This window comes from Cynocephalus volans, chromosome 18, assembly GCF_027409185.1.
Source record: "Cynocephalus volans isolate mCynVol1 chromosome 18, mCynVol1.pri, whole genome shotgun sequence".
Lineage (NCBI taxonomy): Eukaryota > Metazoa > Chordata > Mammalia > Dermoptera > Cynocephalidae > Cynocephalus > Cynocephalus volans.
In genome coordinates this window covers 9,304,251-9,375,871 of record NC_084477.1, presented here as the reverse complement: position 1 = coordinate 9,375,871, position 71,621 = coordinate 9,304,251, and the positions used below count along the sequence as shown (strand labels likewise).

Here is a 71,621-nt window from a genome sequence, read left to right as displayed (position 1 = left end):
AGAAGGATTATCAAGAGAAGGAGAAAAAGGCCCTGAAAGCATCGCAGGCATGACTAAATTGGTGAGGCTGGACCTGCAGCTTTGGAGGATACAAGCCGGAAGTCTTGGCAATGTCCACGTGGTGTTAGGTGTGCAGGCTCACAGAATGCCAGAGCTGGGAAGGCTTGGGAGCCTCCACCATGATTTTAAAAGATGTGTGGAAAAGTCTGGGGGCCCAGGAAGAGATCTGTCGCAGGGATGGAGTCACCACAGACAACTGTTGCTAGAGCAATGCCGAGAAGAAACGTGGGGTCAGAGTTGTAGCAGAGAAAACCCAACAGTGCCATGTCTAGTGGAGCCGTGGGATCAGGACTGCCATGGACACCTCAGATTTGTGGAGCTACTAGAGTGGAATACCAACCTGAGAGAGCTGAAGCATGGCCCGAGAGCAGGAAAGCCATAGGAGCAGAGCTACCTGAGGACTTGGGGACCCAACCCCTGCACCAGTGTGCAGAAGACATCGAACATAGAGTCAAGGTACATGATTCGCCAGCTTTGAGATTTAATACCTGCCCTGCTGGGTTTGGAACTTGTTTGGGATCTTTTACCCTTTCTTTTGGCCTATTTCTCCCTTTTGGAACGAGAATATGTACCCTATGTTTGTCCCACGATTGTATCTTGGAAGTTGATAACTTGTTTTGAATTTCACAGATGGGACTTTGAACTTTGGACTTTTAAATTGAAACAAGTTAAGACTTTTGGAGTGGAATAAATGTATTTGTATGTGAAAAGGACATGAGTTTTGGGGGACCAGGGGCAGAATGTAGTGGATTGAATTATGTCCCCCCAAAACTCACTGAGGCTTGAATTGTGTCCCCCAAGTTTTATGTATTAGAAACTTAGCCCCCACTGTGACTGTTAAGAGGGTGGAAAACCCTATTTTGGTAATTGAAAGGTGGTACCTTAAAGAGGTGATTGGATTGTAGGACCATGTTGTAGAGAATGGATTAAAAATGGTGGTCAGGGGTGCGGTTCTAAGGGCTTTAAAAGAAGAGGAGAGTCTGTCTTTCTCTCTCTCTGTTCTTCCACCATCTTGCAATGTGATACCCCCGAGTCACTGTCACCACCACCAAATGGATTTTGGACTTCCCAGCCTCAGAAACTATAAGCAATAAACGTCATTTTTCTTTATAAATCACCTGGTTTCAGGTATCCTGTTATAACAACACAAAACGGACTAATACAGCCACTATATAGTGGTTTTTCCTGTTCTAGAACTTTAAATAAAAAGATCCTACTACATATATATGCTTTTTTGTGTCCTCATTCTTTAGCTTGGCAATGCTGTTTTGAGATTCATCAATGTTGCTGTGTGTATCAACAGTTTGCTCCTTTTTATTGCTTAGTATTATTCCATTGTATGGACATACCACAGTTTGCTTATCTATTTGCCTATAGATGAGCACTTAGATTTTTTCCAGTTGGGGGCTATTATTAATAAAGTTGCCATGAATATTTGAATTCGAATATTGTATTCAACTATATGTTGGTGGTGGTGGTGGGAACTGGGGGACCCTACAACTGCCAGATAGTTTTCCAAAGTGATTGTGCCACTTGACATTCCTACCAGCAATATAGAGAGTTCCAGCTGCTCTGTATTCTCGTTAGCACTTGGTATTGTCAGTTTTTTGGCTTTTTTGTGTGTGTACAATTCTGATAGGTATGTAGTAATATTGATTTCTAGATTCTTTTATGGTCAAAGAAAATACTGTGTTGCTATAGCCCTTCTATTTATTTTATTTTTTATTTTTTTAGCAGGTGGCCAATAAATGGATCCAACCCTTGACCTTGGTGTTATCAATGCTGTGTTTGTCCTTTTAAACGTGAGATATGTTTTATGCTCAGGACACGAACTATCTTGGTATATGTTATACTTGCACTTGAAAAGAATGTGCTTTCTGCTATTGTTAAGTGGAGTGTTCTATAAGTATCAGTTAGGTCAAGTTGATTGATAATGTTAAAATCTTCTCTATCTACTGATTTTTCTCTCTAATTGTTCTATCAATTATTAAGAGAGGACTGTTGAAATTTGCAAATGTAATTGTGGATTTGTCTGTTTCTCCTTTCAGTTCCATTTTTTGCTTCCTGCATTTTGAACCTCTGTTTTTCGGTACATATACACTTAGGTTGGTGGCTGGCTGGTACAGGGATTGAACCCAGGACCTTGGTGTTATTAGCACTACTCTAACCAACTGAGCTAACCAGCCAGCCCACATTTAAGATTCTTTTCTTCCTGATGAATTGCCCCTTCTGTCATAACAAGATATCTTTTATCCCCGGTAGTATTCCTTATTCTGAAGTTTACCTTGTATTATGTTAATATAAACTGCTTATGATTACTGTTTGCATGGAATATTTTTCATCCATTTATTCTTTACCTGTGTTTTTATTTTAGAATACATTTCGTTAGACATTATATAGTTTGGTCTTACTCTCTTTTTTTTTAAAGATAATTTATTATACATGTATGTGGGCTACAAAGTTGACTTTCTATAGTTGTGTACAATGTGTGATGGTCAGATCAGGATAGTTATTGGTCTTACTCTTAATGTCTGACAATTTCTGCCTTTAATTCAAGAGTTTAGATCATTTATATTTAACATAATTATAAGTATGATTGAATTTTAGTCTGTCATCTTGCTAGTTGTTTTCTGTTTTTCCTTCTTTTGACTGAGTACTTTTTAGCATTCCATTTTTTTCCCTTCTCTATTGCCTTATTATCTATACCTCTTTGTTGTTTCTTTTTCTTTTCTTAAAATGATTTCTCTAGGATTTACAATATAAATTTTTAACTTATCCCATATCTCTAAATATTGTTACACTACTTCACAGGTAATATAAGAACCTTTTAATAGTATACTTCCATTTCCCCCTCACAACCTTTGTGCTATTGTTTCACTATGTTTTATTTCCATACATGTTATAAAGAACAAAATATATTTTTATTTTTGCTTTAAATGGTCGATAATCTTTTAGAGAAAAAAAAATTTTTTTTTCTTAAAAGATGACTGGTGAGGGGATCTTAACCCTTGACTTGGTGTTGTCAGCACCACACTCTCCCAACTGAGCGAACCGGCCACCCCTATATGGGATCCAAACCCATGGCCTTGGTGTTATCAGCATCACACTCTCCCAAGTGAGCCATAGGTTGGCCCCAGTAAAGAAAAATTTTTAAAAGTATTTCATATTTACCCATGAATTTACCATTTTGGGTACTGTATTTCTTTGCATAGCTGTCATTTTTCTATCTGGTCTCATTTTCCTTCAACCTGAGGAACTTTTGAAGAAAAAATTCTTATAATGCAGTCCTGTTGAAAATGAACTCTCAGCTTTTATATATATCTGAAATTGTCTTTATTTCTTTAGACTGGTGTTTAGTCAATTCAGGCTTCTATAACAGACTGGTTCTTAAACAACAGAAATTTATTTCTCACAGCTCTGGAGTCTGGGAAGTTCAAGATCATGGTACCCACAGATTCAGTGTCTATCAAGGGCCCTCTTTCTGGTTTGCAGATGGCTGTTTTCTTATTCTATCCTCACATGGTGGAAAGAGACAGAAAGGAAGCAAGATCTTTTCTTGTCTTTTCTAATAAGGGCACTAATCTCCTTCATGAGGATTCCGCCCTCGTGACCTATACCACCCAAAAGTTCCACCTCCTAATATCACCGTTTTCGGGGTTAGGATTTCAACATACGAATTTGGGGGGAACACATTCAGTCCATAACAACCGATAATTTTTTTTTTTTTACTACTGTAAAGTTGGTATTCCTTTTCCTTTTGGCTTGCATTGTTTCTCATGAAAACCCTGCAATTTTTTTTTATCCTTATTCCCATATATGTCATGTGTCTTTTTCTTATTGTCTGCTTTTAAGAATTTTCTCCTGCTAATGTTTCCACTACAGATGCAAGAAAAAAGTCCTCATACTTTCTGTCTGTCTCATTGTGGCCGTCAAGATTGAATAGAGGAATACAGGGGGGAAAGACGGAGAATTTTTGCAACTTCAGAAAACAGTAAAGAGCCTGTTTTACTCCAAAGAAGAGCCTAAAATTTGAGTTTACATAAGAAATGTTTGTGTTTGGAGGCTGGCTGGTTAGCTCAGCATGGTGTTGGTAACACCAATGTCAAGAATTTGCATCCCCATACTGGCCAGCTGACCAAAAAAAAAAAAAAAAGGAAAGTTGGGAAATATTCCCTATCACCTACCTGATTGATTATGCTTAAAGGTTAAACTAATTAAAAGCAAGCCAGTGATTTAAAAAAATTTTTTTTTCTTTTTATCACTAGTTTTCAGCAATTTGATTAATGTGCTTTGGGGCCGGCCTGTGGCTCACTCGGGAGAGTGTGGTGCTGATAACACCAAGGCCGCAGGTTCGGATCCCATATAGGGATGGCCGGTTGGCTCACTGGGTGAGCGTGGTGCTGACAACACCAAGCCAAGGGTTAAGATCCCCTTACCGGTCATCTTTTAAAAAAAATAAAAATAAAAATAAATAATGTGCTTTGATGTGTTGTTATTTTTCCTGACTTGGGTTCATTGAAACTTTTAGATCTGTGTGTTTGTGGTTTATCAAATTTGGAAAGGTTTTGGCTGTTACTTTTTAAAATTTGTTGTTGCTGTTGTCATTGTTGTTGTTTTGGTGGCTGGCTGGTACAGGGATCCAAACACTTTAATCTTGGTGTTATAATGTAAAAATACTTATGCCTTGCCCCCTCCACCTTAGATTCCAATTATACATATGTTAGATTGTTTGCTATTGTGCTCCAGCCCACTAAGTTTCTGTTCATGTTTTCAGTCATTTCTCCCTCTCTGCTTTAATTTGGATAGGTTTTATTGCTGTGTCTTCAAGTTAACTGATCTTTTCTTCAGCAGATACTGTATTTTTCAACTCTGGAAATTCCATTTGTTTGTTTCTTAGATTTTCCATTTCCCTCTGCATTATGTCTATGTTTTCCTTTAAATCCTTGCACATATTTGTAATAGATTTTTAAATGGGCTTGTTTAATTCATTTTTGTCTTTGTCATTTCTGGATCTGTTTCTATTTTCCTCCTGGTTATGAGTCACATTTTTCTGATTCTCTGCATGTCTAGTAATTTTTAGTGGATGCTGGTCATTATAAGCATTACATTGTTGCATGTATGAATTTTTGTCTTTCTTCAAAGAGTGTTGAATTTCACTTGATAAGCAATTACATTACTTATAAGATAGTTTGATCTTTTCAAGTGTTTTTAAGCTTTGTTAAGGTGGGTTTAGAGAAACCTTTACTCTTAGGCAGAGTTTCTCTACCTCAGCCCTTTTAACGTTTGGATCGGAAAATCCTTGGTGCTTTTGACATTTCTTTGTTGTGGGGTGCTATCCTACATTATAGGATGTTTATCAGCATCCCTGTTGTTATGGTATGAATGTTTGTGTCCCCCCAAAATTTTCATGTTGAAACCTAATCACCAATGTGATGGTGATAGGAGGTGGAGCCTTTGGGATTAGTGCCCTTATAAAGAAGCCCCAGAGAGCTGCCTTGTCCCCTTCTACCAAGTGAGGAAGCAGCAAGAAGATGCCTTATGAGCCGGGAAGTAGACTCCAGTAGATTCAAACACTGATTCTACCAATACTTTGATCTTGGACGTCCCAGCCTCCAGAACTGTGAGAAGTAAATTTCTGTTGTTTATAAGCTACTCAGTTTATGGTATTTTGTTGTAGTAGCCCAAGTGGGCTAAGACCCCTGGCCTCGTAGTCTACCTTCTAGATGCTGGTAGCATCTTCCCAGTTATGACAATAAAAATTGTCTCCAGACATTGCAAGATAACCTCTGGAGAGTAAAATCACCCCTGGTTGAGAACCACTGTTCTAGGGCTCTTTTAGCTCTATGCCTAAGGTGTGACCCTTCTGAGATCTCTACTAAGTATCCTGAGTGTTTATTCAGGTCTCTTCACTTTGATTCGTTGGAACTCAGACATATCCCAGTATGGTGTGGGTTCTGGGAGTTGTCCAACTTACATTTCCACATGGTTATTTTTTGCCTGGTGTGAGTATACAGAAAAAGCACAAAGTGAGTGTTTTTCCTATACTCTTATTTAGCAATGAGCAACACAGAAGACTGACTTCTGTGTCCCAATGTGTGCTCTTCTCAGAATCCTTTGAAAGATCTCAGCCTCATTGATTGACATCTCTTCAGGGACTCTAAGGTTTTCTTTCTGTTCTTACAATCTTCATTCTTAAATAAGTAGCATAACTTGGTCATGCTATTTGTTTTTTGTGGGTTTTTTGGTCATATTATTTGTAGTAGTGAAAAATCCAGACACTAGCACAATGCCCAGCCATGAGGAGTGGTTAAGTAATTCAGAAGCAGCCACACCCAAGACAGATCACAGAGGCTCTGTGTAGAGCAGTGTCAGTCCTGATGGTCTTGGAGGACTGAATGTCCACTGGCATAACCATTTCTCCCAAGGGACCTTTTGTCCCTGGGCAAGTTGTTCCCTGGTATTTGTCCTGGTGGCCTCAAGTCCCTAAGGTGAGCCTGGAAGAAGGTCCTCACCTTGATCTCACCCTCCACCTGTGTGGTAACAGGTGACTATGTTTCTGAGTTGGGTCAGGCTTGGCAGAAATGTGCTAGGAGGCAATGAGCAGACTTTTCCATGGGGTTCACACCTAAGATGGTCAGCGATTGCAGATCTGACTCTCAGACTCATTGTTTCTGTCCCTTTGTTCAAAGTAGCAGTTCTGTGCCTTGCAGCAACATGTCACAGTGGTCTGCTGGCCACCATTGTTCCCTATGGCTCTGTGCTGGAGGCTGTTTCTCAGGGACTCCCTCTAGGTCCCCTGTGCTCTCTTGGCTCACAGTTACCCACTGTGCTCACCACAGAGTGGCTGTCAGCCCTTCTCCACACTCTCCTGGCTGCTCAGCATCCTGGCCCACTGCAGAGGCACACTGGCCAGAGTGGGTGGCACTTGAGTTTTATAATAGTAGATCCAGGTCCTACCACTGAGTCAAAAGCCAGAGACCCCACTGCTTTGGAGGCTTTCAGATTTGTCTACAGTCTAATGCCATGCAGATTGCTATATTGCATTGTAAGCAGGACCAAGATCAGGATCACTGTGATGACCCCAGGAGCAGATCACCAGCCATCCTTCTGTGCCTGACAACCTCATGTCAGCGAGGAAGCATGGTGTAATTATACTAAATCAAAACAGCAACAACAGACTTTGGGGTTGGATAGATTTGGGTTCTATTCTTTGCTCTGCCACTCACTAACCGTGTGACTATTTTAGGTATCCCTCCCTGCATGGTATCCCTCCATCCCACCACCCCAAAACTTAAATGATGGCTTAAAATAACCACCATTTGTTTGCGCCTGCTTCTGTGGTCTGGGCTGGCTCAGCTGGGCAGCTTGTCTGCTGTCTGCTGGTGGTCACTCTCATGGTCACTTTCAGCGGGCAGGTTGCTGGGGCTGATGTTCCCCCTCTCTCTCCATGCAGCTCAGGGACTCTCCTTCTCTAGTAGCTTCTCCACTCCAGCAGGAATAGCTGGATTCTTCCATGATGGTGCAGGGCTTCCAAGAGCCAAATATAGACCCCTAACCCTTCTACCAGTGAGAACACCATGAGAAGGTGCCATCCAGGAATCAGGAAATGGGCCCTCACCAGACATAGAATTTGCTGGTACCTTGATCTTGGACTTCCCAGCCCCAAGAACTGTGAGAAATAAATGTCTTGTTTATAAGCCACCCTGTCTATGGTATTCTGTTTATAGCAGCCTGAATGGACAAGATAGTTGTAGTAGTAGTTAACATTTACAGGTTACCCAGTACATACCAGTCACTAGCTAACACATTACTTGCATTTTATTTTTCTGTTAATCCTCACAACCTTTTGAGAGAGACACTGTTATTATCCCCTTTTATTGATGAACCAAGAGTTTAAGAAACTTTCCAGGGCCACAAGGCCACCAAGCAGCAGTCAGGTGGCTTACTCTCCTCACCATGGAGCGACTGTGACAGCTCCAACATCACTACAACATGGGCACCGAGCTTTGCAAAGGCTCTTTCAGTTAAACTTCTACACAATGCTCATTTATTAATTTAAAAATGTAAAAATTGCTAACATTAAAATGAGTGACCCAAGGATTATATTAATCACTCTCAAGCTTTCTCATATGTTTTTCTGTTTGAATGGAACACTTCGCATTTTTCGACATTAAAAACAATGAGTCACACATCAAGTTCCACTGCATCACTAATGTTCTTGTCTCTTCAGCATAATAATAGGAATTATCTAGACTTCCGCAACTGCCAGGGATCTACAACTGAGAATTTGCCCATCATGATGTCACTAAATCTCTCTGCATTTTCTATGCTCAAATAAATTCTTTGTTCCTGTTGATTCAACAAATATTTATTGGACGCATCTTATGTGCAGGACCAAGTGCTCACTAGTTGTTTATTTTTAAAATAAAGATGACCAGTAAGGGGATCTTAACCGTTGACTTGGTGTTGTCAGCACCACGCTCTCCCAAGTGAGCCACGGGCTGGCCTGCCAGTTGTTTTTTTGAAAGCAAATCTTGTACTTGGTTGCAAGTGTCCTTAGATTTAGTGTGTCACCTGCATGAGTGGATCCCAAGAAGGTATTTAATAACTGCATGTGCATTCACAGACTTCCACCCAGTTCTGGACCTTGTTCTGTCTCCTACTACCTCAGTTCTTTCATTCCGATCCTCTCCCCAGGGGCCTCTGTGTTGAGCAAACCATATTACATCTCCATTATTACATCTCCGCATTTTTAAGTCCTCAAGGTTACTTAGTACTCCCTCCTTTTTAAAGTCCCTTATGTATTGAGAATTGTTAACTATATCAGTTATACCTTTCTTCGCTGTAACAGAACGCCCTCACTCAAATGACTTTAAATAATAAAGACATGGTATTGTTTCAGATATTGAGAATTCTGGAGGAGGGCAGCTCCAGGTTGGTGGCTGTGCAGTTTGAGAAGGTTACCAGGGACCCGAGTCCCTTCTCTCTCCATGCCCTGCCTTCCCAGCACATCAGTTTGTCCTTGGAAGAGCTTCTCGTGGTGACTGATGGTTCCAGCACATCTAGGCATCCAGACATCAGAATGCCCTTAACTGCTTCTTATCAGTGAGGCCCTGTTTTCCAAAAGCCCTAGGCAGACTTCCCATCATGTGTCATTGGCCAGAACTGAGCCGTGTGCTCTTTCCTAACCAAGGCACTAATTAGCAAGAGGAATGGGACTGATTGACTAAGAGCAGTGGTGTCAAGTTATCAACCAGGTGCTAGGTGTACCTGGAATCACCTGGGGAACTTTAAAAATCATGGATGCCTGCGTGCCCACCTCCTCACCATCCACTTTAATTGGTCTGGGATGTGTCCTGGCATAGGGATTTTTTTAAATCTCCCCAAGTGATATTTTTTATCTTACTTTCTCACATTAATTTTTTTTCCTTTGGCAGCTGGCTGGTACAGGGATCAAACCCTTGACCTTGGTGTTGTCAGCCACGCTCTAACCAACCAACTGAGCTAACAGGGCAGCCCCTCCCCTAGGTCATTCTAATAGCAGCCAAGATTGAGGATCACTCACTTGCTCAGATTACTCAGGATTTACCCTGAGTCAAGAGGGGTGGGGGGTAAATGTCAGGGAAAAAATGGGGCCAGGTAGGAGGGTAATGATTGTTGGGCCGGCTGGCAAAAAGTAATGTCTGCCTCTCCCACTCACCTCCATGGAAAGTAAAGTATGCCCATTCATTTTTTCACTGATGCATTTCCTCTTCTGACAAACATTTTTTGGGTTCCCACAATGTTCTGGAGAAAATCAAAAGGCACTGTTAGAGAACAGGAAAAAGTTATAAGTCAGATAAAATAGAAAAACTATACCCTCTCTGGGCAGACAAAACCCCAGGCACAGGAGTTGACTAGGGAACAGCAGGCGGGACTTCTGCCCTCATTCTGCACCTTGGCTGGACATCCTTGTGCAGTGCACGAGCTCATTAACTGTACACGGAGGACGGAAGAATACAAGGATAAACGGGACGTGGTCCCTGCCTGTTAGGACCTCATAGTCTGAAAGAGAGAGACATGTAGGTAATACATACCAATTGCTTTTGATACTTTAAGATCCATCCTAGAGGTAGCCACAGATAGTAGAAGGCATCTGAAAGTTCTTGCATTAGATCACATTTTTATGGTTTTTCAGGAGACAAATGCTTTTCATTTTGTTAGTCTCTTTTCTCACTAGAAGATTGAAAATACATGTGTACCCTTATATAATGATATTCTGAATAGCACTAATTCATTATAACGTTATTTGTCTCTAGAAATGTTTTTCTTAAAAAAAAAAAAAAACAAAAAAAAACAAGATATATTTCTGTTCCCTGTTCTGAGAGTACTATTAGTGCAGGCATTTCCAAGCCAGTGAGAGCAGGCTGTGCTGTTGACCCTGAGCCAATGAGCACAAAAAAGTGTCTGCTGCCACGGGAGCTCTCAGGCAGCGAGCATCCTCTGCAATCTCCTGTTTGAGTGAGTGCTGTAAAGAGTCAGGTTCATACCTCTGTGGCCTCTCTTTTTGCATTTGCAGTAGTCCCCTTTATTCATGGGGGACTGAAACCACAGGTAGTACTTAATCATACACGTATATAATGTTTTTTCCTACACACACACACATCTATGCTAAAGTTTAATTTATACATTAGGCACAGTAAGAGATTAACAATAACTGATAATAAAATAAAAATAATAACAATATATGGTAATAAAAGTTATGTGAATGTGATCTCTCTGTCTCTCAAAATATCTTATTGCATGTGATATTTTTGGACCACAGTTGACTGCAGGTAACTGAAACCGTGGAAAACAGAACCACGGATAAGGGGGGACTACGGTATTTTGTTTCTGGCAAGTAGTTCTGACCCACAATGGCTGGCTTTAGAAGTAATAGGGCTGGATGTGTTTCAAAAAAGCAAAGGAGGGGCCGGCCCGTGGCTCACTCGGGAGAGTGCGGTGCTGAGAACACCAAGGCCCCGGGTTCGGATCCCATATAGGGATGGCCGGTTCACTCACTGGGTGAGCGTGGTGCTCACAACACCAAGTCAAGGGTTAAGATCCCCTTACCGGTCATCTTTTAAAAAAAAAAAAAAAAAAAAAAGCAAAGGAAAAATATCATGTTGGATTTTAACGGAGACTGAAGGGGCCTTCAAGGAAAGAGTCCAGGAAAAGAGGACCGACAGGCAAGGGAGGGCTGGCGGGAGTCCTCAGACTTGAAGGACACCATAAATATTACTGCAGCCCGAGGGAACAGAACTATAGCTTCAAGCATGACCAACCTCAGGGGATTTGGAGAGAAAGGATGAGCAATTGAGGAAGGAACCCACGTCAGCAGGGACCACTCACAGAACTGATCTGCCTAATGCTCCTGTTTCCAGAAGTGCTAAACAGAATATGCTCTACTTTTTGCTAGCTGATACTTTCAGAGTAGCGAGAATTAGTTCATTCAGTTAACAGTCTTAAAAAAAAAAAAAAAAAAAAAAAGGCAGGCAACAGAAAAGCTAAGTTTTGATAGAGATTGGGGAGCTGGGAATGAAACAGGAAAAAAAAAAAAAAAACCAAAAAACAGGTCACCTGCCACACAGATGGGTGCTCAGGTAACAGATTTTGGCTTGTGAGACAGGATTACTGGAAATATTCAAGCAGTGCTGGTTTTGTCCCTGTAGAGGATTTTTGCATTGGCTAGAAGGCTAGACTGGATCTGGGGTTCTTAACCCTTTTAGGGCCAGGTGCCCCTGAGAGCCTGAAGAAAGGCAGGACCGTTCTTCTGAAAAATTCAGACTCATTGAATTGGTAATTTATTTATTGCCACATAATAAATCACCCTAAGAACTTAGTGGCTTATCTCACAGTTTCTGGGGGTCAGGAATTTGGACAAAGCTTAGCTGGATGATTCTGTCTCATGAGGTTGATGTCGAGATGTGGACCAGGGCTGCAGACATCTAATGTGGTGGCTCTCAGCTGGGGATGATTTTGCCCCCCAGGGACATTTGGCAATGTCTGGAGACATTGATTGTCACTAAGGGGTTGGGGGGCTATGCTACTGACATCTAGTGGGTGGAGGCCAGGGATGCTGTTAAACCTCCTACAGTCCACAGGACAACCTCCCACAACAAAAAATTTTTCAGCCCCAAATTTTTCAACAGGGACACCCTGATCCAAAGGCTCAGCTGGGGCTGGAGGATCCCCTTCCAAGATGACTCACTCACATGGCTGGCAAGGGCTGCTGGCTTCTCCCACAGCAAGCTATCCAAGACAAGGGCGAGGAGAAAACTTTTTATGATGTGTTTGCAAGAAGCAAGTCACTGCGTGCAGCCTAAACTGAAAGGGAGAGGAAGCAGCTTCCACCCTTTGAGGAGACAATTATCAAAGAATTTGTGGACATATTTAGAAACCGCCAAACTCTACAGAACAAAACTTTACACATCAAAGTTGAGATGTCAGATTCCAGAGCCCATCCATGGAATCCCTAAATTAAATACTCCTAAGCTTTCTTCCAGCTCCAGCAGATATAATCAAGAAATCTTCAAGGACAGGTAAAAACTGGCAAAACAAAACAAAACAGCCAAAACCTCAGGATTCCATCCGCAGCCCCTGCTTTCACATTATTACCTTCCTTTCCTCCTTGTGGGTTTTCAATCCAAGGCGCTTGTGATTTACTGTCACTGTATCTCATTCTAAAGCAGAACTGAGGTGCTGAGCGACTGACATTTACACACTGGAGAGTTGTGTCCCCATTTCAGGAGAAAGATTGGCTGAGGTCCAAGACCCCCTCCACCTTCACCTTTAGACAAGACTGGTAACAATGTTGCAAATAAAGCTAGTTCTCATTGTGTGAAAAAATGAAAGTGCAAGCTGGGTTAAGGGATGTGCTCAGATTCGCATCTGTCACTGGTGGCTGCTTTCCTGACACCCTATTTTATTTCAGTCCATTCATTTATTTGCTTTCCATTAAACACGAGCAATTTCCCCCAAGATGGTGGTCCTAAGAGGGTTCTTTGGAAAAAGAAAAAAAATACATTTGATTTTTTTACTTATTTTGCAAGATTTCCTGCAAAATCATTTCTTGGTTATGACTGTCTGTTTCGAAGTGGAGAGAGAAGAGCTTATAGGCTTCTGGATAGAAAATGGTTTTCTCAGTCCAGTGCTTTGATGGATCAAAGTGTGGGTTACTTGCCCTTGGAATGCCCAGCAGTCTCAGCTGAGCACTTGGGGCAAAATACCAGCAAAGCAAAGGGTTTTTAAAAACAGCACCCAGGTGTTTTTCCTGGCCTGGAAATGCTGCCAGTTTTACTTCTTGCCATCCGTTTGATCCCCTTTGGAACGAGCAGGGGCTGTACAGAGAAGAGGCGGGCTCAGGCACTGTGTCCGTGTCTGAGTGTCCCTGGGAGGTGTTGGCAAACGGCATCTGTCAGGCGGCCTCCCTTCACAGGTCCTCTCAGATGGCAGAGGATGCGAATGGAGTATGTGACATGAAGTCACTGCGGGAAGTGAACCATAAGCTCACTCCTGGGGAAGCAGGTACTACCCAGGGAGCCTCCCACCCCACGGGAAATTAAACCTCTTTGTGTCCTCATGTCCGGGGTTCACCTGCCACTCCCCAACAGTGGCCACCATTCATCGGCCCAGGGGAGAGAAATGGATAGAGCGCAGAGAGGCCAGGCAGGTTAATTGGACACACAGCACCCAGAAGGGGTAGATCCTGGTTTTAAACTAGCATTCTCGGGGTTTACCTCGGACATGGGATTTGTAAATGAGGGGGGCTGTGTTCAGGCCCAGATCCCCTAGGTCAGGCCCACCCTGTCCCTTCTCTCCTCTGCAGGAGGCCTGGAGCCCAGCCTCCACTCACCCACGCTGCCCCTCGAGGGCTGGGGGGGGCCCAGACCCCCCCCCACTTCTCCTTTTCTTGCTGCTATTAAGAACAAATAAATAGACCCTTTTACAACTCAACAGTTTTCCTGCTAATCATTACGGGGAGCAGGCAGCTGTTAACAGAGCAAATGGGGGCAAGTTCTTAGGTTCCAGAACCTTACAAAGTTCTTACAGCTGGGACCCCTGATCCACAGTTCCTCTCCCTTATCTTTAAGCAGCTGGCAGGGCTCACCGATTCCCTCGAGTTCCACCTTGGCCAAGTGGGCCCTTTCCTCTATAAAACCCAACTTCCCACTCAGAAATGACAATCAGTCCCTCTGGAAGTGATTCAGGCAGAAAAATGAGTGTCCTTTGTCCCTCTCCAGCCGGTAATTATACCCCGCCTGGGGAGGAGGCCTGTGGGGCGGAAAGTTTCTTTAGAAACCAAGGCCAGCAGCAGTCTTTCAGGCGTGTCAGGAGTGGCAGCAAAGGCCAGGAGTTTCTTGGAGATGACCAGGACTGGCCCCAGGGCTTGGCAACCTTTGGCAAAAAAAGGAGCCTGAAGAGCCAGATGTCTGCCTTGGAGAGGAGGCAGACAGAAGGCCACCCACAGGTGCCCACTGCCAGTGCCTTCTGTCCTAGCTGCAGACACCCAGGGCTTAACAAGAAGAAACTAAGAAGAGACTTAAGGAACCCAAGACCAGCGTTTATTTGTAGTAAATAGCATGAATAAATGATTGTAAGAGGAAAATAGAGAGACTTCCCAATCATCTTAAAAATATTTATTGTTGGGCCGGCCCGTGGCTCACTCGGGAGAGTGCGGTGCTAATAACACCAAGGCCCCGGGTTCGGATCCCATATACGGATGGCCGGTTCGCTCACTGGGTGAGCGTGGTGCTGACCACACCAAGTCAAGGGTTAAGATCCCCTTACCGGTCATCTTTTTAAAAAAAAAAAAAAAAAAAAAAAATTTATTGTTTTTATAATCTGATTATACATGCTTATTATTGAAAAACGGAAAAAACCCAAAAGACAAAAATTACCCATAAGTGTACCACCTAGAGACTGCTACTTTTACATTTTGGGGTTTTCTTAATCCTTTTTTCTATGCAGGTATATTAAAAAATTTTTTTTCTCACATAATTGTATCATGCTGTATAATACAGCTTTTTAAAAAAAATGAATAAAACTTATCAAACAGATCTTAAATCTTCAATTTTAACCAAATTAAGTGTGATAAGCAAGTGCAGTAGCTGACAGGTTTAAAATATCCCGGGGTAGCTGAGAGGAGGGGCCGTGGGGCCTGGGCCGTGGGGCCTGGGCCGTGGCCAAGCTGAGCGTTTGGGGTGGGAGTGTGAAGGGGTCAGTGTTGACGGTCTCACGTTCCAAAGCCATGTGGCCCGCTGCTGTGGTCACACAAGTCAATAACTGTGTGCCAGGCACTGTTCTAAGTAGTTCACACATATTAACTCATGAAAACGAAAAAAGTTTAGAATTACCTGTAAGTCCTCCAAACAGCTCCATAGGTGGGTACTGTTGTCCTCACCATACAGATGAGGACTGCGAGGCACAGAGAGGTCCAGTAACCTGCAAGGTCTCGCAGCTGGTACAGCCAAGATTCAAGCCTAGGCAGTCTGCCTCAAGCCCGTGCTCTTGGCCCCTGGGCTATGGCTCCTTGGCTCGCCATGCCAGGCCCCCTGTGCGTTGAACCACGGGGAGTCAGAAGAGAGTCATGGTAACCTAAGTTTGGGCAAAGCCAGGGCTTGCTTCATTCAGAGGCATCAGCAGCTCTGTCTTAGTCTCAGATGCTCCCTTTAAGCTCAACTGTAGCCACTCTCTACTTCCTTTCTCCCAGCAGGCTAACTGTGTCTGGCCTCAGACAGCCATTGTAAGTTTCATGCCCATTACCTTTTCCCAGAGAGGCCCTGGTGTCAATTTGCAGGGATGTGGGGGTGACCTTGTCAGATAGCAAGGTTCCTGGATGTACATGCAGGCCCCACAAGGAGAGGGTCAGCTGCATGCCTGTCTTCCAACCCAGCAGAAAGGTGACAGGAACACAAGTAGGGAATTTGGGCCCAAGAGCCATCAGGGCTCTTGGATTAAGGGACAGACCCCCACTTGGACGACTCAAGTAAAGAGGGAGTTTTATGATATAGTTATGGAAACCTTGGGAATCCAAAGGAAGGAAACAGGGGCTCAGATCCTGTGGGAAACAGGAATAGGAAGCAGAAAGTCAGGAGCAAAGTCTTTGTTTTCTGTTGAAGGGGTTAGGAGTCGCTTCTCTGGAAATCTGCTGGTTCCTCTCTTCCTTTTGATGACTTCTGGTACTGCATTGTGCAGAGTCCAGCTTGGTCTACATAATGACATCTCAGCTCTAGTTTCAACCACTGAGAGCCAAGAGTTTTTGTTTTTGTTTTTGTTTTTAAAAGATGACCGGTAAGGGGATCCTAACCCTTGACTTGCTGTTGTCAGCACCACGCTCTCCCAAGTGAGCGAACCGGCCATATCTATACAGGGATCCGAACCCGTGGCCTTGGTGTTATCAGCACTGCACTCTCCCAAGTGAGCCACAGACCGGCCCTGAATTTTGTTTTTTGAATGGCATTTAAAATCAACTTTATTGAGGTATAATCTATCTACAATAAACTGCATCTATTTAAACTGTGACAGTCAATAATTTTGACATCACAATCAAGATACACAACATTTCCATCACCCCCAAAGAATTCCTTGTTGGTGCAATAATTCTTTCTTTGTACAAATTACATTGGTTATTGGTTGCTGGCCTTGGATTAGGCCAAGGGGGTTTTCGCTTGGTCCACTCAGCAGGACTTTTGTAGGGGTGAGGTGATAAAACGCATGTCTACAACAGTCATCTGTTACCTGTATGACCTTGGGCAAGTCATTTAGTCTCAGTGTGCCTCAGTTTTCCATATGTAGATGATGGATCTTAATATCTCTCATGGGGTTGGTGTGAGGGAAAAATTAAATAATGTGCAATAGGATGTTAAAATTGACGTTTTGATGGAGACTTCAAAATATAATAGATGTGACGATTCTGCAAGGAGTTCCGTGACACTTGGAACCTACAGCCAGGTTGGGGATGGAAAAAGGGGTCAAGCATGGAGAGGAAGGGAGTATTTCATAAGGAGCCTATCCTAGAAGAAAGCTATGCCCAGACCCCATCCCCCCCAACTAAGGGGAAGGGGGTGGCTTGATCCCTGGATAGCTGATCTGTAACCCCTCAGCTAAGGGTATGGTTTACCAGGGCCAACGCCTCCTCTGGGGAAGACACTGGATTAACTAACTGCTTTGTGGGGACGGGCCAGACAGCATCATGTCGGGATTGGCTGAGTTCCCAGAGATAGTCAGAGCAAGGGTGTGTGGGGGACCAGGGGGACAGCAGTGAGGGGTCCTCTTGGGTCCTGTCCAATGGGGCAACTACCACAACAGATATGGACCTGCCGGGTTGGAGGGGTCACCACCTGAGGGGCCCAGCAGGGGCCCCCTGAAAAGCCGATGAAAGTACCTTAAGAAAGTGCTGGTGTCATATGCCTGCTAGAGCCAGATTAGCTGGCTGCCAGTGCGGGGAAGTCCTTTCCTATCCCCTAGCGCTTGCCAGCCTTTTCACCTCCCTGAACCTGGCTAGAAAGTAGTACAGGATGAGAGGCTGAGAAACAGAGAGAGCAACTTCTACCCTTTCCCACCGCAGGCCTCCAGCCCAGGGAGGGAGGAATGTTAACGCTCAGTCAAGTTCAGAGATTTGACCCACCGTTACCTTGGACTGAACATTCCAATTACTGAGTTGAAACTGTGAGTCTGGCTTGTCACCACGGGGAACTGTCTTTTACAGAAGGGAAGAGTCACGGGGGTTGCAGAATTTTCTTCCAGTGGCCGGAGAAGGGTGTTCCCTGTCAACAATTTTAAAAGGCCAGTGGGAGAAAAATGTTTTCAATCACGAGTTGTGCTAGTTCAATGTAACACAGAGGAGACATGTTTTGCCAAGTGCCCATTGGTTTGTTAGAGGTGTTATATGGACAAGCATACGTCAAAAAGTTCATGGGAAGATTTGTATTATCTTTTAATTTGATTTTTCCATGAACTTTTTGAAGTACCCTCATATATCCTCAGTGCTGTCACAAGCCAGGGCCTGCCTGGAAATGGTCCCTGCATTGGGGATAATGTGGGAGTTACCCAAGGAGACCAGATTGTTATTCAACGTCAGGGCTCAGAGCTACAGTTCACCAGCTCTTGGCCTTAGGGAGTTGCTACCCCTGCCCCAGGAGATCTCCTCAGAGGTCATCACAACCAGTTGGAGCTGGTCCTGGGTACCACAATGGCTGCCCATCCTACGAAGGTACGGAATCACCATCAGTACAGCTGGAATCCAGTAATCTTTCAGGCAAAGGATTTTGATCCCAGACAAGCAGCGCAGGACCATCCTCTGGTCAAGGACACTGGAGTTCACAGCAAGAAGACGAGCCAAGGAGGAAAAGCAGAGTTTGGTTGTCCTAGGGATGTCTGACAATGACCTCTGCGGTGTCATAGAAGCCTGAGCCCATGAGATTAGCACCAAGTACCGCCATTTAAACTATTCCAGGCAACTGTTTCTATTTCTGATGGTTTACACCTTTCTTCACAAAATCAAAGAACGTTCGAGCAGCTGAGGGAGCCTTAGTGATTATCTGCAGCTGTGTTCTAAAGCCCTTGTGCTCCTAGACCACTGAGCACCCGATGGATGTGCCTCAGCTCTTCCAGCTCACGACACGCACTCAGCTGCCAGTCTGCAGCCCTTAGGCCTTGCTGACAGAGCCCACCTGTCCCTAAACAGGCTGAAAATGCCAGATACTCCATCTCCAGCCACCCTACAGCTGTGGCCCAACCCTGGCCAAGGAGATGAGAAGCAAGGTCTTTGGGGAGCAACGGAGAGATTTTCTCTGCAGTAAAAAGGATGGAGGGGTGACTTTCCTTCTTTCCTCCTCTCGATGTTGGGGCTAGGAGCCTACTCGCCATCTCGCAACCATGAAGGGAAAGCCAAGAGAAGCAGAAAAGCCGAATGACCCAACCCTGTACCTGCCCACTTCTTGGCATGGAGATGGGATTGCATGAGCTGGTGTTAGCTGGAAGCAACTGAACTGCCACAGTGGAGTCGCTGAAGACCGTCCACGCAGCTTCTGAGTTTAGGAAGTATAACTATGCTGCTCTCCTTTCCCTACTGCTGTCTCTCGTCTGGTCCTCAGCTTCCTTCAGTGACTAGTCATCACTCGCAGAAAGGTCAAGGCAGGCTGCAACGCAGGTTTCCAAGACACGCTGGGCTGTCTCAACTCTCTGGGAGAACAGGTATGAAATTGGCGGTGTTCACATGAGCAAGAAACATCCCACTGGAAAATACATGTTCTCAGCCCGGCTCCTCAATTCCAGTCTGCGTTGGGACCTCTTACCTCTCTGAGCCTGTTTCCACATCTGCCCTCTTCGTATTGGGATGTCACGAGGGGTCGCATGGGAACGTGCCAGAAGAGGTTCTTGTTGGCATCTGGTTAATTTCTTCCTGATCACGGTCCTCACCACGGCATCAAAACGTAGCCTATCACCCCCAAGTGGTTCACAGGATGATCCAGGAAGCTGAGATGGCTGTCACCTTTCACTTTGACCAGGTGAGCAATGAGAGATAAGTGTGCCCAGGATACTGAGGATCTGCCACCTGCCTGTCTACCATCAGGCAGGAGGAAAGAGCTGGTGGCGCTCTCTGCTCCTCTCCACCCTCCATGTGCCCTGCCGGCTCCATACTTGGGCTCTTGTTGGTTCAGAGAAACAAAATCCTTTAAAATTATATTTCTGGAATTCCTATCAAGGGCTAGGCAGACAAAGAGATCACAACAACTCAAAGCTTTGTTGTTGGCTCTGAACCAAAGTTCCATGTTGGCTTATTCAAATCCAGCAGACCTGGCCTGGTCCTGGGTGAGTACCACATGGCTAAAATTAGCCTGGCCATCTGCTGAGACAGCAGCAGGGCTATTCTGAGCCCCAGCAGGCCTCCCTGGGAGTGGGGCTGGGCCCAGGGGGAAAGTGCTGGCGAGGAGAGGCTGGCCGCTTCACAGTCACAGGGAGGGATGTGGAGCATGAAGCCACACTGAGAGGGAAGGCCAGTGTCATGCTGATGTTTCACAGGGGACAAGAAAGCACAGGATCATGTCCTGCTTCCTAGTTTCTTTCTTAACCTGGAGTTTCCTGTTTGGATTCAGACTGAGGCAAAACCTTTCTCTGGGGTTTCAGCAGTAGTGACTAAAATTTATTGAGCACTTGCAATAGGTCAGGAATCATGCTAAGTACTTTTCAGGGTTTAGCACACACGTTCTCTAGGATGGTTTGATTCATCTCCTTTCTGCAGTCAACAAGAGGCATGGTTAAAAGCTTGAGAAGGGTAGGAGCCCTAGCTCAGAGGACCCTAGGAGTACAGGGGTCTCTCCAGTGGACCCTGACCCCCGCTTCTCCCATCTCTGGTGGTCAATAGTATCCCTCAGACTTTAGAATCCATTGAGCTAAGGGGTGAAGGATTTGGGGGTACAAATGTTACCTGGACAGACATGCACCCTCCACAACCAAAAATCCACTTTAATATCTACTTATAGCCATTCAAACCCATCTTGACAAGTCCTAGACTCAGCCCCAAGTTGTTCCCTGGCTTAAAACTGTACTGCCTCTGGCCCCCAACTGGTTGCTTTAATCCTCATTATTACAATTGGTCACAAAGCCATAGTTGATCATCGTGACACACTTCTCTGGTAACGGAGCCACAATCGATATTTGTGATATACTTCTCCTGCCACCCATTCCTGTATCTTTTGTCCTCAGCCAGACCCTTAGCTGAGTCACTCCTGAAGGGTGAGATCTCCACAGACCTAGCAGCAATCTGGGTTGCAGTGTCTTGGGTTGTGTAATTCCACTGGCTTTTACTCTTGGACACGGTAGTACTAAGTGGCACTCCTGGCATCCCCTGGGTTCCAGACTCAATCCTCCATGCCTCCATCGTGTGGAATCAACTTCCACATGGTCATCAGGAGCCCAAGCAGCCAGGGAGCAGACTCACTTCCAATTCAGTGGAGCCATTATTGTGTCACCTGGGGGAAGCATTTCTCCCCTGGGGACTAAGACAGCCAAACAATCTTGAGTGAGGTATGAGCAGGTAATAGTGAGAGGACCTGCTCCCAGCCCAACCCTTGGTCCCCAAACCTACATACTGTGGCTGTGGAGGAGAAAGCAGCATATATTGGGCTCTGATTTAAAGCATCTACAGCATCCTGTAAGATCAAACCCTATCCGTCCCAGGTGCTGTCTCACAAGCGGCATCATTATGAGCCATTCTACCCTTTAATTAGGCCACTTCTGGAGGATGGGTTATGTGGCAAAACCAGTTAATTGCCACACTCCCTTTGCTGTGAGACGAGGCCCTTGATAAGAAGCTAGGCTGTGCAGAATGCCATGGTGGTGGGTGAGTGCCGAGTCCACCTGGCACACAGGACCAACACCCAGGTGTCCCTGTTACCAACATCATGCACTAGCCTGGTGGTGGGCAACCTTTCTCACACAAGGGCCAATTTGCCAAAGAGGAAAATGTTTACAGGCCACATTTTCTTTGCTTTTCAAGGCTCCAAAAATGTACCTGCTTTTAATCTAGATTACAAACTCTAGAGACTAGTTAACAATGACAAATCCAACACCAATCTCTTAAGCCACAAAAATGGGCACATGACAAGTGCCAGAGGAACCACTGTCTATCTTCCATGTGGAGACTGAATGGCAGAGGTGAGGGGTTCGCTTCTCACTGTGCCAGACTCGCTAAAAAACCTCATCAGCTTCAAATGCAACTTAGTTTGAAAGGTCCTGGCTGAAGAGGTGGTGGAAACACCATACCTCAAAAAAGCAATTCCCAATCTTTTGGGAGTTGCAACACAGAATTTAAGGGAAAAGAAACGACACCAATTTAGGAAATGAGAAATCCTAAAGCACCTGGATGTACTTTTGAGCGTAATGATTAACCAGCCCAAGAGGTCAGAAATAAACCATTCCTGATGTTCCAGATCTAACCGTGAGAACGGTTTCTGGAGGCCAGAGGACAATGCACCTTCCAGGCTCTCAGTGTGAATGGTTAACACAGAGCGCATATGCTATGCACGCACCGGGACAGGCCACCACTGGATCTCATTCAGATCTCATTCCTCAAAGTGTGGTGCTTGAGGGTTACCCCAAGGTGAAGTTCAAGGCAAGTCACTCCACAGCAGCTTTACTTCAGTGCTCTGGGAGGCTGAAGGAGTGTTGTTCTCTAGCTCCAAAAGAGGGCAACACCCAAGATGCAGCAAGAGAATCACTAATGCAGAAATCCACTGGCCAACATGCTGGAATAGTGTGCAGTGACTCTTAGAACCTTCAAACACACACATGCACCACTGTGTGGAACAGTGTGTGGTCTGAAATATGAGCCAGCTACCGCCACCCAAGGGCACTTCTGGCACAGAGGCAGTAGGGCAGCTCACCAGGAGAGCAGACAGCAGCACCTCTTCGCTCATGCAGCCCTGAGTTTCTGTGCAAGGATGGTTTTTGTTTTTAATTTGTAAATTAACGGCCCACATTTTCGCTGCTACCCTGAGACAGGACTGGAATTTCTTTTAACGTGAAAAGAGCAAGATATGTGAATATTCAAATATAATATGACAGGTTCCCTCTTTTAGAAAAAAAATACTAAATGGGAATCTCTCTTAAAAAAGAAATCAGTTTTGATTACAAGGAACCCTTTAAGCAATCACTCCAGCCTAAAAATACTTTCTCTCATCAGGTACTGGAGGGTGACTGTCTTTCTCTGTGCTGATAAAAGAAGGTGGAGAGTACAGAATATTCAGGATCCTGGGAGTCGAAGGTTTTTCATTAAGACTTATGGATACTGGAAAAAGATCAGAACTTTACTGCCATCAGACTGATTCAGCTGTCTTTCTGATTCTGCAACCTAACACCTTAACTCTGGTTTCTATGGCCCTCAATGTCTGTTAACTGCACGGCTACGACAGGGCACAGACAGGACATAGCTAGTCATAAACTGCACCTGCTGTTATCATCAACTGCAGCTCAACTCAGAATAACTCGTGTCTTCCTTCTTTCCTGTCTTGAATGAGGTCCGTCCTGTGTTTCCTGGGTTTGAGACAGCAGCTCACTTTGCCTGTTTCCCCTGCTCTGCTGGGGACGGTGTCTAGAGTCCACCTCCTCCCCTTCCAGGGTGGGATTCCCTGCCACCTCAGCCGCTACTGGTGGCTGCTGTCTCTTGCCTGCGACTCCACCTTCCGGCTCACACTTCCTGTTCCCTTCCTGCAAAAGGTCAGTAGTGACATATGACACTGCCCCTGGCTTTCAAAGAATTTAAATGTAAACATTTGAGTATCATTCTCCAATACAGGGTAGTTGTAGAAGGCAATGTGGCATATGTCAAGTGGTCCCCCATAGAACGGAATATGATACTAACTTTATCATCACAGTGTATCTGATAAGCTGAAGGAAAACAGAGCGTCCTCCTGTACTTGGTACTTGGTTTCCTGCCACTCAGGTCAGGCATTTCCACCCAGGCAGGGCCTGTTGTGCTGCCTGGCACATGCTGGGGGTTTCAGAGATACAGGCAAAGACAATCCCCTACAGTCTCTGTGGACCTCGCACTGTGTAGATTAACCGTATCTGTAGACAGAAAGAGACCAAACACACGACACACAAATATAGAAGCCACTTGCATTTTAATTGAGAATTACTATTAGCCCTTGGGTAGGTGTACCAGCAATATAGACGGTTTTCAATTGGAAGGCAAAATTGCTCATAGGAAAGTCAAAAATTTCAGATGCAACTTTTAATTTACTATCCTACATATTCCGAGAGTGCCCCTGTTCCAAGTATTTCTAGAAAAGGAAAACCCTTTTTGATCCTAAGTATGAGAAATTGTTAATGCTCCTCCTTTTGGTCTCCTATATCCCTTGCCAAAATTTAAACAAACAAACAAAAAGGCTAAAATGGGGATAAGTGCAAAATAAAAAAGAAAACCTAAATAGTATAAAATTAGTTTTTATTTTTACCTCAAAATAAATGCTTAACAGTTTTCCAAAGTCAAAACTAAAATGAACACTTAGAAAAAAGGGTAAAAGCGTATTTTTTCCTTCCTTGGGGAAAACAGTAAGGCAGACATTCTAACGTGGCTTGGCTTTTTCCATGGGACTAGTCTATGCAATAAAACAAAACAAAAATCCTCTCCAACTTTCCCCCTATCATCAGTTGTACCTAACGGGGCTATGCCTGGTGGGGGAAAAACCCCCCGAACCACCCCTCCTCCCCAAACGTGACACAAAACAAGGGATCTGAAAAGGTGGGAAAAACATGTTCATATAAAATCCTTTCTAAGGAGATTCAGTGAAGGTGTATCCATTGGCAACTTGGCTGAGGTTTCTGCCTGGTGAGTCGGGGCGTGAGCACACCAGGTGAACTCATGCCAGAGTCACTGGGGTGCGACTCGGCCACATCTCACCATTCACCATAGGGATGTCTTGAAATTGAATTTCAGTTTCAGCAGATACTTCAGATTTACCTGAGCGATATCGTAGACAATGTACCTGGAGAGGAAGCATGTCAAGGCGACAACAGGTGCACAAGAGCGAATACACAGGCCCCCATCCCCTGGGTCGGCAGGATGCTCAGTGCCAGCCTGAGGGGGCTGCTGCTGCTTCACGGGGCTGTGCTGGTGCCCCTCAGGCAGACCAATGGAGAGAGAATCCTCTGGAAACTGGGGAAGACTCACACCCTGTAATCCAGGCTTATCCAAGTAGAGAGTCAGACCTCTCACTCTGTACAGGGAAGACCAGAGAGGGGAGACGCTGAGACGCACTACGGGACACTCTCTAACCAGTCTACCCTTGGTAATCTGACTGCATATAAGCAAGTCTACAGCTCCAGAACATTCTTTTGTGCTCACACAGCATACTCATCAAAGGATACTCGTTATACAGAAGACAGGTGTCGTTAACACCAGACGAAATCCCGGTCCCAAGAGGAACCTCTACGCCATCCAGAGTAATACTAGCTGAAGGGTCAGGGGTAGTTTTGCCCAAACCTGCAAAACATAAGGAGCAAGTGATATGAACTGTGAGCACAGATGCTGAAAATGTTCCAGGGAGATGAGGCCTGTTCTATGTTGGGTCTACATGCTCATTTTAAAGACATACAAATCCCAAACTCCCTTTTTCAGATATAAGATGTAGGTTATAAATTAAGGTTTCCAGGGCATGAACCTTAACTGATTTTAATGACAATAGGAGCAGCTGCCTATGGGGTTGCATTTCTGCTGAACAGAATTCCAAAGCAGTCATTTCAACCAGGCAGCTGCACCCTAAATCATCATACGTGACAAACTCCAGCAATCCAAGGTACTCCAGGAGCCATTAGGTCCTGAAGGCCCCTCACTGCTATAGCTGAGGTTAAAACCCAAAGCCAACACACCTGGCTACTGGTGCCTGCCCCAAGATTCGCCTGTGGCATTTGTGATGCTAGGTACAGTCACAGACACTGAAACTGTTTTTTGTAAGAAACCTTTAGCTGTTCAAAAGCCAGCCACGAGAACACAGCCTTTTGAGGAAAGAAAGCCACCTTCGGTGCTGTACGGGGGGCGCAGGGCCACCGCAGCAACTGTGGAAACGAATTACCTTTGACGCTGTGCTTGCCTTTGGGTAACTTGCTGATATGTGAAGCATGCTTCAGTTCATACCTGTGCAACAGGGAACAGTTTCAGAAGAGCCTCCAAGGACACCGGGCTCTTGAAACCAATACTTTGATTAGCAGAACAAAGTCAGACAGAGCCAGTCCATCTTCACTGCTTGGAGCTCCCTCCCAAGTTTCTGGAACTGCTCTAGGACCTGAAGGTGCAGTTCTTTTTGAACACAGAGTTTGTGTCCAATGATCACTGCTATGGGGCCATTTTCAAAGAAAGGCCCTATTTGGAGTGTGGTCAGCTGCTCTGTAAGTTTCCATTCAGTGCACAATCTCCAGACCCCTGGCTTTTACATGACCCTGCTTTTTTTTTTAAAGATGACTGGTAAGGGGATCTTAACCCTTGACTTGGTGTTGTCAGCACCACGCTCTCCCAAGTGAGCCAACCGGCCATCCCTATATAGGATCTGAACCCGTGGCCTTGGTGTTATCAGCACCACACTCTCCCAAGTGAGCCACAGGCTGGCCCGACCCTGCTCTTTTAATTACAGATAATCATAGGATCAGGGTGGTCGCCCACTCCAATCTAGATCAGTAAGATTTTCTCTGGGTAGAATCTGAAAATGGGATTAAGTTTCCAGTTTGATCTGGAATGGTCTCGAACAGAAAATCTGAACATCAGCAGGGGAAGGGGAGAAGTATGGGGTGACCGTCCTGTCACCAATCCTGCAATTCAACTCTCTGATTCCTAGTCCACAGAGAAAACAGACACTGCCAGTTCCTGAGGCTTGGCTGTGTTCCCATCCCCGTGTTTTGTGAGGCATCCCTGCACCTCCCCCGTTCCCTTACCTTGGTTTCTGCTATTTATAAGCAGAGTTCCCAGCCAAAGGGAGTGCTCCTTCCCTCAGCCCACTCGCCCGTCCCCATCCAGGGCCACCAGCCCCACCAGGTTTACTCACATGTTTCCAAGGGCAACTTCTCCCAACAGGATTAAGCCAATCGGGTCTCCCTGAGACGTGTGGCAATAGTTGGCACTCTTGGAGACCATGTCCGCGAAATAGATCCCTTTACCAAACATGTAGCCTGTCTGGAGGGTGGGAAAAGGGACAGGTGAAAACCTTCCAGGGGGCTGGTTCGCGGGCGGTGAGTTATCGCAATTGATTGTTCGGTCGGTTACAGATCAAACTCCTCGATCTCCTCTGCCCCTTCTCACTACTGCACTTGACTAGTCTTAAAAAAAAAAAAAGGAAATCTTCTAATGGGAAGTTTGGAGCAGTTACTCAGGGGACTGACGTAGGCCAGGGGAGCAGCTAAGAGCTGTGATCGTCCCCTCTTGATCTTCCTGATGTTCCTGGTGAGGGGGTGGAGGCTTGAGCTCACAAGCCAGGCCAAGCTGTTCAGACCCCAGTGCTGCCAGCTACCTGGGGCTACAAGAAAGGACTTAACCTTGCCGAACCTGACTTTCCTCCTCATGGGAAAACCACCTCATGGGGCTGCGGAGAAGATACGAGTTAGTAAGCGTTGTAAGAGAAACACAAGGCTCAGAGAGGTTAGGTCACACTGCTGCAAGGCCCTAGGGACGCTAGTGAGTCATTAAACCTCTCTGGTCTTCATGACTATAAAATGGGAGGCTTGGAAGGCCACCCATACGGTCCTGTCCAGCAGGTGACACAATGTCTGCTGTGTCTGGGTAGAGCTTTACTTGTGTATTATCACATTCCTCAGATGAAAAGACCGAGGCTCAGAGAGGCCACCAGCTGGAAGGTGGCTGAGGCAGGTCTGACTCAGCCTGGCCATGGCCAGTCTGTCCCTCGCATGCCAACACACTGGTTAGGATGTACAGCAGCCTCTGGCTGGACACTTACTGCTTTCGTTCCAGAAACTGTTTGATATATGTGTGGCTGCCCGCCCGTCAGGGCTGGGGTCAGATGAACGTGAAGGCACTACCTGGTGACTGTAGCCGAGGGCCTGGAGAAAGGATGTCCGGCAAAAAACCCACCTGAGTCCCAACTGAGTCACACCCACATCTTTAAACAAGGCCCCTTGTTCCCAGGGCACGTGCATGCCCTCCTAAGATCTACAAAGCTCTTTATGGAGCCACCTGCAGAGACAGGTACTGCCCACCCCAGCTCCCCGCTCCTCCCCAGGCTGAGCACATACCACTGGCGCTTCAGGTGGGGCTATCCGGAGACCCTGGGACAAGATCCCAGCAAAGTTGGTGGTCCTGGACCCATGCCACAGCAACCTTCGGTTATGAAGCTGCCTGAAGGGCTTGTAGCGCTGGCTCTCCCCTTCGCGCTCTATCTTAAAGATCTGGTCAGAGGATTAAACAAGGGGAGAGAAAAAAAAAAACAACCATCCGTTACTCTGGTTGACTGAATGATCTGACGGGATGCGGGAGAACTGACCAGCTGTGCCTACAGCTGGAAAACTTAGGGTCTGTTGCAGCGAAAGATGTTTTCCACCAGGCTGGCATGGAGTCACCTGATTTGTCAAGGTCCCGCCAGCAGAGACTAGCTACTACAATTCATATTACGTGCAGCAGATGCACACCTGAGACTTCTGATGATCACCGTATGTTGTACGTGATTCTAAAATCAGGTCTGGGGACAGGAAATGTCCTTTAAAACACAGGAAGAAAAAGCCACCCCCAGACTATAATACTATTAATTTTCCCGTTCAACAAACAAATGAGTCACCTCCTGTGGTTACTTAAAGCCAAGTAAACTGGTCTTTTCTACCCAGGCAGGTTGGAGGAGTGGGCAGGAGAAAGCTGGAAGGACATGAAAGGAGGTGGGGGACAAGGGCTTCTTACGTCGACGACTTCCAAGTCATACGCATTGTGTGTGGTCGCGTGAGTGTTCTTAACATACTTCCTGATGACTTCGGCTTCTTCAGAATCTTTGTCAACCACCTGGACAAAAGGCATCTTGGGATGAGAACAAGGGAGACCCCAGGGGAGCCACACGGGGACAGAACACTCCACAGGCACCACCGATGCTCGGACCAACACCACAGTCCTCAGAGGATGCCCAGGTGAGACAGAGTCCATGTTCCAGGCCTGTCTACCGGGGAGACCCAGCGCCATCTGCCTCTTCATCTACCTGGGATGCTAGAGGATTTCAGGATTCCTTTTTGTATTAAAATTCTATGCTCTGGGATATCAAGAAAGCTGGACATTTGGCGTTCGCTGCCAGGGAACAGGGAGTCTCCAGAACAAGGAACTGGCTTCCAGAATAACAATCTAGCGCATCATGAGTTAAAACACAATGGGCTAAAAGACATTACATAGCCAAGACTCGCAACGAAAAGCAGTGTGATCTGATCAACTGTTGAGGTTGGAAGACTGGAGCAAAAGCTCGGTCTCTTTCCAATCCTTAGGGCTGTGCACATTACGCCTGTCTCAGAGCACACACCCAACAAACATCTGTCAAACAGATCATGTAATCTACACAAAGCTGAGGTCTGGCTTGAAAGGTGCACTATCTACAGATGAAATGCCTGGAAGGTCTCAAAGGACCGGTCTCAAAGGACCACCAGCAGCAACGTCTGGGAATTTGCCAGAAAAGCAAATTCTCAGGCCCCAAAGATCTGTGTTTTAACAAGCTCTCCAGGAGATCCTGACACACGTTCATGTTTGGGACCACTGCTCTGGAAGAGCGGTTAAGAAGCTTGACAAAGGACCATCCCTGTTACCTTAATGTCAGTTTTAAGCTTCTCATAGTTGACATCGATGGGGTCCTTGCTGCTATCATCTGACCCACCCCTGAGCAGACTGTAGGCCACCTCGATGTCCAGCAGGTTGTCCAGCATCTCCACCTTGGCCTGGAGGAGCAAAGGAAAGACCCTAAGTACCAAGACAAGGGAGACAGACTCCCCCAGTTTTGGCACAGAAAACCTACAAGCAGACAGGGTCCACTACAGTCAAGGGGGACCTCCCTGCTGCTCAGGGACAGCCTGTCACCTGTTGCTCACAGTAGACACTCATAAGGATTTCCTGGAATGCTAAGGAGGTCCCCGGGGGAGGTGAGAGGTGGAGGTAAGAACTGTCTTGCACATGCTGATGACAGCTGGGGACCTGTACTGAAGACACTAAAAACCGTTCCTAAGCCAGGAGCTTTCCTGGCTCCCTTATGAGGGAGGGAGGGAAATGGGAGGAAGGTGCTGTTAAGAGGAAGAGGACCTCCCTCTCCGATGGCTGTTTTCCCAAGTGCTTTGGTCGAACAGAGGCAAGAAAAATCACAGGTCCTGCCCGAGCTCTGTTTCCACCAATGTGGTAGAAACTCTATTTCAAAATGAAGGCACAGAGATGGCCCTGCCACCACCAGCCCTGAGCCCCAGGGACCACGATGTGGAGGGGCAGTCACCCCAGCCCAGCAGACCTGCAGCTGCCCTCTGACCCACCTGCACGCTGTCTGCGTTGTTCAGGAGCGGAGGCTTCTTCATCCCAAAGTCGTGGGGGATCAGCGTGTAGAAGCGATTGGAGAGATCCAGGATCTGGGAGTCACTGCTGCCCTGGGACACCGCCTGGAGGGGAGGGGGACAGAAGGAACTCAAAACTGGGGCAGCAGCTCTGGAAACCCTGCACTGAGCCAGGCTTTCTCTTCTGGAAGGTGAGAGCCACAGCCAAGTCCAGAGGTAGCCTGCTGTATGCACGAGCCAGGACACACAGGACAGGACCACAAGACCACCTCCTGCTGACGCTACACCCCTGAGCAGGGGCAGGACCCTATCCTCTAACAGCACGGCTCAATACACAATGGGCTTCTCATATAAAATTGCATCTGTACAAAAAACTGTGCAGTTATAGATATATGAAGTTCCCTACCACTATGCAAAGTGTTAACTAAAAATCCTAGGTTGCGTTCGTGGCCATTTCTGTAAATTTCTTTCTACTTTTTGTATGCTTAAAAAATAATAATCAAGTGTTGGGGGGAGGGGCTATAAAATTCAGTCAGGCCCTGTTCATCCACTGAACTCCATCTCTGAGGTGGGGAATTAGTTTTTACTGCAGCTGGAGGTCCAGGAGGCCAGGCATAGAAAGGCTAAGCAACCCCTACCGCCATATCGGCACTCAGCAATCTACATGCTGAGGGTACTTAATAATGCACAAAGAGATGGACCACTAGGATAATGTGTATGTGTTTGGTAGACAGCCCAAGTGACTACAGAATGATCAAGGGGCAAAAAGTGGCACCCTGTGGGCCCACAGGGTCTCATTGTGATGTGGACTTCATCAAGTCGTGAACTGTCTGTCCCTGCCGTAGCTGGCTCCGCACAATGTGTAAGAATGCTGCCATTCCAGCCCTCCCACCTGCAGATTCTGGAGCAGGAAAAGAGCCCGTCTGAGGAAAGCCCTGCCAGTCCTCAGCCAGTGGGTAACAAGGTGAGAGGTCTCTGCACAGGGCCAGCTGTAATGACTGAACAGCGGTGTTTCAGGGTCGCTTCTTCAGCACCAGCCAGAACGGCCACTTTGTGGGCCCACCTCAGATTCTTGAGAGCTTTTCTTCTTTCACAGGCTGAGGCTGCACCCTGTGCCCAAATACAAGTGGAACCCTCCAGCCCCTCTTGAAGACTCCGGGAACTGGGGGACCTTGAAAGATGCTCAGTAAATACGGAATGAACAGAATGGAAAAAAACAAAACAAAACAGTTTTCTATTTGATGACCTCCTAGTAAACTGCAAAATCAACTCTGCCTGACTCTTAAGGACACACAAATAAAATGAGAATATTTGTAAGAGATAAGAGAACCAAATTCTTCATCAAGTTTACAGGAAGTTTATGACATATCTGATAACTGCAAACTGCTATTCATTAGTTTTGTGATGCTTTGCAAGCGGCAGATACTTGTCATGTTTATGGAATTGAAAAAAAAACCTAAATCCTCATGAACTGTGGTTCAGCACTTCCACTGCATTAACCTTGAGTAGATGTCACTGCTGCCACCCCCTAGATGAGAAGTCAGCCAGGGGAGGCTGGCCCAGGAGAGCCCGGGGGAGGCCCTGGCTTACCTGCTGGACCTCACTGAGGATGGAGTAGGCCGCCTGGATCTGCCTCTTGCTCAGCTTCCCCAAGGGCATCTTCTGAAGGTCAATCTGAAAAGATGGGGGTGGTGTGTGTGTGTGGGGTCCCTTTGAGAGCTGCGCCCTGCCCACTGTGATGACAGGACAGCTGGACTGAGTCCCTTCCACCCCTCCAGGCCTCTGGGCCCCCAACGGCAGAAGTCAGAAGCCTGCCTGGTTTTCCCAAGGAGACCCATGACAGATTTTGCGGTCCTGCCCCCACGGCAGGGGATGGAGTCTGCTTGAAAGAAGACTCTTGCATGCTTTGTTTATGGCTGGCACAAGCCAACCACGGCTCCCCCACCCCCAGGCTCAGTTTCAAATGGCCTGGCCCTTCTGGAAGAAGATACAGCCTAATTCCCATCCACCTCCGAAGTGAGGATGTGAGCCCCTTGGCCACGGCTCCCCATGTCTCAGGCCCCCGAAGGTGGCCTGCCCTGGGGTCCCAGAGCCAGGACAGTAAGGGCACCCCTCCCTGGGTTCCTTGTTGGAAGATAAGAAGCAAGAGTTTTAAGTGGCAGAAACTATTTTTAAGAACACACTCCCGAACTTACATGTTTATATTTGAATCAATGCTGTCCCTTCAAATCAGTCACCCCAAAAGGGTAATAAACGTTTGTTCCAACAATACCGTACTGCTTGCAACACCTTGGGAACTACCGTCAAGAGAGGCCACAGCTGTAGTGAGAAGAGCGTGATCTGCAGCTGGAGGCCTGTCACCAGCCAGCTAGGCAGGCAGCCGCTCAGGCCCTGGTTTCTCATTTGCAAAACGCGGCCGCCTTTTTCAAAAGGCACCCACCCCTCTTGTGAATGACCCTGCCTGCACTGCTGGCTTGGTCCCCAGGGTTGAGACATCTGTGGACCATGCTCTCTACCCTGAGACATTTGTGTCTGGGGCTTTCCCAACAGACTCTCAGAGCTCCCCAGGGGTGGAGGGCACCTTACCCGTCTCTGCCGGCCCTTCACCTCCCGCAGTGCCCGAGCTGGATTTACAAATGGAGCTGCTGCGGGGATGGAATGAAATTGAGGGGCTGAGAAGTGTTCACAGCTCATCAGGCTCCAGCCAGGAGCCAGCGGCGGCAGCGTCTACTAGCAAGTGCAAGCCCTGGTTCGTGTGATCCTGTCCCCTCAGTACGAGGAACGCTCCATCCCGAGGGAAGATCTGATTTCTGGCAAGAGTTAAATAGCTGGGGCCAAATTGAGGGAGGAAGGTGGATAATCTATTTTGAGCCAGAACAAGGTACAATAAAAGAGCACAGTGACTTCAGTACGGATTATCAACTGGCTCTGAGAGCGACTCTGGAGAAGCAGCTCCAAAAGATGTTCTGATCAAGGGCGGCGTGACCAGAGTTACAGCAGATGCCCTGCAGGGAGCAACGTCCCCCAAGCTGTGTATTTCTGGTGTTTATTAAAAAAACAAGAGACCCAGTCACCCTAACCCTGCACCCTCAAAATGTACACACAGGCCACAAGAACGAGACGGCCTCAGTCAACAAAAGCCACCCCACTCACAGAAAAGAGCACCAGGCCCAGCACTGGACGGTGGGCTGGGAGCCACCGCTCCACAACAGCCCAGTCTAGGGAGAAACTGAAAAGCGGAAGAGACGTCTGACGTCATGGACCTCGAGCCACAGACGCAGCCAGAGGGAGGGACCCCACTCCCTTCTGGGCTCAGGATGTGCTCTCTTCCCAGGGAGCACCAGGTTTCCCTGCTGCCGGGGATGAAGCCACTGAGCCACCATGCAACGTGTCCACGTGGTCACCCTCAGGCTAGGAGTGGGCACCCCATTTTCCTACGCTACCTACAGGCTGCCTTCCAGCCTGTTCCAGCGGCAGGGCCCGGGCCTTTCTCTTCCTGCTGAACTAGTTACCTGTCTGAAAAGCCACATAAAAATGTCATTTCATGGGAGAGCACTTGGGTCTGAGAATAGCTGAGAACATCTATAAATCACAAGTAAACCAGAGTAGGGAGGCAGAAAATGCGGTGCGGGACTTCCAAATACTAATGAGACCAAGACCCTCTTCTGCTCCCCTTACCCCAGCACCTCCTCTCTCATGCGCTCCCCTTCTTGGTGAGCCCACCCACAGGAGTCTGAACTAGCAGACCTCCTAGACCAAAGTCAGGTTGTGCATTTATGCCAGCAAGCCCTGGCCATTCTGAACCCCTTAGAGGATATAACACAACACCCCACTCTCTAATAGCAGCTGGCCATCAGCAGTCCTGCCAGGCTGGGCTCCTGCCAGGGAGATGCTGGGGTGACCCCGATGTTTATGGGGTTCAGGAGGAAATGGCTGCTGGGGTTAATACAATGCAGGTTTGACCTCCAGTCTCCTCCAAGGCTGGCCAGTGGCTCTAGGGAGGAAGAGCACGGGAAGACGCAGGACACAGGTGTGAAGGCAGCAACCCCTGCAGAGGGGATGGATGCCTAAGGTTGATCCGAGCCTCTCACCCTCTTCCCTGGGTTCCTGGGAGCCCAGGGCAAAGGGAACAGTCAACCCCCCGCAGCTGCTGGGTTTTCAGAGCAGCCTGAAGCTTCTGGGCTCAGCGGCTGGGGAGGGCTGAGAGTGCCGGCCAGGCAGCAGCAGCACAGGGACCACCGCTGCTCTGAAGGCCCCCGGAGTCAGCACTCAGGAGCTCTGCTGCCAAGAGCAGCAAAAACAAGGGGACCTTCAGCCCTCATCTCCTGGGGGAAGAGCAGGGATGAGATGGGGGACAGAAGGAAACACCCACACTCTCTGCCACTCTGTCCTGGGCAGGAGCACAACTAATACAACCACCTCCCCACCACCTAGTCTGGTATAAATTTTATAAATGAACAGCTGGTACAAATTTTGTCTGATGAAGCAAGTGTCAGAAGCTCTCTGCTCTTTGTCACAGCAGTTTCCTTTTTCTGTAAGTGGGCCAAGTCTTGGACTTTTCCCACGACAACACCAGTTGGCTGGTGTGGTTGGGCCACAAAACACCATGCCTACACGCCCAGTCACAGCAACAAGGGACAAGGCACAAGGGGGACCCAGGGTTGGGGTCAGCTCTACAACACACCACATGTCTCATAGCAAATCAAATGACCCTCTGCAAAAGAGCAAGTATTTCAGAGGCCTCAGCACGCGTACGACCTCAGACAGGTGCGAGAAGCTGACGTCCAACATTTTTGAGGGAGAGAAACAAGGAAACAAGGACAGCCAGAGAGCTCCTCCCCAGCTCAGCACCCACTCCTCCTCCTCAGCCGGAGCCCACAGACGGAAAAATAACGCGCATTAACCTCATACTCCACCATGGCTTTCTTCATGCTCTCCACATCGAAGATCATTTTAATGAGCTCCTGAACGGGCTTGGGGAGCTTGGATTTGGTGCCAGGGTTTACAGTTAGCTTCTTCACAGCCTCTTCATCCTCCAGGGGAAAAAGGGAATCAGTAAGAAACCAGCTCAATAACCAAGTGGCAGTGGCATCTGAGGGGCTAGGCTGTGGATAAAGGACACAGGAGGGAGTGCCACCAGCAAAAAAAGCTGAATCTTGATCAAGAAGGTCTGGGCAGTGGTGGCCAGGAGGAGCATGTGTGGCTTTGCACATGGGCTGGACACGTACCGGGCACCCTAAGTCCTCCTGGTTGCTCCACATTCTTATTCCAGCTGCCATGACAGCAGCTGCATGGGCAGACCCACCTGTGGCTGCCAATGCCCTGCCTCAGACCTGGCCGGTGCCCACCATGCCCAATATGGTGTTAATTCACTCCCCCACCCCACTCCTGCTCCCAGGGATCACACTGCCTGATAACTAATGGCACATGAGACCTCACCTCTGCTGTGCAAAGAACCCAGGCTATGTCAAGATCACACTGTACTGAATCTACCTTTTTTCACTTTTAGACTTGGACCCTGTGAGGGCAGGGACTGTGCTATCCATCACAGTGTTCCTAGCAACTAATATGGTACTTGTTATTTGTTTGTCGTGAAGGTAACTGGCACTGGGCTTTCAGCCTGGAATCTGCCGGCTTACCCAAGCTGCAGAGAGCTAATCCGTGCCGTGGGAGTGCTCATGGCTGCTGCTGTCACCTTTATAGCAATAGATGTACTCTCAATGTTGACACACTGAGTCTTACATGCACTTTTATCCTGTGGATGTAAGTTCATTGAAGGGCAAACTATCAATGTGTTAAAAAACCTTGTTTAAGTGCACATAGTTTGTCATCAGTAACTCCACTTCTAATGGCAATAATCATAGAGGTACACAAATATTTATATGCATATCAGCATCACTGTAGTAAACGCCTGGAAATAATCTGAATGCCTGACAGGAAGGAGGAAGCTATTTTGATCAATTATGAATTCTGGCCCAAGCACATGATGGAATTCGATGCAGCCTTAAGAAACGATGTTCTAGATCAGCACAGTTTAATATACAGAAGCCACTGGCCACATGCAGTTACTGAGGTTTTGAAATGTGGCCAGTCCAAATTGAGATATGCTGTAAGTGCAAAATATACACAAGATTTCAAAGACTTAGTATAGGGGGGATAAAGGAAATTTTCTCAATAATTTTGTTGGTATCAATCACATGTTGAAAGGAGAATATTTTGGATATATTAGGTTAAGTAAATTACTAAGATTAATTTCACAGATTTCTTTTTGCTTTTATTTTTCAGCAGCAGGCCAGTACAGGGAACCAAACCCTTGACCTTGGTGTTTCAGGCCATGCTCTAACCAACTGAGCTAATTGGCCAGCCCCTTTTGCTTTTTCAAATGTGGTTACTTAAAAACTTTAAAATTATTTATGTGGCTTGCATTATTTTCTGCTGGACAGTGCTGCTACGGAAGACACAGGGAAATGCTCTGGGCAAAAAGTGGGTGGTTGTCACATCTGTAAGGCAGCATTCCAACTTTATGGTGGGGAAAGTGCATGTGAAGTGAAAGATGAGTGAAAAAGACATATAGCATGACTTTGTGCTTAATTCTGGATGATTTTTATTTTTTGTGCCTTTGTATTTCTCATCATTTCCTAAAACAAATATTTAACCCAGTAGGGGGCACTACTGAGTCGGACTAAGTCTACCTCGAAGTCCAAGGTCTCACCCTCGACATTACATCATCAAGAGCTAAATTCTATTTTTAATGTGAAGAGCTCATGACACCCTCCATGAACTAAATAATTCCCCCTTTGAGACATACTAGGCCCCAAAGACTTAGAATTAAAATCTATACCTACCTACAAATCTCTCCCCTTCATAAATTAAATGTGTATTTTTTCTCTGACTACAAGGTCAAGGATTTGGTTCCCCATACTAGGGAGGCACCAAAAAAAAAAAAAAACAAAAAAAAAAAAAAAAAAAAACGTTAGCATTTTGCCCACAAATAAACAAAATGCACACACAATCACACAAATATCAGCCATGAGATAACTGAATGCTGTCTGGTAACATATATAGCAAGACTTCCAAATTACAGCTGTAGGTCTTATTAGAAAATAATTTGGGACTAAAAACTGTGACCTAGCAGAGCATGTCAAGTTACAATTCTCTCCTTCTGATACATTAGGTCACATGATCTATGACTGCTATGGATTGCATGTCTCACCCAAACTCACTGAACTTAGTCCCCACTGTAGCAGTGTTGAACTTGAGAAATCCTACTACGGGAATTGAAAGGTGGGGCCTTGAAGAAGTGATTAGGTTGTAGGGACTATGGCCTCTTGAATGGATTAATCCATTCGTGGAGTAGCGGGTGTGGTTCTGATGGTTTTCAAAGGAGCGCAAGCGAGGAGGTTAGTCTCTTGCTCAGGCCATTCGCCCTGTGTCACTCTCACCAAGGCCCCGACCAGATGTGCCCCTTGGACTGTGGATTTCCCAGCCTATGAACTGTGAGCAAGACATTTCATTTCTTTATACATTACCCAGTTTCATGTATTCTATTATAAGCAACAGAAGTGGACAAACACCATGATGGAATGTGGATTCAGATAAAAAGCCTTAACTGGCATCCACGAGTTACCCCCTGCTGCGTTTCCAGAGCAACTTCAAAGACTGTTCCTCCTTGACAGTCTCAAAAATGCCACCACTGTTCTCTTCCAGGCTCCATCTCATACTTCCTGGTGTGGACTTTAGTAAACGCCTTTTCTGCATCTACTGAGATTATACGGTTTTTGTCCTTTATTTTATTATATGTGGTGTTACACTGATTTTTTAACGTGGAACCAAGCTTACATTCCTGGGATAAATCCCAGTTGGGCATGGTGTATAAATCCTTACATGCTGCTGGATTCAGTCTGTTAATGTTTTGTTGAGGGTTTTGCATCTATATTGTTAGGTAGTTTTCTTGTGATGTCTCTGTCTGGCTTTGATAACAGCGTAATACTGGCCTCATATAAGGAACTGGGAAGTGCTTTCTTCTATTTTTGGGGAAGAATTTGGGAAGGATTGGTATTCATCAATCAGTGACACCATCTGATCCACAGTGGGGATTTTACAGATTAAAGCGTCCCTTCCTTTTACTAGAAGAGGGGGCAAGACCATTAAGCGATTACCTGGCCGTAGTCAATCTCCAGAGGGTAGAACTTTTTGGGATACTTTGTGAAGTTTTTGGAGTGCCAGGCGTTCCCGGTTTTCTCTTCGTATAACTTCAGAAAGTGGTCAATGGCATCGTCCTTGGACGGCATCTGCTCCAGTTTGTTACTACCGATCACTGTGCCTACACGGCCCCAGGACCTGAAAATCCAATACCTACGGCAGGGGAGGAGGGGGCGTGTCAGATACGAACCTGTGGGTCACCGGTCACAACTCACGAGTTTCCTTTCCCTGCCACTCCATTAGGGGGAGAGAACTTTAAACAGCCCCAAATGCTGCTGATTGAAATGGACAAAAGAAACTGCTATCACAGTAAAGGGCCTTTATTTTTTCATGAAACTGAGGGTTATAAGGAGTTTAAATTAATCAATGAATGCCCTTTAAAATTATATTGGCAAATGGACTATAAAAAAAAATGCCAAAGGAACAGGTTAAACTTGGATCTGGCAGCCAAGCTCGAGGAGCGGAATCCTGGGGCCTGTAGACATTTACATAAAAACCAACCAACCAACCAAAAACACCACTCCATTCCTCTCCCTGAAGAAAATATACCAAGTATCATTTGGAAGCCATGTCTTCAAAGAGAGAAAACCATCGAAGATATACCCTAAAAATAATGAAGAGCTTTCAACTCAGAGGCCAAGAGATGTGATTCAATGTCCACCTCAGTCGAGGGTATACAGCACACACCCCCAGCTGCTTAGTGTCGGGTGAGTTAACTTTGCTTAATGGGAGTAATACAAAACTTAATTTTTACAGCATACTAAATATAGACACATCATAAAACTATATACAAGACCGGTATGCATTTTTAAGATAAAACTAGAGACTTCAAAGAAAGTCTGGAACTTTCTGCCTATTTTCTGGGCTACTGCCCAGGGGTGTATAAATTCATTCTCTGCTGGGTTTTTTCCTATGGGAATGTTTGGGAAGCACCACCCTGACCAATGACTAAAAACTTTTTCTGACCTTCACAGCCCACACTGCCTTTTCACTCTAAAAAACAGCACATCTAAGTTACTAGAAAAGTGCCCATGTCCACAATCACCACTTTCCATTTACACACAGATCCTGCTCTGCATGGCTATGGTAAGGGACAATGACTCACTAGAGGACCTAGAAACATTATGAATGGCAAAAGCCAGCCCACTCCCTCCCCACCTCCCACATCCTGTATCCCAGAATCCAGATGCCACCCTTGCCTGTTTCCACCATGTTAAAAAAATTAAGAAAAAGCAAAGCTAAACCTCTTAGTAATGAGGGAGTTTGAAGTAACATTAGAGTAGGTTCAGTGCTTGCCAAACTTTATCTGCTTCAGAAGTTTAAAAACACATGTAAAATCAGAAAATCTTGATTCCTCAAGTGGCTACAAGAAAAACTAGTTGGGAGACTATGGGAAACCACACCCTGGCACACCTGGGCACAAGGACAGCCACCCTCCAGGGCTCACCGGCTTTCCTTGTCATCCTCCAGAAGCTGCAGCTTGTAATAAGAGTTGGTTCCTTTGACAATGTCCACAAGGCCAAGGGTGGCGCTGAAGACCTTCCCACCTTTCTCCAGGACGTGCGCAGAGTGTTCCAGACCTGTCCCAGAGGCCAAGCTCTTACAGTCTCCCCCAGAGGGGCCGCCGCTCCCAGGGTGCAGGGCTCTGCAGGCCAGGGGTTCCCGCCTGCTTGCTTCCACTCCCGCCAGCTCCAGAGGTTCCCCACAGGACAGGCACGTCCTCAGGACCGGGGAACAGGAGAGGGAGGCCCAGGATGCAGGCACAGCCGCGCTCTGCCGGCACTACTGTTTGCTTACCAGAATCGGGGTCCACGGCTGCTCCTCCTTTAAGGGTTAATTTCATTCTCTTTTCAGATTTACTGACACCTTGGAAGGGGACAAAGAAATGTAAACATTTAATTTTAAAGTAAGGGGAAGGTGGAGGCCAACGGGAGCTCTCACATGGAATGCCTGCCCTCCCGTGCCTGGGGACAAACAAACGGGGAAAAGTCGTCTCGGCAGCCTTCAGCAGACCACGTCAGGGACACGAATGCTCCATGCAGGCAGAGCTGGTGGGCCTGGGACAGGCCACTGGCCTACGGCACGAAGGGCCCCCAGCTTCCCTAGGTCTTGGTCCCGGGAAGGGGCCGCCGGCACCCTCACCTTCCTCCTTGACGGAACCCTTGCTCTTTTTGGAGAGCGCAGCCCCCGACTTCGCTTTTGGGGCCACCACTTCCACAGGCTCTGCCTTCACCTCGGCCCCCCAGGGGGACAAGATGTGCGCGGAGACCAACTCCTGAAGGCTCCTGGAGCAGGCGGAGATGTCCTGGAGGAAATCCTCAGAGACGACACGCACGTTGGCTGCTCTCACGTCCTCCATCTTCTTATTCATCTTCTCCAGCTCTTCTGCGCAGATCGGAAGGAAAAAACGGAATGGTACGTTTCCAACTCCGCTCACATCTGACAAAAGCACCGCAGTTATATTTACTGCGCACTTCCAAACCCTCCTCGCCACAGCTCCCCTTTCCTTCCGCATCTCTCCCTTGCAGGGCTGCTGTCATCAGAACCATCGCCCTTCTCTAAGGCATGGCGAGCCAGGGCGGCCTTCTCCACGCTGCTGTCTAGGACGAGATGTCAGGCATCCCCCGGAGGAGCAGCCTGAGTCGAGCACACGTGGCAAACCCTGCGCACCACTGCTCGGGTCTTGGAGACCTACAATGGCCATCGGCAGAACAGACCTACAACAAAATCTGTTCATCTTTGCTAAACTCTGCGTTTTCCAAACATGCTTGAGTGTGAACTTGTGCTGTGGCAGTGAACCTATGCACATCGGCGGAATGGTGCGAGGGGACAGGAACAGGCCCTACGGTCCTCAGATGGGAACTAAGACACAGGCTACCTACAGAGCAGCAGAACAGAGTTGACGTGAGAGCAGCTTCTGAGTGCCACGGAGCCCTCGTCACAATCACAAGACCCAGAAGCATTGTCTCCTGCACAGACAAGGTTAAACTCACTTTTAGTGCTGATGCACAGGGAGGCCTTGTTGGCCGTGCCCGTCAACTTCCCCCCGAGATTCTCGATCGTGGCCTTCACTTCCTCCTTGTTCCGGGAGAGTTTCCCAAGAGTCAGGATCTTCATGCTGGACAGCGGCTTATCTGGGACTGAGAACAGAACCATTCAGCAGGGCTGACTCTGACGCTGCTCCCCGGAAGGGAGGTTGGGGACAGCCAGGGCGGACAGCAGGGCCCCTGCCCCAGCACCCCTTCACCAGCTCCTCCCTGGGGAAAAGCCGATGACAGCATGCTAGTGGAGGACATGATAGCAAAGTGTCACCTGAGAACCTACACGCATCCCTCGACACAGAAAGGAGCGGGCATGGAACAAACCATGAAATGCCACTCCAACGGGCCAGCTGGGAGCTGGGCGCTACCCTGGGTCTGCTCCACGGGCAGACAAGGAAGGATATATTTGGGGATGAGGGACCAGGAGGCTGGTAGTGGGATGGGGTAGGTCACACTGGCGAAGTCCCAGTTCCTTCTGTTGTTCTTCCCCCACTAAAATCTAAAAACAAACTGTAAATCTTATTAATAACCCCATTTAAAAAACTAGGCTGTCTGGTTAGAGTGCAGCCTTATAACACCAAAGGTCAAGGGTTCGGATCCCCGTACTGGCCAGATGCCAAAACCAAACAAACAAACTGTAATTCTTATTAATTAATCCCATTTAAAAAATTAGACAGGCTGGCCAAGTTAGTTCGGTTGATTAGAGAGTGGTGTTATAACACCAAGGTCAAGGGTTCAGATCCCCATACGGGCCAGCTGCCAAAAAATAAAATAAACAACTAGACACATCCATGACAGTCCCTCAAAGCTTTGGTCAGCATGATCACATGAGCTGGGATAACCGATTCCAGGCACAATGAAGCAGCCTGGCCTTTCAGGTATCCAGCACTGAGCCGGGCTGGAGGGCCCTGGGATAGCAGTGAGCCTTCTGTTGGCTGCAAACGAGAAAGCAGTGCTGGCAACACACTGCTAGAGAGGAGATGCTGTAGGGAGTCCTTCTGCATGCCCTCCCAGAAGACCGGCAGAGTTGAACTGAAGACTGGCAAGATCTCCACAGAGAACAAAATCATCGATCTGTGTGGGAACTGCAGTGGAGGGGTCCCCTACAGGAGGGGCCAGCATGCCACCCCTGGCTGGCCCACCACAGGTCCCAGGCTGCCAGCAGCAGCACAGACTCGGGATGGCCACCCACACAGGCACTGTGGTGACCACAGGTTTTCGACCCAGGGTGTGGGAAGGAAGTCATTAATGGGTCACACTCAGAGACAGAACCCTTGTCCTCCACCCACCAAACTGCAGCCTCAGACCACTGGACTCAGTCCACCATGTCCTAGCCCATAAAGAGTGGGGCTATTCTGCCAGAAACACACATCGATCTCACTGCCTTTGTTGGCCTGGTGCACTTCTCACTAATACTGATCCTGACTCTACACAGCGGAGACCCAGGCACCACACCAGGCACACGATGGCTGGTGGGTGCAGGGCAGCCCTGGAGAGAGACTGGAATGATGCTCTGCAGTGCAGTCAGGCAGGAGAGCCCGAAGCCACGCCAGGAAGGGATGCCTACCTGGCCTTTCTTGGGAGCCCCTCTGCTCGCATGCCAGTCGCTTGCTCTTTTAGGATGTTTATGTTCTTTAAACAAAATTATTATGATTACTAGCCCTGCCAAGTGACTCTAACATCAGGGGCCTCAAGGCCAGCCGTCCGGGAGCTGTACCTGCTACATCTGAGGAGTTCACAGCAGCGGGCGCCGGGGCTGCGGAGGGTGGGGGTGCCGGGGCTGCCATCCCCGGGGTGCTGGCTTCTGGGGGGAACACACGGTCCTGCTTTTTGACCTTCAGTTTCTTGAGGCAAGAGATTTCTCGGAATTCCTAAAGAATTTAAGTTTTTGTTGTTAAGAAACCAGCTCTCCCTAGAAATTACTATCCCACAGACCAAAGAGGTTCTGGCGCGTCCAAGTTAAAGACTCTTTTTTTCTTCTTACAATAAAGAACATAAGGTAGGAGAACGTGGGGCTTCTAGGATGAAAGACTGTATTACTGCTGCTACAGCATTTATTTCTAATACTTCTACGCTTATAATAGAGATAGTATTGTGGCTGCTTTAAGATAAAAGACTTTTATTTAAAAAAAAAAATCAGTGCAATCTGGCCAGGAACTGCCACTGGAACCTACTGGAACCTATGACTACAACTTCCCGGGCCTCTTTCTTGAGTCATTCACCTGAAGAGTCAACAGGCCTCTCTGCGGTCACATGCCCGACCGGTGACTGAAAGCCTCCCAAGACTGCACACACCGAGAGAGATTATTACCTGAAAGGAAATCAGGGTAATTCCTTTCCCTTCCTAGAAGAGGGGAACACGGACATGGAGAGCCCTACGGTACCCACGACACACTCTTCCATCAGCAGGGTTCACTCTTCAGGTGATTTACAATGGGCCTTGCTTGAAGTGGTCACTCAGGAAATGTCAAATACATGAAGCTCAGGGAAAGACCACAGCTCCTATGCTCCTAAGTCTTCATCTAATCCAGAAACAGCTCTTCCCAGCTACGCCCACGTTCAGTGAACGCCAGCTGGATACGCCCAGCCCCTCGCGGGGGCTGCACATCGCGGCAAGCTTAGAAAGACGGGGAAGTCTTTCCTGAGGGAAGTGACAAGGTCAGATGTGTTTTAGAGTGATGGCTCATGCAAAAACATAGAGAAACGCCTGGGAGGAGAGAGTGCAATTATGGCAGAGAACAGAGCAGGCAACAAACCAGCAAGCCAAGGGCCAGTGAAAAAACAGAGCTCAGCCCCAGGTGCGCAGCCCCAGAAGCAGGCACTGGGGAGATCCTCCCCACCGCCAGCCCCCAAAGACCCTGCTGGAGGGCCACCACCACGGCTCCAGGGGAGGCTCCTCAGCTGAGGTTTTCTGCACCCCAAGAATCCAATATGTAGTTCCATTAAAAAAATGAGAAAAGAGGGAACCCGCAATAGCAGGAGACATGTGAACTCTGGCCCTCATCTCCCTCTAGCACCAAGGCAAGGAAACCTAGAGAGAAAAACTTCGACATCACCAAGTAACGTAATTTCACATTCTGAAAAGAAGTCTGAGGATCACCACACAGCAGTCTTGGTGACCTGGGGTGTAAACAACCCCAGAAAGTGGGGACGTGTTTTCCCGCCAACAGATCACAGGATCCCCCCCCCCCACCCCTTACCTTCGGGGTCACCCACTCCTTCCGGCTGGGTGTCTGTGTCTTGACCATACACTTGGTCCACGCGGTGACGTCCCCAGTACAGTAATAAGCATCGCTCTTGAACACCAGCTGGCCTGAGCATTCCTCGCAGGGAAGGAGGGCTCCGAACACCATGCCATCAGCTACCCGGTCCAAGATCTGAAGCCAGTGAAGGAATATGTCAGAGAGAAAAGAAGGGATGACAGAAAGACACCTACCAATGGGGGGTGGAAGGACCTGCAGCCTTCGCTCACTAAGAAAGGCTCGCCCTGGGGCTCTTTAACACCCCACAGGTAGCTGGTTTACAGCAAAGCTTGGATTCTCGTCCTTTAAGCCAACTTATTTCTAAGTGCAGTGTTCCTGTAGCTCCCTAAGTAAAGGGAAAGCCCACAGCATCCCCTGGTATCACGCAAGGTACAGTGCCAAGCTCAGCTCCACAGAACAATGGCAGGGAAGGGCCAGCTGGGGAGACTGGTGGGATGCTGGCATGCCACCTCTCAGGAAGGGTCTCTACCCCCTACAGGCCTGGCATCCACTGGGGACTTTGGGCAGAAGGTAACAGAGCAAGGTCCTCAGGACAAAGTATGTGGCGTGAACATACAAGGCAAATATATGACCCAGCTCAGTCCTCACCACAATTCTAAAGTCAGGGTTAGCATGTGGAGGAAGTATGGTAGGGTGGGGACCGTGCAACCCAACTCGGAGCTTCTGCTCCTCGCCATTAGTACCAGCAGGTGTTCACACGGAGGGCCTGCCACTCCATTAGGACAGTCACTCACAGCAACTGGGCTGGCCTCACGCACGTGTCCCACTGAACACAAAGGCAGCTCACCGCCGACTCCCCGGAAGGCACTTGCTGCTTGTTGAAGATGAGCAGCTCTTTCAGGTCATTCGTCGAACACACTTTCTTTAGCTCATCCTTGATATTCCAGATCAGGTCGTTCTGGGCCTGTGGACAAGACCAGGCAGCAGAGAGGCTAACTCTTTTCAAAGAAAGAAACCCAAATGGAGGAAGAGCCCTCCCCTGGTTTGGCTCGGCCTCCAGTTACACACGTGCGAATGAGCCGCGCCTCCAAAGCTGGTCTGATCAGCACAGAATTTTACTCCTAGTTACACTCTGGGGGTTACCAATGTAAGCCTGGAACGTGGTTTCTCAGAGAACACTGCAGAGGGTGGGAAAGGCGACAGCCAGGGCCCTACCGCCCCTGGACCCCAATCCCAGAGACACGGTAATAACCAGAAGTGCTAGGCTGGGCCCAGGGCCCACGTTTGTCTTCCCCAACACCCAGCAACTAGAAGGGGACTGGGGACGGCTATTCTCCACCAATCTTAGAGTAGAAATGATTCCTAAATACCAATTTCCCTAATAGTGTATTATACTCAGTATCATGCAGGAATATTTTTAAGCTCTTCTGAAAACAAAACTTTATATCTTCTTTTTTAATGCTTAAGTGCCTACTCTCTGTTAAAACACTTTTCGTGGCATCTCATTTATTCCCACAACCGTAAACCTTACAGAAGGCGGCACCGGCCTCCCCAGCTTAGAGGCGAGGCCGGCGGAGTCTCCTTTCTCTAGGACAGTGGAGAGTTTTTCACTCTCACAGCTTCAGACTGGACTCTGTAAAATGGAGATAAACATACCGGCCCTACCATGACCCACAGGGTTGCGATCGGCACCATGTGAAGACTTCAACTTGTCTGACAAAGCTGCAGGCATGCACATTTGCAGCGTCATTTTTAAGGGCTATCAGTGACAACACCCCTCCCTCGTTCTTTCCCGTAGCACAGCACGTGCTGGGACACCGGCAATGAAAATGTGGGAGCAGGAGGAAAGTCTCGTGGTACAAGGTTAAATGAAAGAACTCTTCCACCCCTGTGACTAAGGATGGGGAGCTGGCAGACACAGATGCATCAGGCTGAGGAAGCATTTAACCTTGACTTTCTTTATATCTCTGGCAACACTGGGAAGAGACACAAACACCAAACCCAGCAAACCGTAACTGCAAGATAGCACCACAGCTCTGCGGCAGCCAGGTCTGGTGCACAGCGGGCAATTTTTACCCTATCACGCCAAATCTGTGATTCTCATTAGGCCACTGGAAGATCAGAAATTGCTTTTCCTTTTTATACCCCCAGCAAAAACTGAATACTCATACAAGAAACTCAAGGAGATGGCTCATGGAAATCATGTTCCCAAGCAGAGACTGACTGTTCTCCAGTTTCCCAAAACCCCAGCATTTTCTGATTAATCATTTTCACTTTGCTTTAACACACATGTAATCAACAGAGATGAGTCTCCCTGGTTAATGAGCATTTATTTATTTATTTTTCGGGTGGCTGGCCGGCACGGGGATCCAAACCTTTGACCTTAGTGTTACAAGGCTGCACTCCAACAACTGGCCAGCCCCAATGAGCACTGATTTAATGGGTAGTTTTCTCCTCTGTCACTATATGCCTTCTACTCCTTTTTAAAATGAGAAATTGGTGGCACAGCCAGAGCTGCCGCGCCAGTCGCCCAGCAGGTACTCACTCCACTAATTCCTGTCCCGGAGCTTCATCCAACACACCAGCCAGCAAGTCATCCCTGTCACCCTCTTTTTTCCTCCGCTCTCTCTTCCCTCTTGCTCAGTTTGCAGTGAATTTGAAAGGAGAAGGCCTGGGGACGTCCCAAACCCCTTCTGCCCATCGCAAGTGCCACTACTGCCACGCGCCCCACCATCTCATCTCTCTTCTCCCGCCTCTTTAGCAAGAAGCAGATGCGCATTTTGATGGTTGGATTGGATGCTGCTGGCAAGACGACCATTCTTTATAAACTGAAGTTAGGGGAGACAGTCACCACCATACCAACCACTGGTTTTAATGTGGAAACAGTAGAATATAAGAACATTTGTTTCACAGTATGGGATGTTGGTGGTCAAGATAAAACTAGGTCTCTCTGGAGGCATTACTTCCAGAATACCCAGGGTCTTATTTTTGCGGTAGATAGCAATGATCGTAAAAGAATTCAGGAAGGTGCAGAAAATGCTCCAGGAAGATGAGTTGCAAGATGCAGTGCTGCTGCTTTTTGCAAACAAACAGGATTTGCCAAATGCTATGGCCATCAGTGAAATGACAGATAAATTAGGTCTGCAGTCTCTTCATAACAGAACACGGTATGTTCAAGCCACTTGTGCTGCACAAGGAACTGGTCTGTATGAGGGATTTGACTGGCTGTCAAAGGAGCTTTCAAAACGTTAAATGAAACTGGATATCTAACCAAGGACACATTTCATAGAATTAGTCTAGGCTTGTTACAACAAAATTAGTTTGCACCTTGGTTACTAAACTATCTGGGACTGGTTTGGGCAGAATATTACAGCATTTAAACTTATTTTGTTGCCAATTATTGTTTACCAAGTATAATGTTGCTATTTAGCAATAAACTTGGTTTTAAAGAAATTCTCCTTGGGGAAAAAAGTATTCTCTTTTAATTTTACTTTCCTTAAACCTAAATGCCTGGACGTAGTTATTGTGAGGCCTTTAAATAAATCTGTTTTGAATTTTTTTTTTTTTTTGAGCCCACAACAAACAATGTTTTAGAGTTATCCCCTTGTCACTTGACTGATACCTTTATCATTCCTGGGACAGTCTGATTTTTAAAATGTAGCATTCCATTTGTATTTATTTCTGTCCCTTGCCCAAAAATATTTTTTAATACTGCATGTACCAGCCAGGGAAATACTCCAAAACACTGTCTGGCTGTCCTGCACTGAGGGACTTATTTTTCCCTCATTATTGACTCCTGGCTTCCATCAGCCAAACTGAACCTTGGTGTGGTTTGGATTTAAACCGAATTAATTCTGTGCTGGTTGCAAAGAGTTCACATTGGGTTGGTTTTTAATACTCAGCAGACTGTCCTCCTTTATATTGCACTGTTTTTATGTTGCGTGTTGCGTTTGGTATCAGCCTCTTTGCCCAGTATAGGATAATTCTGCTAATGTTTTATTGTTTATTGGTGAACATATTTTCATTAAGAGTTTTTGGAAAACTCATCAGATTCAATGAATAAGTTTTCTTCATGACCCATTTGGAATTATTCCTAATGAAATGATAAAATATATATATAGAGAGAGAAATCTTCACTTAAAAAAAATGTGTAAAAACTTTCTCTTCAAGCCATTTGTCTACACTGAGAAGCTCCGGCATCCTTGAATTTAATATTCGGTTTCCAATGTTTGTGAGCGACCCTGAAGGTGCGAGATGGCAGTGGTGTATGACTGGGCCAGAGCACGTGAGGCTGGTGAGTGGGACAGGGCACTTGGCTCCTGCTGGGCCTGGCTGGAGGCCTGGCACCTACAGCCTCATGTGGGCTCTCTTCCAAATACGAATTGTTTCTTTGAAAGGAGGAAAGACAATAATCTGGAGAAAAGGCCTTGCTATCAAAGACAGCTATCAATTTAAGAATTCTTAAAGGTCTTGGTGAGTGGGACAACTTCTTGAACTTTCTTCCCAGAACGAGGAAGAGAACTGAGATGGAATGTGGAAGGGAGGCAGGCACAAAGCTCAGGACTCACCTTGAGGGCCTTTTCAAGCTTACTGTCCTTGTCTTTTTCTTTTTTAGATTTCTTCTTGGCCACTCCATCCGTTCCATCTACCTCGTCACCTTTTCTCTTTCTGAAAGAGACACAGGATATAAGAGAAAAAACCAGAGCCATTAAAACTCTGACACCCAATGACTCGGGCAACACAGAATCTTACGTCATTTTAACTACTCTCTGCCAGGCCCTGCTCACATCTGTCACTCCCAACCCGTGCTCCACTCAGTGCTCTCAGGAGCTCACCATCTACTCAGGCAGTACTTGCAACTGAGAAGGTAGAAGACTCCGTCCATTTCAGAGCATACTCTGCCAGCCGAGGAGGGTGGCTGGGTTGCTCCAGGATTTTGGAACAGCCCAGTACAGGAGCCGGGGATCAGGCCCCACCTGATGTCAAAAATCCCATGTATCTCTTGGCATGAAAGAGACGGCCTGGAAGGTTCTTGCAGGAACTATGCTGGAGGTAAGCCCAGGGACTAGGGGCAGGGATTGCAGAACGACAAAGCACAGGGGCTGGGCCTTTTGAGCTAAAACATAGACAGGGCTGCTCCCAAGGCCAAGAGGCTATTCTCAGAGGTGGGGCTTGTGCTGCCACTGAAAGCCCACACGAGAAGTGACAGCCAAAGCACCACCAACCGGCCGTTCCCCGCTGGTTCGGCAAATGCACAACAGCTAACCAAGCTCAGCAGCGTCCTGACTCGAGGGCGGGCACAGAGGGTACCAGCAACCCTAATAAACATGGGGCAGCACAGCCAGAGCAGTCAGGAGTCAGTCTCAGCTGTCATGCAGACGGAAGTTCAAACCCTTACACTCTTCCTCATCTATAAAATAGGGAAAAGAAAACCATCTTCCTTATAAAATCGTGGCAATGGTCAATCAAACCAGCTCAAGTGCAGAGCTGAGCACACTGAATGTGCTCGATCCACTCTGGTTGTCGCCACGGCGCACATGTGAGCTGATGAATTCCCGCATCACACGCTGCAATGCCCTGAGGATTTTCTGATTTATGGAACTGATTTTCCAGTTTTCTTATACATTCCAGAGCCACCTGTGCTGCTGCAATGAACTTGTGTACTACGCGCTGAAATAATGTATGATGGCTGCTCGATGAAGGTGGCCCACAGCAGCTGTTCAAGCAGTGGGGTGCACCCTGGGCCCCGTCACGCCACCCTGTGCTCCTTAACAAGCAGTTGTCTAGACTGGGGCTCAGGGAGCAGCAGAGGGTAAACAGGGAAGAGCAGGGAGTCTCCACTGACTCGAGACAGTCACTGAGAGTCCTTACATCCTGAACTCAACACCATGGGACACCCATTCCATTCTGAACTCTAAGCCGGGGAACTTACTATCTACTCCCCATCTCTGCAAACTCCCTGCCAGAACTTTCCAGGCCTTTTCTTTTGTGCCAAGAGATACATGGGGTTTCTGACATCAGGTGGGGCCTGAGCCCTGGATCCTATGTAAAAATGGTCAGGAATCACCCACACCATTCCTAAAGACCCAGACGCACAGGAATACACCCACGAACACGTCTATGAGGATGCCTAAGGGACGTGGGAGTGGATCATGAGGGGTCAGAGGAAACATGGTGGCCGACCTGGGCAAAGGCAACCCTCAGATGGGAAGGAGAGTGACCTTAAAGCCTGCAGGGCTGTTGTGGAAGAGTAGGACTGGATTCTTCCCCGTCCACGGAGATCAGCTGTCAGAAGGCGGAGCAGACCGCCAGGAAGCAGATCTCACAGGGGAGTGGGCTCTCAGCAGGGCTGGGGCTGTAGGAATGTCCACTGGGAGCTCCTGCAAGTCCGCTCTACTCTGTCCTCTGCTCCCACAGCCCTGCCTCTCCATCCCTCAGCCTGCCTCTCCATGGCTTTTGGGCGGTCAGCAAAGGGAACCACAAACAGTCTGTAGGGTCTTCGGGCCTCCCTCAAGCCCCTCTCAGGACCCCCAGAGCGCCCACCCACCCTTCACTCTTGACTCCCGGGAGCTGCTTCTTCAGGGCGTCTTTATCCTCCGCAGAGAGGAGGCTGAAGCCCTTGAGCTGGCTCGCGCTGTACTCGGGCCGGAAACCCAGCTCCTCCCTGTTCTTGACAAAGCAGTTCGGGTGGTACCAGCGGTCGATCATGCCCAGCTGGGGCTTCTCCGGGTCCAGCATCTTCTTGGACAGGCGCATCTGGCCCTGGAGGAAAAACCACAAGTGGGACCAAGGAAGGACAGTGAGCACCAGAGGGGCGAGCCTGTGCTCCAGCCGGCGGGAGCCTCGGGTCCAAGCCAAGGACTGCCTGGCAACCTAGGGTGGGTTTCAAGGGCCGCTGGGAGGTTCTGGCTCCCTTATGCCACCAGGGATTGAGTACTACCCTCAAGCCTCAGCACCACCATTTTAAAAGGAGCTAATTCCAAATGGCTGGCTGGCTAGCTACCTGCCTGGACAAGTGAGGAGGTGACAACCCTTCCCTGAAGATGTTTCTGCTGACCTGGGGCAGGCAGAGCTGGAGACTTGCATAATACCTGGACCAACCCCCAATGCAGCACCTTTACCCTAGCAGGGATTTGCTGCCGCGCCCACCATCAAATTTATATATATGAAGCCCTCTAAGAAGTGGCAAGAAACCATAGGCAAGAACCCAGTCCTACCAGCCCGCCCAGACTTACAGTCCCTAGAGCTGACATCTCCAGGAGTTTCATGCCTGTGAGGCCCAGACCCAGAGAACTCAGCCTGAGGGGCTGCTGACAATACGTAAAACTCCTTTTTAGGCTCAGTAACATCCAAACACACAGAGCTTCTGGTACTGCCTTTTAGATGAGGTGGACCTTAACTTTTGCTTCAAATTTTCAGTGGCTGAAGGTAGCTGGAGAAGATCTAGCAATTCAATGTCTTTCCCTTTCTAAACACTACCCACACTCCTCAATTTCCTGTTTAATACCTCGAGGAGGCAGGAACCTTCAATCAATGCCTTAAATGGATCAATTCGTACGTGCAAGAAACATGAGAAGGTGAGAAGGCCGGAGGGCACAAGGCTTTCCTCCTACCTGTATCATCGCCTGCTTGTACATCTGACTGGCTGCAGCCTTCAGGGACTAGAATTAGTAGGAAAGGCTGGTTAATGAAGTTCCTCTGATTAAACAGAAGAAAGCTGGAGGCTGACACCAGGGAAAACACAGTCCTTAAATTAATCCTACCATAAAGCACAGACGACAGCCCTTCCCCAGGCACTACTGAGTCCAAAATTGACCCCTCATGTTAATGCTTCCCAAACTCTCCCATGTCTGCAGCCACAGGCACAAGGATTGGACCATGAGAAAGCAGGGCCAGACCTGTGTGGAGGGACAGTCACTATCAACTCCAGTCTCTCCCGACATCTTTATTTTTAACCACCGGGGTGGGGTAGCACCCTAAAGCCCCAAATTCTCCTGTTCTCCAGATAGCCAAGGACGCCCAGTGCGAAGCAACACATGAAGTGCTGCTGCCCGAGCCCAGCCCTCACCTTTTCAATCTTCTCCATGCACCCCTTGCATGTGCTTCTGTTGGACTTGGCGTACTCTGCTGCAAAGTCGCCCAGCGTCTGCTCTGTCTTGCTGCCAACTCCATCCTGGCCTTTGCCTGAAGAATCAAGCACAACAACTCTCATCTCAACAGTGTCACACACAGCACAGCACCACAAAGTCCCCTGTCCTCTCCCACTACCTCCCTGAGATCCTTCCACTAGGACACCTTGTGTTTTGGGAGACTACAATCGGTCCATCTCATCTCTGTCTGTCTGTAACAACTGTGGTTGGTTGATAGAGGTTCTTTTCTGGCAATAAAGTGACCTTTGTCATACAAGATCTTTGAAACAGCACCATGTTAGCTGGCCATCAGCTGTCTGACCTACACCTCTCTCCATTTCCTCTGGAGTAACCTCCCCCCCAATCTTGGAAAATACTTATTAAGTGCTTACCTTTAAAAGCCTAGAACCATATTAAATTCTAATTCAGCCTTCTAATTTCCATTATACCTTTATTTATCAAAGTTCACTGTTGAATTGAAGGGACTGTCCTGATATAGATCAGACACAAGTGTACTTAAGAATTAAACTCTGGCAAAGGAACCATTTCAAATTAGTGGAGAAAGGATGAATCATTCAAGAAAGAGTTTTGGGGAATCACTGGCCAACCATATGAGATAAAAGCTAGATTCTTTTCTTAAACAAAAATAAATTCCCAGGCTGCACGTTTCTCTAAGACGAGGAACAAAGCAAGACTATCATCTCTCACCACTTCTATTCCAGACTGTGCATTAGGGAAAGAAAAAGAAATAAAAGAGGTAAGTTTTGAAAAGAACAAGTAAAGCCATTTCTATTTGTAGATGACATGATTATATATGTGAAATATCCTTAGGAATCTACAAAAAAGCTACTAGAACTATTAAGTGAACTTAGGGAATTTGCAGGGCATAAGGTCCATATATACAAACATACAAAAATTTCTATATACTAGCAATAAACATTGCAAAAAAAGAGGGCCAAGCCCGCGGCGCACTCGGGAGAGTGCGGCGCTGGGAGCGCGGCGACGCTCCCGCAGCGGGTTCGGATCCTATATAGGACTGGGTGGTGCACTCACTGGCTGACTGCCGGTCACGAAAAAGACAAAAAAAAAAAAAAAAAAAAAAACCATTGCAAAAAGAAAGCACATTGCTATTTAATAGCCTTAAAATACATAAAATACATAAGAGATAAATTCGACAAAAGTCACACAAGATCGCTACACTGAACAGTTGTGCGACTGCTGAAATTTAAGACCTAAATAAATGCAGAGACTTATCATGTTCATGGAGTGGGAGAATCAGTTTGTTAAGATGCCAATTTTATCTGCCACTTGATCCGCAGATTCAATGTAATGCCAGTCACATTCCTACCAGGCATTTTTGGGCAAAGAAATTAATAAGTTTACTACAAAATTTTTAAGGAATTACAGAGGACTCAGAAAGGCTAAAACAGTATCGAAAAAGAACAAAGGCGGAGGTATGACGCTACATGACTTCACAACGTACTATCAGTCATAGTTACTAAGACACTGGGTTATTGGCAGACAAATAAATCAATGGAACCAAATAGAATCCAGACAGACCCACATTCTGCAGTCACCTAGTTTTGACAAATAAGCCAAAGCAATCCAACGGGGAAAAGAATCTTTTCAACAAATGGTGCTGTAACAACAGGATATCCACATGGAAAAGAAAAAAACAAAAAAAACAAAAACCCAAAGAACATCCTCCTCACACCTAACACGAAAGCTAATTTAAGGTTTAAGATCACAAATCTAAATGTAAAATCTACAGCTATAAAACTTCTAGAAGAAAACTGAAGAGTATATCTACACAATCTTAAGAGTAGGCAAAGATTTCTTAGTAGATAGCAGCAAGCACTAACCAAAAACGAAGGGGGAAAAAAAAATCAACAAATTGGACAAATTTAATCAAAATTAAAAAGTACTGCTCTTCAAAAAAATGTCAGTAATTAAAAAGGCAAGCCACAGACCTGGAGAAGGCATTCGCAATAGTTATAATCTAGTAAAAGGCTTGTATGTACAATATACTAAGAACTCTTACAATTTGATAATAAAGAAAAGTACAAATTAAAACCATGAGAACATGTGACCATCAGATAACCTGTCAGAATGACTAATACCGAGGAGTGACCATATCTTCAGGAGAGAGCGAGCATGGGGAAGCCCTGAGACTCTCATGTGGCTGGTGGGAATACAAAATTGTACAACCAATTTGGAAAACAGTTTGGCAGTTTCTTAAAAGAGCCAAATGTACATCTACTGTGGGACCTTGCTATTCCATTCCTAGGTATTTGCCCAAAAGAAATGAATGCACATGTGTATACAGAGACTCGCACACAAATGTTAACAGCAGATGTGTTTATATTAGCTCCAAACTGGCAATACTCCAAAAGTCACCATGGAAAATGGATAAACAAATTGTGATATACTCAAACAAAGGACAACTCCTCAGCAATAAAAAAACTGACTAATGACACATGAGACAACCTGGGTGGGTCTCACAGACATTATGCTGAGTGAAAGACACATAGTGAGCACACACGATTCCCCTTTTCCCCTGAAATTCTAAATCAGGCAAAATTAATCTATGGGGATAGAGATCAGAACCAGTCCTTACCTGGATCAGGGAAGGATGTTTAAAAGAACACAAGGGAACTTTCCAGGATGACAACTGTTCTATAATTTGATGGGGTGTACGCATGTATACACTTGTCAAAACTCACTAAACTAGATAAGATCTGTGCATATAACTGCAGGTAAATTACTTAAAATTCCAGACTTTATTAAAGACATACTGCAAACACACATTAGTCAAAGATGGACCTTGAATGTGGCAAAACATACAACAGGCAGCAAAAAAAAAAGGTCAAACTGGGGAAGATATTTGCAAAATGTGATGACAAAGAATTGGTATTTTTTATATTTCATTTATAAAAAGTCAAAACACCCCGAAGAAAAATGAGGTAAAGAGACATATTAAAGTAACACAAATGGGCCGGCCGGTGGCTCACTCGGGAGAGTGCGGTGCTGATAGCACCAAGGCCCCGGGTTCGGATCCCATATACGGATGGCCGGTTCGCTCACTGGCTGAGCGTGGTGCTCACAACACCAAGTCAAGGGTTAAGATCCCCTTACCGGTCATCTTTTAAAAAAAATAAAAAATAAAAAAATAAAGTAACACAAATGGCCTTAAAAAAAAGGGGGGGTTATGGGGCGCTAATAAACATATGACAAAATGTTTTACCTCACTGGTAGTGAAATGAAAAAGAGTGAAAATACTTAGGAATGGTGTGGAGGTGGAGAAGTGGGTCTATTACATATTGCTGGTGTAAGTGCAACTAATATAACCTTTCTGGAAGGCAGTTTGGCACATACAAAGCAGCCTTAAATTTGTTCATCCCTTTGGGCAGTAATTCCACTTCTTGGAATTAAAGAAATAACTGGTCAGTTGCACAGAATAAACAAGAAATTTGCTGCAGCTCTACTTGTAATATAGCTAAAAGGATAAAATCCTGAAGACGGTTGGATTTGAATCATGGCTCAGGCATTTACTACCAGTATAACCCAGGGTCACTTACCTAACTTCTCTGTGCCTCAGTTTCCTCATCTGTAAAAGCCAGTAAAAGCCTACTGCAGGACTCAATGAAATTAATATATGTCAAGTGCTTAGCAAGACTTCAATAAATGAATACTATGTGCCTTTAAAAGATAATGACGGAAATCGCTAACTTTTAACACGAAGTGAGCAAACACCAAGTTGTAGAAGTAATGCATAAGTCAGAGAACCAAAACCACAATGACACCACTTCGCACACATCAGATTGGCTATTTTATGGATTGCTGGTGGGAATGCAAAATGTTACGGCTGCTGTCAAAAATAATACGGAGGTTCCTCAACAAATTAACCATAGAATTACCATATTATCTAGCGATTTCACTTCTGGGTATATACAGCAGAGGTGGAAGCAGGCTCTCTAACAGATATTTGTGTACCCATGTTCACAGCAGCATCACTGAACACAGCCAAAAGTAGAAACCATCAAATAACCACTGACATATGAATGGATAAACAAAAAGTGGTAGAGACATACAACAAACGAGATATTATCAATACAGGAAATTCTGACACATGCTACCACGTGGAGGAACCTGGAAGACACTATGCTATGTGAAATAAGCCAGACACAGGGCTAATACTGTATGAGTCCACTCATAACGGGCACCTAGAATGGTCAAATTCACAGGCTTCAGAGAGACTGAAAGCAGAACGGTGGCTGCCCGGGGAATGGGGCGTTACTGTCTAATGGATACAGAATTTCACTTTGGGAAGATGAAGGGTTCTGGAGATGCATGGTGGATGGTACACAGCAATGTGAATCTACTTAATGTCGCTGAGCTGGACAGTTAAAAATGGTTAAGACGACAAATTTTATGTTATATATATTTTACCACAAAAAAAGGTAATTGAGTATTTTTTTTTAAAAAGTAATACTTAGAGTAAGACCCTATTTCTACAGGAAAGAAAGAAATCACACACACACATATCAATGCTTTCTAGGCTGACACCTCACAGTGTTAACGATCGTTATCTCTGAACTGCAGGATCTGGGATGAATTAAACTTTTCATATATCTCAAAATAGTAAGTTAAGTTCTTTGGATGGAAAATATCTGGACAATTAGTAAGTAGTCTTTTAACTTTATGGTTCTGATGGTTTCATAAAACAGACACATTTACAGCAAAATTATTATGCCTTTCGCATCATAAAATTATAATTTGATACGTTTAAATTATAACTAGATATAGCATTATCTAGGTACCTAAACCTACAACTTCCAGTATCCTCAATACAAAAGGGAAACAGCCACAGAACAAAAAAAAAATTTATTATGCTCGACTTCTCTTAAAACTGACACTCACCCTCTGGACCCTTTCTTGGCAAATTTACTGTTATTTTTACACACAGTTCTGAGTGGTGTTACTGATCTCTTAGTATCCAGCAGATCAGAGATAGCTGGAGTTCAAACACATCAATGGCTGCAAGAAGGACAGGCAGACAGAAACAAGACACCTCAGCACAGACACAAACAGCTCCCTGGAGAAGGATGGCTGAGCTCCCGTCCATGTCCTTAGAGCCATGAGAACAGGTTAAACCGGGTCAGTTTAGGAAAGTAGAGAAGTGAGGATGCAGTCTCAGAAGACTTCCTTCAAAACAATGATAAAATTGACTTTTTAAAATTTAAAGGCACCCAGCATGCTAGTTTGTGGACAAGAATAAACCAATTCTAAAAATTGTGTGGACAGGCAAAAGACCTAGAATAGCCAACACAATACTGGAAAGGACAAGTTGGAAGACTTCCTATAAGGCTATAGCCATCAAGACAGTGTGGTGTTATGTTAGCAAAAGAGGAGACAGATAGAACAGAATAGCGGGCCCAGAAGAAGACCCCACAAATAAAGTCCAGTGATTGTTGACAAGGGAGCAAAGACAATATGGAGAAAAGATGGTATTTTCAACAAATGGTGCTGGAACAGCTGGACACCCACATGCAAATCAATGAACACAGTCTTTACATCCTTCACAAAAAGTAACCCAATATGGATTGCAGAATTAAATTAAATGTAAACTTTAAAACAACATAGAGGGGCTGGCCGGTGGCTCACCTGGTAGAACATGGTGTTGATAACACCAAGGTCAAGGTCCCCACACCAGCCAGCCACCAAAACGAAACGAAACAAAAACCCTCCTCTGGGCTGGCTGGTTAGCTCAGCCGCTTAGAGCGCAGCCTTGTCACACCAAGCTTGAAGATTTGGACCTCCATACTGGCCAGCCACCAAAAAAAAAAAAAAAAGAACCCAAAGAAAGAGAAAGAAAATAAAGGGAGAAAACCTAGATGACCCTGGGTCTGGTGATGATTTTTTTTAGATGCAACACCAAAGACACAATCTAAGCCAGACTTCATTAAAATAAAAAAACCTTCTGCTCTGTGAAAGACACAGTCAAGAGAAGAAGAAGACCAGACACACACTGGGAAAAGGTGTCTGCAAAAGACATCAAAAGGCTGTTATCCAAAATATACAAAGAACTCCTGAAATTCAACAATAAGAAAACAAACAACCTGATTAAAAAACAGACAAAAGATCTGAACAGACACCTCATCAAAGATTATATACAGATGGCAAATAAGCCCATGAAATGCTCAACATCATCACGGCATTAGGGAAACACAAATTAAAACAACAGAATACCACACACCTAGCAGACTGGCCCAAACCCAAACACCACCAATACCAAATGCTGGTGAAGATGCGGCGTACACTCTCGTACACTGCTGCTGGGAATGCAACATGGTTTGGCCATTTTGGAAGACAGCTGAACAGTTTCTTGCAAAACCAAACATACTCTTACCAGATCCAGAAATTGTGCTCCTAGGTATTTACTGAAAGGAGCTGAAAACACGTCCACTCAAAAACCTACACGTGAACGTTTATAGCAGTTTTGTTCACAATTGCCAAAACCTGGAGGCAACCGAGACATTCTTCGGTAGGTGACTGGATGAACAGACCCCGGGACACCAGACAATGGAGTATTACTCAGTACCAAAAAGAAATGAGTTGTCGTGGAAAAGCATAGAGAAAACTGAAATGCATACAACTAAGTGAAGAAAGCCAGCAAAACTATAAAGACAGTAAAAGACGAGTGGCTGCCAGGGGGCAGGGGAGGGCAGGATGAACAGGCGGAGGAGCACAGAGGATGTTCAGGGCAGTGGAATTACTCTGTATGATATTATAATGGTGGACACGTCATTAGAGATTTGCCAAAACCCACAAAACGTACACCAAGAGTGACCCCTAATGTAAAGTATGGGCCCTGGTGATAACGATGTGTCAGTGCAGGCTCATTGATGGTAACAAATGTACCACTCTGGTGGGGGATGTTGATAGTAGGGGACGCGGTGGGGTGGGCAGGGGGTATATGAGAACTCTCTGTACTTTGTTCAGTTGTGCTGTGAACCTAAAAGTGCTCTTAAAAACAGTCTGTTAAAAACAAAATGACAAATCTGAAGGCTACATTTCAAGCATGTGGAAAAATAAAATACAAGCCATCATGCAACAGGCAACGCTGGGTCAATGAGGCATTACTGAAGTAACACAGGCACGTGTGCAGGACGGAGAGGGCATGCTGCGGGACTTTTTCTTTGCTCTCTCAGGAAAGAGCCCTGGATGCTTCAGAGTGGGGGGCTCCCTGGTCTGTACGCACCAGTCACTCCTCCGGCCTCTGCAGTCTTCTTGACTTTCTGCTGGTCATCCCACCGCAGCTCCGAGAACCCATCCACCTCGATGTCGGGGTGCCGGATGGAGTGGCCCACCTTCCAGAAGCAGGAGAAGTGGTACCAGTGTGGGACTTTTCCATCGAACATGGGCGACTAGGAAGGAAGGGAACCAGAGGGAGGTAAGTGGGCAGTTGACCTCCAACTCCGACTCACCAGACCCCTACCTCAACGCCAGCCTCGGCAGCGGGGCCACACGACACCCTTGCTTTCTCATCTGTGAGAGGACAGCTGTGCCCACGTCCCCCACACCTCTGTAACAGCACCCCTGTGACAAGATCTTCCGTGACAGCCTAGGAAACCACCGCCTGCTGTTGCTGAGCCCATCCTCTGAGGACACAGAACACAGCCACAGGAGTGGTGGCGTCTTACAGCAGAGCTCTGTCCCGTGCCCCTTTCAATCACGCCTGCTCCATCAGTGCTAATCAGCCTCACAGCTAGTGAAATACACACCGGACACCCGATCAGTGTCACGACCCCCAGCATCTGCTGGGAAAGGCCAGACAACCACTCCTGTCAAGCCTGGACTCAAAGGGCCTGTGTGGCCCAGAACGGGCTCTGAAAGTGCCTCTGCAGTTAAGAATAATGAGAAACAAGATCGAGATAATGAGCAAGGCAGAGAAAATGTGTCGGAGAAAAGGGTCCAGCGCGCAGCAGCCGCACACACGAGTGGAACGAATTAGTGTCTGCGGGGGGAGCGGGAGAGAGAACAGCTTGGGGCAGCAGGCCCGGCCTGTCCAGGGCGACACTGTCAGCTCCTCACTGGCCTTCAGGGAAGGCCACCTCCTGGGTGCAGGAACCGGGACGTCCAGTTACGAGGGAAGGGCGGTTCCCCTCCTGAGGGGTTTCCTTTCCCGCAGATGCTTCACACTCGGGTTGGTACAGACTCAGCAGCCTCTCGTTGTGCCGTGACCAGGTTCCCACACTGTCTGGCAAGAGAGGAGGATACTGGCATTTACTTGGTCCCTGGTGCCTTTCACAAGCCATCCCGTGTAACCCCACGACCTGCTTCTGGGTGGGAACTAGCACCCCCATTTCACAGATGGAGCTGTTGGGGCTGGAAAACCTTGCCAAGGGTGGGTGTGGGGGTCGTACAGGCCGTTAATGACTGAGTCTAAACTTGAATCTGGCTGGAAGGGCTACTTAAAAATATAGAAACTGTGTGCTGACTGAAAGAAGGCCCCAAACTCCTGCTTTTATAGAACATAAATGTCACACAGATGTAATCAGATTAAAACAGCATTAAAAATAACTACTATGCCAAACTTTTAGGCTAGGGTTGTGGGGACAGGGGAAATAGTCTGGAAAAGCAGTGACAAGGTATCTCAACTAGCCCCCTCCCACTCTGTAAGTGACGTCTTTCTGGATGTCATATATTAAAACGCAAGGCTAAGTAAGGCCGTGGCACCTCAAGGACTCCCTTCAGCATCATGCCTGGGATTACAGAAGTATAAGCTTTTCCCTGGGTCTGAAATGCTCTCGCACCCCACTTAGAGGTCAGATCCTTCCCACAGCCCCCCTCAGTTAAGACAGATACAGCGTCTGTGTCCTGCACCTGGTTAGAAGCTTCCAAGCTCCCAGAGGCAGGAGGCCGTCTTGCTAGCATCCAGCACACAAAGACTTTGCTGAGAGCAGACTCAGGCTCTGGCTCTCAAACTTTCCACCAGATCTCACCAAGGCAGCAGGTACAGATCCCTAAGCACCTGGCTGTCTTATAACAACATTTGCAGTGGCTAGACCTGGCTCCTCCTTCCTTGGTACTCCTGGTCTACCCCTCCCAGGCAGTGCGTAGGTTACCCTCCTGCAATGGAGGTACGTGGCGGTGGCACTTCTTCCTAGCTCTGCGAGGGGTCCCACACCTACTGCCCTGCCCCTCGGTCTGAGTGCTGTCTTCTCAACCACCAGGGCAGTGCTGCGCACTCACGGCACAAACTTAGGGGACCACAAGGGCCCCAGCCTCCAGTGAAAGCATCCTTGACCAAAGCAAGGCTTTATCCTAGAATTTAGGACTGAGAATAATATGGCAGGAAGGCACTAGACCAAGGTCACAAGACAATGGCCTCCACTTGATAGCTGCGCAGCTCAGACAAGATGCAGAATCTTTGGGTGAGTACCCGGCAAACACAGTGAGCAACTACCACGTACCAGGGTCCTAACCCGGCCACCAGCTGGTGAACCCCTTTGGTTTCCTTCTGTGTAAAACAGGCCACACTACACCTGCCTGCCTACCCCACAGAGAGAACAAGTGACCTCATTGTGTGCCCTGCTAGGACAGATGAACTCAATGGTCCACTACAATCCCCTCCCAATCAAAACGCTGGAGGGCTCAGCTTGTCAAAGTATCAGGTATTTTATAGTAGAGAACAATCGTCCCATACAAATGTAAAGAAGGTATTTAAATTCAAGCACGGAGGAGAAAGACTTCTTTCTTTCCGGCCCTTAGGAGCTCAGCCTACAAGATCAGCTCTAAATTTTGAAGTACAACTCACAATTACAGAAAAACCACTTACTTTTAATAATAAAGAATTCCTTTCATTCTCAAGTATACAGGCCGAAGGAGGGCCCAGAATGTTAAAACTTTATCTGGTTCAGGTTCCGCAATGGGGTGATCCAACTCCCCCACAGCTAACCCTCTTCTGTCTTCAACGGTGGCCTTGTTCTGGTGGCCTCAACACAATGGCTGTACTTGGGTTTTCTGTCTGTCCTTCCCCCTAGAACACAGTCCCCTTTGGCAGTCCGAAAAGACCTATGGACGTCCCTTTCTCGGAATAACATTTTAAAATACATAATAAAATACAAAAACTGATTACATTGAAATCATTATCAAAACATTTAAAAAGTAATTTTGGGAGTGCAGTAACCCATGAGCTTTCAAGTATTAAACAACAAGATATAGTATCCTTTCAACTAACTACTGTAATTTTAAAGTAGTGATGATCGTAAATGATATTTCAAGAAATCCCCAACCGTCAAGTGATATGAAAATATCTATAATTACCGTTCTTGACAAAAATCACAAGTACTGCTAATACACCTGTGCTTTGCTGCCTCCGTTCATAACTGGAGGCAATCCTGCATCTTATCTAGGTCAGTGAAGACAGAGATGCAAATTTTTTCTCATCTAAATTCATGGACCTCTTGAGTTCTATCCACCATCTCACAGACCCCAGGTTAGGAACCCCTGCACCAGGAGTGGGAACTTCCAAAGAGCAGGCCACCTCCATACATTCAGGATAAAGTTAAAAAACCCTCAGTGGGAAACAGGCTCTTCAAATCACAGGCCCTGACTACTTTGTCCTCATCATCTGTGAATAACGACTCTGCATCCAGTCCCCACACTTAGCTGGGACATCCCGGGCTCCTTCCTGCGTACACAATGCCCGGCGCAAGCTCCATCAGGTGGCATCCACCACTGTATATTAATGTTTACCAGTCATCTTCCATTTAGCCAAGCTGGAAGCTTCCGAGGGCGGAATCTCTTTGTGCCCTTAGTACTAACACAGTGCTTGGATCTTAATAGGCATCCAATAAACGTCTCCTGAATAAGTACTGCGTGCCACGTATGGAGCTAGGTAGGCCCTGAGGATACAAACATGACAGCCTCAGTCCGTGCCATATTATGAAATCAGATAAAGGAAGTACACCTGGCACTTCGTACCCACTCGGTAAATGTCTCCCTCCCCTCTACCCCATATGCACTGAAAATCCACTGAGGACTATCCTGTCATTCCTAAAACACATCACAGCCTCACAATAGGGAGGGAAACCAAGTCACCTTGACAGTGAGCACTAAGCTTGGGTAACAGCCAGCTATGGGTTGGAACAGGGCAGGTGAGAACCAGAATGGCAAAGTCAGACATCAGCAACCTGGAAGCTGGAGGAGGCAGGAACCCTTCAGCACCAGCAGAAGCCCACCACCTCCCAGTGCACCCCAGCACCGACCAGCCACCCCGCAAGCCTCAGGGAATATCAGAAGGGGATCTCCAATTAATCAGAAAACCCAGATGAAGAAACCCTGGAGCCGCTCTTACTCAAACCAGACAGCTGCAAACGCACCGACAGAACATCTGTGAACCTGGAAAGTTCAGGGAAAACGTTATCTCAAACCACAAACCAGGCCCCAAAGTAAATGCACCGTTCAGAAACGACACCGCCTTGCACAGCTCTGCATAATTAAAATAAAAAACGAGGGTAACGGGTGTTGAAACGATAGCCAAAAATAGGTTTAAAAAAAACCCAAAAAACCCTCACGTGCCAGTCGCCACCATCCAAGTAGGACAAAAAAAAAAAAAAAAGAACCTTCCAGAACAAGGAAGGTCAAAATCAGATCAGCCTAAAATACCACTTATAAGCTTTTCTCCCTGCGGCAAAGGGGAGTGAAACAAACAAGAACCGCTCGGCCGCCCAGAAACGAGGACAGAAGCGGCTGCCGGTTTTCATGAAGCCAGAGGCACCCCCGGCTGCAGACCGCATTTCCCGGGCTTTTCCTGCAAGCTCAGCAAAGCCTCCGGGAAGGGTCGCGAGGCCCCCGGGACGCGCCGCCCCTCCCCCACCCCTCACCCCCGGACACGGCCCGCCGCCCCTCCCCCACCCCTCCGTTCCTCCAAGGCGGCCCGGCCGGGCCCGGCGCCCGCACCTGCACCATGATGGCCATGCGGAGCGAGTCCTTGGGGATGCTCTCGCCGCACTTCTTGCACGACGCTCGCCCGCTCTTGGCGTACTCGACGCGGTAGAGCTTGTCGGAGGCCTCCGCCATCCTCCCCCTCGTGCCGCTGCCACTCCGCCCTCGACGCCGCCGCCGCCGCCCTCCCGTCCGCTCCCCGCAGGCGCCCGAGCGCCCACCGCCGAGCACGCCCCGCCGCCCGCCGCCGATCGGGATGGATTGCTGATGCCTGGCCGCGGGAACGCCTCCCTCTCCGCGCACGCGTCCTCGGGGCGGGGCCGCCGGCGCGCGCGCCCCCTGCAGGCCGCGGGCGGGAGGGCAGCTCTACGCGCCGCTGATAGGGGGCGGGGCGGGGGCGGAGCTTGGGCCGCGCTGGGAGCCCCGCGCAGAAGCAGGCACCGCCCCTCCTTTCAATCATTTGGTCCCGGGGTGGCTGAGTTGCTCTCACAACTAGTTCTACCCATATCTCCTCTGTCTAAGCGTGTTCAGTCTCCTCGGAGGGCGGACTAGCCAGCAGTCCACAGACCGTCGGGACAGAATGCCAACCGGGACCTAGCATTTCCTGCACTATGACTTTCAAATGCATGAGTGCAAATCCCAGGAGGGTTGGCAGTGCCTGTGACTTTGCCGGTCACAGTCATCGCAGATGTTTTCATATGGCTTTACCGTTGTCGCAGGGAACTAAAACATGAAGCTCATCCCTACTTGAAGTTACTGTAATTTCTACACCTGCTGCTACTAGATGTTTAATGTAGAGCTATGTTTTAAAAATATAACTGGCTTCTTTGCGTTTTATTTTATTCATTTAAAACATCGTAACGTGAGTGTGCTGTATTTGAGGATATTCGATTCTGCTATAGAAGACAAGAAAAATAAACAGGATGAATGCAACTCATAGAAAGTATTAAGCATAGAGAAGAAACTAGTAGCTTAAGAGGTGTGGTTGTTGAATAGGCAAAGTAAATTGTGAGACACAGGCAAAATCCTAACAAGTAGTAGGGCCGGCCTGTGGCTCACTTGGGAGAGTGTGCTGCTGACAACACCAAGTCAAGGGTTAAGATCCCCTTACCAGTCATCTTTAAAAAAAAAAAAAAAAAGTATCTTAACAAGTAGTAACCTGTCAGATATATTGAAGGGAAATAGAATAAGTGGAATATATGGTGGAACAAATAAGAGTTTTACTCAGAGAGTAACAGAATCAGAAAGCACAATCATGCCACCTCTGGGTTGTCAACTGTGTCATCCCTAAATGGCCACCCACAGGTGGGACCACATGGTCCCATTCTGGTGTCCGCATGCTCTGCCCAAAAAATCCAGATAAAATTCATGTCACCACACTTAGGATAAAGTCCGAGATTCTTCCCATGGCTGGATCTGGTCCCGAGCCACTTCTCTGACTTCATCACTGCCCAAGACACAGAGGTCACCAGGCTGCGCCTCAAGAACAGACTCCCCAACTCAGAGCCTCTGCACTGACGGTCACTCTTCCTGGAATGGTTTTCACCCAGCCAGCACATGGTTCACTCTCCACATTCAGCTTCTGCTCACATATCACGAGGCCTGTCCATCCCAGAGGTGTTCTCCAGCCACCCCAGCTAAGATGCTTAGTCCCTGTACCTGTCTTTATCTTCTTGCCCTGCTTTATATTTTTCTTTGCATATATTACTCCTAACAGCATATTTTATGCATGTGTATCTGTTTATAGTCTGTCTCCCTAACCAGGCAGGGGCTTTTGTTTGTTCTGCTCGTGACAATATCATCAATGCCTGAAACAGTGCCAAGCACTCAGAGATATTTGTTGAATGATTGTCCAAATCCCACACTTGGCCCTTTCTCTGCAGCTGGATCTCATTTCTCACTTCTATAGCTTTTTGTATTTTACGAAGGGTTTTTATAAACATTATTTTGTTTGCTCCTCATTATAACACTATAATAGGTTTTTCTAAACTAATAAGCAATTGTATTTACTTAGAGCATTCACAATGTCCATAAAACAGCTGCATTTTTTTTTTCAATTACAAAGTGGTATTCAGTTAACAGAACAAATATTTCGTAGAAGCTGCATGAGCTTCTATGAACAGACAGCTGAAGATGAAAAATCTACCATCCCCATATATAACTAATTCGTACTGCGCACCCACAAGAACCTGCTTTAAATTCCCATGCTGATTTACAATCCCTATAGTACACCAGGCAAGGGTGCGGCTATGGAAAATACCACGAGCGCAAAGTTTCTAAAGATTTGATATTCTTGTTAACAATACAAAAAAAAAAAAAAAAGACATCATGCATTTTTCTTTAAAAGGAGTGAGTTATGTCCAAGGAGGTTAAATGCTTTATAGACGAGAAAAACAAAGCTGCCATTGAATCACCTTTTTTATCATTGTCACTGTCAAGTTCATCTTCTTCACCTTCCTCCCCGTTGTCTTTCTTCTTTTGTTTCTTTCTGCTGTCAGCCTTGGCAGAAACCCTTTTTGCTACATCAGCATGTCTTAGCTGCGTGTGCAGCAGTGTCCCTCTGGTGCTTGCAGTTAGCCAAGTGCCTTCCTTTGGGCTGCTAGCCATCTGCAACTTTGTCCTTCCAGCTGCCTGGCCTCATTGCCCGATGGATAGACCAGGATCCCGTCTGATTTGGGGGTAGTACCTGAAACACACAGAAAAAGGCTAAAGGAGGCCTGTGGGGTGCATTGGGATCCCTGAACTTCTTTTTGGTCTCTGCTTTAGGAGGGATATTAGTTTTTTGTGTTTGGCAGCTGGTCAGTATGGGGATATGAACTCTTGACCTTGCAGATCTAAGTTTTCACTTCTCTTCCGTATAGGGCTTTGCCACTCTTGCCATGCCTCCAGTTTCCTTTCTCTTTAGCTGACAAGGTTTTCCACCTTTCTGAAGATTTTAAAGACGATCGCCAGAAGCTGACTGAAGCTTCTGGACGTTTTTTCCTGGGCTCCTGCTGGCAAGTTTGCACAGAATGCCTGTGATGACATTTTGCCTCTGGGCTTCTTGGGATCTCCTTTGCTTCTGTTTAGTTAATTTTCTTCAGTGAGGCACGGAGTTGCCCAGTGCCCATCGGCTCTCTCTTGCCTTGGTGGTGCCTCTAGGTTGGTGTTTTTTAATCCCAGTTTTCAGATAAGAACATGAACCTGGAAAGGTCAGTCATTAAGCCTTGTCTGCTGCCTTCCTACCATTATCATCTTATCGATCCCCTAATATCCCTCTTCCAACCCATACAGCACTGAAGTTATCTTTCCTTAAAAGAAATTTGATCATGACTTCTACCCTGCTTAAAAGCCCTCTATTGAACTCCTGTATTAAAACTTATTTGTTTTATGTGACACAAACTCAGCTTGAAATAAGATAGGTCAGGCCTGGCTGGTTAGGTCACTTGGTTAGAACGCAGTGTTGTAACATTCAGGTCAAGGGCTCAGATCCCCATACCACCCAGCCACCAAAATAATAATAATAATAATAATAATAATAATAATAATAATATAGGCCAAAAGGGGAATTTATTGGAAGAATACCAGGGTATCTCATAGAACAGAAAGAAGAGTCAAGCTAACTATGGGCAGGGCTAAAATGCAGACGGACCATAGAGATGACGGGTTCAGATGCTTCTATGACTCTCTATTTCTCATCTCTGCTTCTTTCTGTTTGGAGCTTCTTTGTTGTGGAGACTGGCTTCTTCCACATACAGCAGAGATCAAGGCCACCAACGTTTCCTGACCTCTATTTCTTGTGGCTCCCACCACCAGGAGGGTCCTTTCCCCCTCAGTTTTGCATAAGACATCCCAGGTAAGAATTCTGATGAAACCAGTGTGCATCCGATGCCCACCCCTGGACCAGTCAACAGTGACCCAGAGGTCTGGCAATGTGAGAACAAGGGGCTTCACTACAGCCGTGTAGATGGGGATGGGGAGGTCCCAGGAGAGAGGGGGCTAGGCAGAGACAGTAGTCACTGCACTTTGCATAAACAGAGACGGCCCACAGCATTGTCTTCAACAGGTTTAAAATATTTTTTGAACTGTTCATCAACATTTCAAAGCCTGGATTTTTCTCGTAAAAGTCTGGATATCTGTCTGTACTTGAAAAATGTTGAAATGTGGGAACATTGGGCTTTGGCATTCTCACTTGGTGACAGCTGGCTGGAGCTGAATGGAATGCTTGCTGACATGGGATATTCAGTCGTCACTGTCCTCCAGGGTCTTGCTTTCCTGTCGCAGTGATTTATGGCTACGTAATGAACCTCTCGGAGGTGAGTGGTGACAACAGCAGAAATCACTTATGATGACTGATATGGATTGTGTTCCCCAAGTTTTATGTATCAGTATTTTGGTCCACACTGTGACTGTGTATTAGTCCGCTTCTGTTGCTTATGACATACATATCTGAAACTGAGAGATTTATAAAGAAAACAAAATTTATTGCTTACAGTGTCAGAGGCTGGGAAGTCCAAAGTCCAGGGAACGCGTCTGGTGAAGGTCTTAGTGGTGGCGACAGTGACCCAGGGGTCTCACATTGCAAGACGGTGGAAGCAGAGAGAGAGAGAGAGAGAGAGAGAGAGAGAGAGAGAGTGAAAGACAGACTCTCTTCTCCTTTTAAAGCCTCCAGAACCTTGTCCCTGACCACCATTATTAATTCATTCACTAGGACATGGTCCTACAATCTAATGACCTATTCAGGGCCCCACCTTTCAATTACCATAATAGGATTTCCCACCCTCAACAGTTACAGTGGGAATTAAGCCTCAATGAGTTTGGGGGGGCATCCAGTCTACAGCAGACTGTTGAGGGGGGGATATCCTACTATGGTAATTGAAAGGTGGGGCCTTAAAGAAGTGATTAGATTCTGAGGACCATCCCCTAGTGAATGGATTAATAATGGTGGTCATGGTCATGGTTCTGAGGTATTAAAAAGGAGAGTGCATGAGGAGCTATCTTTCTCTCTGCTTTGCCATGTGAGACCCCTGCATTGCTGTAGAGACACCGCCAAGAAGGGTCTCCTCACCAGATGTGTTCCCTGGACTTTGGACTTCCTAGCCTCTGAAACTGTAAGCAAAAAATTTTTTCTTTATCAAATATGCAGTTCCATGTATTTTGTTATAAGCAACAGAAACAGACTAATACAATGATTTCCTGTCATGTTTCTGAGAGTCGACCGGGCTCACTCTGGGTCTTAGGTGGTTTAGTCAGAGGTGGCTAGGGCTGGAGTCCTCTTGAAGGCTCCTTTGGTGTTTGCAGCTGGCAAGGACCTCAGTGGGGCTGTTAGTGGAAACACCTGCATGTGGCCTCTCTGTGTGGTCTGGGCTTCCTCACTGCATGGTGGCTGTCCTCTCCCTGCTCTCCTCTCAGGACAGAATCAATCTCTGCTCTGTGCCCTCACTTCCCTTTCATGTTATATCCCTTCCAGGAGCTGTTTTCCTTTTCAGATAAGAGAACGGGGACATGGAGATAGGAATTGACAGGCACAAGGTCACCCACTCTGAAAGCCACAGTGAGGGCTGTCTGTGCTACAGAGCCACACTCTAAGCCACCCTGTCCTCTGTCCTTCTCAGTCTCTGTACTGAAGCTCGAATTGCAGTCAGCTGTGTCCAGAGCTGGCCCCTTTCTAGGTTTAACCTCTTCATTGGCAGAAACTATGTTTATTCAATTTTTTTGTCTGTGCCATCTCAATGCCTGGAATTTTGTTGGCTCTCAGAAAATGTCTATTTAATTCAATCCCCGTTTTTGAAGCATCCTCAGTTTTCTCTGAATTTTGTAGGTGACTCTTGCTGTCAGTTGTTTTGTAGGTATTTATTGCTCCAAAAGGAACCCCACTTCCTGGTGTGGGGTAGGGCTGGGGGCTGAGCAGGGGTGTCAGTGTCCCCACTGACTCATGGTCTCTTGGGACCTCCAGGGATGCCTCAGGGAACGCTTGAGCTCAGATATTGCTATTGGGTGGAGCGGGGGTTATTTGTGTGTGAGAGAGACAAAGACAGAAATTGAGTTTAAGGGATATACTGTGGTTTTTGCCTGATAAAAGTAAACAACAAAAACAAAAAAATTCGCTAACACACAGGCATAAGTGAAAGCCTTCCCACTGCATACCCCAGTGGTCACCACTCATCACTGTTTTTTGTTTTTTTTTTTGCAGCTGGCTGGCATGGGGATCCAACCCTTGACCTTGGTGTTATCAACTCTGAGATTCTAACCCACTGAGCTAACCAGCCAGTTAGCTCTGGCTATCTTATCACTGTTTATAGTTTGGCTTATATCCTGCTGGAGTCTGTCTCTACACACACACACACACACACACACACACACACACACACACACACACACACACACACACAGAGACACACACACACCCCTCACACACCACACATACACTCCACAACCCCCCAACACATGCACACTGCCCCCACTATCTTATCACTGTTTATAGTTTGGCTTATATCCTGCTGGAGTCTGTCTCTACACACACACACACACACACACACACATACACACACACACACACACACACACACACACACACACACACACTCCACAAACCCCCCAACACATGCACACTGCCCCCACACCCCACACATAGTTTGAGATCATATTATGTACATATTGTACCCTAAGTTGGTTTTTTTTCACATCCCAGAGATATCTATTACTGTCAGAATATTAGACACTTCATTCCTTTAAACAACTGCATGCAAATTCATAATATAGACGAACCATACTTTAGTTGGTTTGATGGTTTGTTTGGAGGGATGACATTTATATCTATATTTATATTTATCTATACTGAGTTTATATATTTCACATGTAATATACAAATACACCCTTTTTGCATAAGATTTAGATCTGTGTTGTTCAATACAGTAGCCACTATTCACATGCAACCATCCAGCACCTGAAATGTGGTTCGTCTGAATTGAAAGTGTAAAATGAACATTGGATTTTGAATACTTGGTATGAAAAAAAGAATAAATCTCACTAGT

General features: G+C 46.8%; 1 protein-coding gene and 1 pseudogene across 2 annotated transcripts; one reads left to right on the top strand and one right to left on the bottom strand.

Moving 5' to 3' along the window:
* Positions 1-23,688: 23,688 nt before the first annotated feature.
* Positions 23,689-64,803, bottom strand: PARP1 (poly(ADP-ribose) polymerase 1). Of its 2 annotated transcripts, XM_063082802.1 has the most exons (23): positions 64,624-64,803; positions 59,918-60,083; positions 52,596-52,711; positions 51,075-51,289; positions 49,096-49,195; positions 45,375-45,491; positions 44,525-44,701; positions 43,042-43,195; positions 41,277-41,423; positions 40,426-40,668; positions 40,081-40,149; positions 39,731-39,863; positions 38,241-38,436; positions 34,986-35,114; positions 31,672-31,755; positions 30,064-30,186; positions 29,356-29,484; positions 28,475-28,573; positions 27,820-27,972; positions 26,619-26,746; positions 25,656-25,717; positions 24,952-25,066; positions 23,689-24,569 (listed from the first exon to the last, which is right to left on the bottom strand). In XM_063082802.1, exons 1-23 carry the CDS (start codon positions 64,741-64,743, stop codon positions 24,488-24,490), a joined length of 3,057 nt encoding a protein of 1,018 aa, XP_062938872.1. In that variant the 5' UTR covers positions 64,744-64,803; the 3' UTR covers positions 23,689-24,487. The 2 variants fall into 2 exon arrangements, with proteins under 2 accessions (XP_062938872.1, XP_062938873.1); XM_063082803.1 differs by lacking the exons at positions 23,689-24,569; positions 24,952-25,066; positions 25,656-25,717 and adding an exon at positions 27,525-27,627 and having other exon boundaries at positions 26,634-26,746.
* Positions 46,351-47,800, top strand: LOC134366488 (ADP-ribosylation factor 4-like; annotated as a pseudogene).
* Positions 64,804-71,621: the final 6,818 nt, after the last annotated feature.

What these genes read in the sequence shown, in the direction of transcription:
- PARP1 (XM_063082802.1), bottom strand. Translation starts at nt 64,743, where the DNA reads ATGGCGGAGGCCTCCGACAAGCTCTACCGCGTCGAGTACGCCAAGAGC. An exon ending in AGAGGCCGGAGGAGTGACTG is followed by an intron (nt 52,712 to 59,917) that starts GTGCGTACAGAC and finishes TTGATTCTTCAG; the next exon opens with GCAAAGGCCAGGATGGAGTT. An exon ending in AGCTTAAAACTGACATTAAG is followed by an intron (nt 28,574 to 29,355) that starts GTAACAGGGATG and finishes CCTTTTGTCCAG; the next exon opens with GTGGTTGACAAAGATTCTGA.